Here is a 72,089-nt window from a genome sequence, read left to right on the forward strand (position 1 = left end):
TCTAACACATGCATAGGGAATCATAAAAGATATCACATAACATAACATATTATTCTAAATTCATTTCAGCAGGTCCTTTTATTTCTTTAGCCAAGTCACCATCACACATCTCTTGCCCCTTCCTCCTGCTCCTCTAGTTTATCCATCCTTTACCTTTATCTGTGGTACAAGGAAAAGTATCTGTAAGCACTCAAGGCTTAGTGAAATCCTTTCCTACTCACAAAAACTAATATATCATTTAAAATCATTATATCATACATCATGGAATAGATGACGCTCATATCATATAATTAAAACATATCATATCATGGCATGGATTCCAATAATATCGTAACATAAAGTAAACAACATATCATGGCATAAATCTTATCATGGTATAAGCAACATCATATCATAGCATAAATCATATCATAACATACGAAATCATCATATCATAGCATAATTCATATCATAACATAAGTAATCATTATATCATAGCATAAATCATATCATAAAATAAGAAATCATCATATCATAGCATAAATCATATCATAACATAAGTAATCATCATATCATGGCATAGGTCATATCATAGCATAGGAAATCATCATAGCATAAGTGAAAACATCATGACATTTCTTTTCATAACGTCAAGGCATCATATCATAGCATAACTGTAAGCATCATTTCATATCATTTCGTAAGCATGGATGCAAGATGTCCTTTAAAACATGGGTAATGTCATGTGCAATATGCCTTTCAAAACATGATTTATGTCATGGGTGAGATGTCTTAAACAATATCATATAGTACTTGAAAATAATCTCAACATGAAAGGGCCCGGCTTAGTACCACATACATACATAATGCGCGCATCCTAAATAGACCCAAGGTAGCTAGTCTTGAACCTACTAGGAAACTAGGCCCGTAGCTCGGCCTAGGGGCACGTAAGGAGCACACCCTTTACTATGCCCGTAATTCGACCTAGGAGCGCATAAGGAGCCCACCCTTTTGGTACAAGCCATTCAAAGTAAAATACATGCCATATCATATCTCTATCATTTCATAACATATTCATGTCATTCATAGCATATCTTATTCATGTTATTCATAGCATATCATGTTCATGTCATTCATAGCATATCCTATTCATGTCATTCATAGCATATTTCATTCATGTCATTCATAGCATATCATGTTCATGTCATTCATAAAGTATGCATAAATGGGCACATAGCCATGCATACTTGGGCATATAGCCATCATACTTGTCATGGGCACATAGCCATCATATTTGGGCACATAGCCATTTTAGATATCATTCTCATGCATGGTTCATAAGCATATTTAAACAAGCAATATAATAAATCATGGAAAGAAAAAGAAAACATAATCATGCATGGATCACAAGTTAACTTCTTCTAATTCATATCATGGCAAGGAAAGTACATATTGGGTCATAATTTAGTCTAAATCCACAACCCACTAAGGGTGGCCGAAACATGCATAGACTCATTTAGGTTAATGAAATCATACAAGCATATAAACCCACATTCATTTCTATAACATTTATCATAAGGAACATCATAAGCATATTTGATCTAGGTTCTATGCTTCCTAGGTTTTAAAAATCCATCTTGGCCGAAATATACAAGGTCCAAAACTTGGTTACAAATATCATGTAAACATGTGAATCCTAATCAATTTCCATGCATTTATCATAGGCATTCACATGAGCATATTAGGTTAAATTTCAAGCTTCCTAAGTTCACCAAGTGTAAGTGGCCGAATGCTACCAAAAGCATAAGTTCTAAGCATAAGAGTACCCTATAAATTTCATAGCATATCATAGAGAAAAATATAAACATGTTAGGGTTGAATTTAGGCTTGCCTAAGCCCTACATTTCATGTTGGCCGAAAGTTCATCATGGAAAAAAAAACTAACCTTAAGCAACATGAAATCTCAAGTGCATTATGTTATCTTCATATCTTTTCATAGGGTAAAACATAAACAAGCTAGATTTGAGGTTGAGCCTCCTTAAGGTATTTAATCCCTTAATGGCCGAAACCTTAAAGTAAGATCCTACTAGTTCTAAGCAACATACAAGTATAAAACATCAAGAGAACATTCACAACATATTATGGAAACTTCATACTTGATATTTCTTCTAGAATTTACAAGCATGTGAGTACCTTATGAATTTCATAGCATATCATGGGGAGGAACATAAACATGTTAGGGTTGAATTTAGGCTCGCCTAAGCCTTACATTTTATGTTGGCCGAAAGTTTATCAGGTGAAACCTAACCCTAAGCAACATGAAATCTCAAGTGTATTATGGTATTCTCATATCTTTTCATAAGATAAAACATAAGCAAGCTAGATTTGAGGTTGAGCCTCCTTAAGGTATTAAATCCCTTCATGGCCGAAACCTTAAGGTAGGGTCCTACTAGTTCTAAGCAACATACAAGTATGAACATCAAGGAGAATATTCATATAACATCATAGAAGAGATCATAGGCATGTTAGTTTTTAAATTGAGCTTCCCTAGGTTTTAAGCCTCTTCATGGCCGAACCCTAAGGTAGGGTATTACCTAACTCCAAGCCTTGTACAAGCATGAAATATCAAGGTCATATTCATAGCATATCATGAGGAAAAACTTAAACATATTGGTCTTGGTTTTAAGCTTCCATAAACTTTACAAGTATCATGACCGAAATTTCTAAAGGAAACTTTAGGTTGTAAATTCATCTAAACTCGAACGAAAATCATATAACAACTTGTACCACAAGTGAGGGGATACTCACATCCTCTTGCTTGGTCTTTTCCTAAGAGGAGGTACCCTTTGTGAAGAGAAAGAAGAGAGCTTCTCCTCCTAGTGCTCCTTTGTGCTTCTCTTGCTTGTGAGAGGTAGATCTTGAGGGTTCCTTCTTGTGGTTTGGTTTTCTTAGGTAGAAAACCTTAGTTGGATTTTTCGGGAAAGAAGAGAGGATGCCCTAGGTCGCGGCAATGGTGAGGGAAAGGAAGAAAAATGAAATCCCTTCTTGGTTTTTCCTCTTATGCTAGGTGGAAGTAAGAAGCAAAAAGAGACTTTGTTTTCCCCTCTTCTTAACTCATCTTTTATTCTCTTAATGATGAAGAAATGTCTTCATTCATCCCCTTACTTCCTCTCCTCTCCTTCCCTCTTGGATCTTCACGAAAATGGGAAAGAGTGAGGAAGGAAAAGACAACTTGTCTTGCTTCTTAATCAAGAGAAGGAGGAAGAAAGCTACTTGATGTTTTCTTGTTTCCTTCTCTTAATCATGGTTTTATCTTTATCTACAATATCCATTCTTTATTCAACAATAACTCATGATGGTCTAGTGGTAATTCCAAAATCCTTAGCTTAAGAAGGTTCAAGGTTCAATCCTTGACCAATTCTTTTTTTTTTTTATATATATTTTTGGTTCCATCTTGTCTTCTTTTATTCTAAGAGAAAATCTTCACATACTTAGCTTAAGAAATTCATGGGTATTACAATGTTGAGGTTCGACTTCTCTACTGGTATTTCTGCAAGTCGAGACTCGTGAAGTTCGAAAGTTGAAAACAAGTTTTCTAAACTACTTACCTCAAAGTCCTTAGAGATGTAGTAAGCATCTACTAAGGGCGCCCATTCTGAAGTTCTCGGGAAGGCATTGAGCGCGTATCGGATGGAATCCCGGTTGGTTACTTCTTCTCTAAAGTTCATTAGTTGCGTTATTAGCTCCTTGATTCTCGCTTGGAGTTGCACTACCTTCTCGCCGTTGTTCATCCGGAGGTTTGTTAGTTGTGTCCGGAGGATGTCGCGTCGTGCCAGCTTCACTTCAGAGGTACCTTCGTGAAGCTCCAGGAATTTCTCCCAGAGATCTTTCCTGAGTCGTAGCTTCCGATCTGACTTACCTCCTGAGGTGGCATCACGCTGAGGAGGTGGAATTCAGCTTTTCCGTTGGCGACGAAATTGGCTTGCTCCTTCTTGCTCCGCGTGTTTTCTTCTTTGTCTTTAGGAGCTGCAAAACCATATTTCATAGTAATTAAAATATCAAAGTCTGTTTTAAAGAATACCTCCATTTTTCGCTTCCATGTAGAGAAATCTCCGTCAAACTTCGGGGGATGGATGTTTGCTCCGACCATCGTCTTGATCGTAGTGCTTCAGTTGGCGGCTAGTCCTTCTGAGGCGATCAGGCTCTGATACCAATTATAGGTGCAGCGGAGGCCGGCAAGAGGGGGGTGAATTGCTGTAAACAAAAATAAAACTACCCTCCTCATTCTTTCAACTCAATTAATGCAATAGAAAATAAAATAAAGGCAGAAATAAAAATAAAAACTGAATTTAACCTGGTTACAACCAAGAGGGTTGCTAATCCAGGGCAGTAAGAAAGCGCACTAAGAAAATTCTCCTTTGCTGAAGGCGGAGAAGCCTTTTACACTCTAATGGCTCAGAACTACTGCTAGAAAATGCTTATAGAATTGAATGTAGAAGTTGTTGTAAATTCCTAGCTCCAGGGGCCTTTAAATAGCCTCTGGAAATCTGATCTCGAAGGTCCAAGGTGACTCCAATAGGGGTCCAAGGGGCCTCCAAGGGTTCAGCGGATAAAACTTTATCCGCTGCGCAAACGGTCAGTTTGACCAGGCATAAGGCGCCTTCATAAGCCTTGAAGGCGCCTTCAAGCTGAAGGCGCCTTGAGCTGTTTTATCCAGCTCAACTTCTTTTGTGTTGGCTTTCTTCAGCTTCCGACGCTCCGTTCTTTTGGGTGATTTCGGCCAACCGAAATAGGGTTCACTCAAACCCAATTTTCGGCCTTCTCCTCGAGCAGCCTTCCGTCCCGGCTTAACGTCCCTCGAACGTCGCGCACGCTCTTCACGTCCACCGGAGTACTCTTCCGTAGCTCTCTCGTCCTTCGGACGCACCGAGCCCGTCGGCTCCCTTCCCGTGTCGTCCTTCTCGCTAGCTGCGTCTTCCGCTCGACTTCCTGCGCTCAGACATAGGGATCAAACACAAAGAAGAACCTAACCAACTTAGTTGATCACATCAAAACTACCACGGGGTCTAACACCTTCTGGCTGTCCTGCACCTCTGACATCTTCCGTCTTATAGTGCGAACCAACTCTGCCTCCTACTGTGCTCTATGAGGTCCTAGTAACTAGGCCTCCCCAACCTCCTCCAGAGGATGGGGGTCTGACAAGGCCTACATACAACACTCCAAACGGTGCCATCTGGATAGCCGAATGATAGCTGTTATTGTAGGTGAACTCTACTAATGACAGGTGGTCCTCCCAGCTACTTCTAAAATCCATAACGCAAGACATCAGCAAGTCCTCTAAAGTCTGAATAGTCTAGTCTAACTGCCATTTGTCTGCAGATGGAATGTTGTACTGAAATGGAGTTGCGTGCCCAAGGCCTACTACAGAATTTACCAGAACCGAGACGTGAACTGTGGGTCTCTATCCGGTATAATGCTCAATGGAACACTATGCAATCTAATGATCTCTCGATAATATAGCTCTGCTAATCGATCTTCCAAATCGGTAAGAAGTGTGTGGATTTGGTTAATCGATCAACGATCATCCAAATCGCGTCATGGCCTCGTCATGTGCTAGGCAATCCCACAACAAAATCTATAGTGATGACAGACAAGACAAGACATCTAGCTACAACTCCACGATGTCTTTCTTTATGTCATTCCACCAATAGGTGCAAAACACTTCCCTTTTAGTTTGATGCATTCTTTTGATTCTGTTTTCAGGTTAGGTGCAAAACAGAGTCGGGCCGTGTGCTATACACGGCCAGGCAAAGGTTGCAGAGAAGGGAAGTGTTTGGGCCGTGTCATCCAGACACGGCCGTGTGGGATCTCCCGAGAGGAAAAAGGTATAGGCCGTGTCATAGACACGGCCGTGCAAAGAATTCCGAGAGGAAAGATGGAGAGGCCGTGTCTCAGACACGGCCGTGCGAGGAATCCAGAGAAGGAAGATGGGGAGGCCGTGTAGATCTACACGGCCCGTGTAGGAGAACTACTAAAGTCTACTTCCTACCTCACACGGCCAGATCTTGGCCGTGTTCCGCACACCCCCAACTCTCCAAAACATATCTTTCTCTCCCAATTTCTTAAAAACTCCTCTCTAATCTCTCAAGATCTCTTAGATCCGATTCTCCTCCTCTCTAAGACTTGGACTTTTTGTTCTCTTAACCTAAGATCTTTTGTTCTTTGAAGTTTTGTTCTTTGAAGTTCCACAACTCTAAATAATTCTTCCCCCATCTAAACTCATCAAGATGTCCAATATTTTGAAGAGATTACGCAAAGGAGGTGGTGGATCTAGTGGAGACAAAGAGAAGGAGCCATCAAGAGACAAAGGAAAACAACCAGTGAAGGGCAAAGGCAAAAGGACTTCACGCAACGAAGGTAATGACAATGAATTCAATATTGTGTTCAGAAATGATGATCAAGTAACTAGATTTGCAATTCTTGTCAATAGAAAGATAGTGTGTACTAGATATATGGACCCAACTGTTCTTGATATGCTTGGAATTAGGGAAGATGTAGATTTGATGATTGGGTTTTTGGATTGGAGTGATATTATGTACACACATTTGCCTACATATCCTCGTCTTGTTTTGGAATTTTTAAGTTCATTGGATGTCCATTTTACTAATGAAGATGATTATTTTGGAAAAATCTCTTTTAGATTAATGAATCAAGAATTTCTATGGGCATTTAGTGACTTTAATTCTTGTTTTGGAATAACCACCGGTAGCCCTCGTAGGTTTGATCCAAGGTTTAATTGGAATCATTTTTGGAATGCAATAACTGGGTTAGATCAACCTTATGAGCCTTCAAGAGCTAAGGCCTCCCATATGCAAAACCCCATCTTTAGGTACCTACATAGAGTCATGAGTAAAACTATTTTTGGTAGGGGAGAGAGTGATGGGGTGGTTAAGAAAATAGAGCTTTATGCTTTATGGGCTATGCTTTATAAGGTCGAATTTGACTCTGGTTTTCATTTTGTTCAAACCTTATTGAGATCGGCTAGGGCATCATCGGGATCAATTGTTTTTGGTGGTTTGATTACCCGAATAGCTTGTAATTTAAATCTTGATGTTGATGGGTTGGAAATGATTCATGGTAATGACATGATTGACATTGATACATGTCTTACTATGAAAATGATCGTTCGGGATGAGAATGGTTTCGCGTTTCCTAGGAGGAGTGGTTCTCCTTTACCTCTTCCTTTTCCTGAACGAACTACTATTCGTAACCGGGCTAATTGGGTAATTTCTGAGTTAGATTTTGAGGATAACCCTTCTATACCTGGAGACACTGAGCCACATCATGAGCCCTCGTCATCTGGACATACGCAGCCTTCTAGTTTCATGGAGCCTGCTAGGCATTCTTTTGCATATGGCACGGGATCTTCTAGGTTCGATTTTTCAGATTTTTGTACGTCTCTAGAATCACTTCATGAGAAGCAAGATTCCCAACGAAAAATGTTGGAGGGGCGCTTCTCTTTATCTGATGATCAGTTTAGGGAGGTACAAAATCATTTTCAGTTTACGAGGAATTTTCAAGGTCAAGTGGTCGAGTTTGTGCAGGATTATGATACTGATCAGGCTAGGATGAGAGATTTTATGCAGAGTATGACGCTTACTAGCCAACAAGTTGATGCTTTATATGAGTATCATAGATCCTTGGGTGAGATTCTAGGTTTTCCTAGTTTTCCTATTGGCCAACCACGTCGTAGACCTCCTTTCCCTCGTCCACCTCCACCTCCTCCACCATACTGATTTCATTGGGACGATGAAATGTTTAAGTCTAGGGGGGTGTTATGTACTGTTTAGTTTGGTTTTCAGTTTTTAGTTTTTGATTAGTCTTTCATGTTGGTTCTTATTTTCATTGCTTGTTGCTTTATTTTGCTTGTTTTTGAAATAATCATGGCAAAAAAATTTTGAGAACATCAAATCTTCACTTATATGCTTTCTTGGATTCAAGTGAAATGTTAGCACGATTATTGTCTCGATTCATGATGTTCGCATGATGCTACTAGTAAACTTTGTGTAGTTCTTTTTCTATCTTGGGAAGCATTAATAAGCTAAGAATCTTATGGTGATGAGTTTTAGTTTTGGTTCAACCTTAAGGATTTTATCTTCACTACACTTGTGCTTAATGCTTGAATAGTTGATGTCATTGAAATAGTCATGATTCATCTTGTTTGCTTAGTACTTGGTTTCCATGGTGATCTCTCAACTTTCATTTTGGTTACTGGATGAGGCTCAAATCATTAAAGCTCATTTGGAAAAATCAAAATATCCCAACATGTGTGCTAAAAGTACATTTGTGAATAAGTTTTGCACAATGCAAACACTTAAAAAAAAAACACAATAAGGGATATAAAAAACAGTTGTCATGAGTGGAATCTAGCAAGTCACCCCTTTGAGACCGAGTTAGGTTACTGGGGAAATGACTGTTTAGCTTCTCTTGAGATTGAGCACACCTTTGAGACCTTGGGTTAGTTGAGAAATATGAACCAAGTGAATGGTAAGTAAGTGCCTATCACTGGTTACTTGTCTTTCACTGGAAACATTAGGAATTCAAATTTGATGACGACTTGACTAGGACATGGATTGAAACTTGAAGGGTGTTGAGTTACTTTTACACTGCGCACAAGATTTTTATGCTTGAACCATACTTTACTTGTTTCCATGATCATGCTTGTTAATGAAACTTTTTGATAGAGTTAGGAAAGTGCACTGGGTTTTATGAATGTGTTATAGAACATATGAATTTAGATTGCAGCATTTTGCTTGAGGATAAGCAAAGGTTTAAGTCTGGGGGTGTGATATGCGTAGATTATATACTCTTTTATGCATGTTTTTACGCACATTTACATACTTTGAGCATGCTTGATCTATGCATTTGTATACTTCCAGCTTTCCTTTTAGCATATTTACTCTTTTGGTTCGGAGATCTGCTTTTTGTGCATTTACTGTACGCAGGAGTCGATTTGGTGAAGAATTTACATCTTTGGGCAAGCCTTGGAGGAAACAAAGGGAGAAAGCACCAGGCCGTGTACCTCACACGGCCATGCACTGGGATGGAGCTCGGGCCGTGTGGGGTTTGGCACCAACAGAAGAGGAAGATGACATGGCCGTGTGAACCTCACACGGCCGTGTCAAGATTTGAAGCCAACCAGAGCAGAAGCCTTACATGGCCGTGTGGATCTACACGGCCGTGTGAGGTTTCCAGAGACCAAGCAGGCTGTGGCTGTGTGCACCACACGGCCGTGTAGCATTTCCAGAGACCAAGCAGGCTGTGGCCGTGTGCACCACACGGCCGTGTATCATTTCCAGAGAGCAGAAGGGTTCTGGCCGTGTGGAGTCACACGGCTGTGCAGGTTAGGCAGAGAGGGAACTGGACATGGCCGTGTGAATCTCACACGGCCGTGTCACGGGGCCGTGTGGCGCCCGAATCCCTCCTCTATTTAAACCCTCCTTCATGATTTGAAAGGGGATCTCTCCCCCTTTGGGAGAAAGCAAGATTTGGTGGTTTCCTCCCATTCTTGGGAGGATTTCTGGGCGATTCTAAGGGAGATCTCGACGATTTCGACTCCGGAGCGAGGATTGGATCCGAAGACAAGGCTTCTTCGTAGATAAGTTTTCTCTTCTCCCCTCTTCTTGTTTTCTTGGATTGGGGATTCAAGGAATGCTTGTAATCTCTATTCTTTCGGGTTTTCTTCCTCGATTCATGGAGTAGATCTTGTATTCTAGGAATAAGGGAGTATTTGTATGATGGATTGATGTAATCTCTTATGGATTTGCCATTTTCTTGTTTCAATGACATTATCTTGCTTGTATCAATTAGATCTTGAATGATTGATGTTGGTTTGTGCTTAATTCTCATTCTTGATTGATTGTTTGGATTTCTTATGGACTTGGTAAGGATAAACTCTCACTCGATCATCCGAGGGATCCACGTGACAGGTGCAAGCCCGTGTAAGGACGTTTGAGAGATAATCTTGAAGAGGAAATAGGAATATTCAAGAGAGTAGGATGGATTCTATGATTAGCTTCTTGTATCTTTATAGATTAATAAGTTGTGGGCTTCTATGTTGATATCCGAGGAAGGCATAGTAATAGGTGCGCTTCTGTGTAAGGACAACGTAGGTTCATGTCTAATTAATCCTATTTAGATACATTTCTCAGTCCTTAGCCGGTTGTCTATTGCAAGAGGGAACCGGCAACTTTCTACATGTTTGGCAATTGAGGAATAAGAATTGGTGAACCATTTACATTCAAGAAATCTTACAAAGAAACCGAAACTCCTAGAATCTCCCTTTATCATAACCCAAAACACTAAACTCTTGTTTGTTGATCTCTAATATTAGATTTGTTTACCTTTACTTTGCTTTTGAAACGATTGGATAGTTGTTTAGCTAATTCGCATTGAGACATTTCTAGTGCTTATTCCAGTCCCTGTGGATACGATAATCTTTTATATTACTTGCGACATTTCCGTACACTTGCGGAGCGTAACAGCACCTCTACCTTCTCTTTTATATTCCTTGGTCTTGGCAAATAAGGAAAGTTTTAATTAAAACTTCCTTAATTTCCTTGCCAATGAAAAGGCAAATTTAATTAAAAATTCCTTTTATTTATTAATGTGGTCGGCCCCTACAACTCTTCTAAACAAGGAAAGTTTTAAACACAAAATTAAAACTTCCTAATTTGTTTCCAGAAATTTTTAAAATAAAAATTTCTCTTTAAAAATTCCCTTCATGGTTGGTTATAAAAGGAAACTTTTATAAATTAAAATCTCTCTATTAAAATATGTGGATGATTACAATAAGGAAAGTTTTCTCCAAAATTAAAATCTTCCTTTCTATCTACAAATAAGGAAAGATAGCAAACTTTTCTCTTAATCTTTTGTAGAAACTATAAAAAGAAAGATTTAATTTTAAAACTCTCTTTTAAAATCATGAGGATAGTTACAAAAAAAGGAAAGTTTTATCAAAAATTAAAATCTTCCTTTTAACTACAAATAAGGAAAGATATCAAACTTTTCTCTTAATCTTTTGTAGAAAACTATAAAAGGAAAGATTTAAATTTTAAACTTTCTTTTAAAACCATGAGGATGGTTACAAAAAAGAAAAGTTTTATCAAAAATTAAAATCTTCCTTTTAACTATAAATAAGGAAAGATATCAAATATTCTCTTAATCTTTTGTAGAAAGCTATAAAAGAAAATATTTAAATTTTAAACTTTCTTTTAAAACCATTGTTTCCAGATAAGGAAAGATTTTAAAAATTAAAAACCCCTTTTAATTTAATTATGGCCGGCCACCTAAGCTTGGGTTCAAGCTAGGGTCGGCCACCTACTTGACCTATCTAACCTTGGTTTGGTCGGCCCTAGCTTGGGCTCCAAGCTAAGCTTGGCCGGCCACCTTAAGGTGGGTAAAAAGGTGGGTATGGGTGGGTATAACACTTTATAATTAAGAGGTTATGACAGAGACCGAGAGGAGGAATTGGTTTTGGTCTCCTGATGAACTTGAGCTTCCCGTGTTCGCCCCAAACACCCAACTCGAGTTTATCAATAATAACTAGTACCACTAAAGAGTTATTATTGAACTACCTCACCTATCCCATATTACTATATGGGCTCCTTCTTATCATGAGTGTATTAATCTCCCTGTGTTTAAGATATCGAATGCCCACTAATTAAATGAGTTATTGATAACTCACTTAATTAATATCTAGCTCCAAGAGTAGTACCACTCAACTTATCGTCATGTTGGACTAAGTCCACCTGCAGGGTTTACATGACAATCCTTATTAGCTCCTCTTGGGGGCATTATCAACCTAGATTACTAGGACACAGTTTCATTCTATAATCAACAACACACCATATAAATAATATCATTTCCCAACTTATCGGGCCTATTGATTTATCGAACTAAATCGCACCCTTTGATAAATTAAAGAAATGAATATTGAGTATATGTGCTTGTTATTATATCATGATTAAGAGCACACACTTCCATAATAACAAAAGTATTATTCTTTTATGCAGTCAGTATAAAAAGAACTTACCTTAAATGATCCTGCTCAATACACTCAGAGTGTACTAGTGTAATTTTATAGTCAAGATAAACTAATACCAAATTACACAACGACTATTCCAATGGTTTGTTCCTATCCATCTTAGTCATGAGATACTATTTATAATTTATAAGGAACTGATAACATGATCTTCTGTGTGTGACACCACACACCATGTTATCTACAATATAAATTAATTGAACAACTACACTTAGCATATAAATGTAGACATTTGACCAATGTTCTTATTTCTAAATAAATGTTTATACAAAAAGCTAGGCTTTTAGTATACATTCCAGCACTTCTCTCGGCCAAGGTGACACGGCCGTGTGGAATCACACGATCATACACCTCCTCCTCTCAGCCAAAGCCACACGACCATGTCTCTTTTCCTCTTAGCCAAAGTGACATGGTCGTGTGAGTTCACACGGCCGTGCACTTTCTTTTCCTCTGCTAAGGGTCACGGGCGTGTGACCCTTACACGGTCGTGCCCTGCGCCAGTTGGGAGTACCCTACCTGTCAGGGCCACTCAGCCCAGACCCGTTAGAAGCTTTAAACTCCCTTTCGGCTTTGCTTGGTTGCAAGTCATGTCCTACCAGTCGTAACAAGTTAGAATAAATATATGGACTAAGTAGCATATAATAGGTAAGAATTTCAAAATGTATACAGAACGAGAAAAAGTTTAAGGCTAGTAAGTTTAATGTTGGGACCGAATTTGAAATTCGGATATCATGTTTCTACACTCCTATGCACAACGAAAATTTAAAGTTTTATTTGTGATTTAACAATTAAATCAAAGGAGTGTTCGTATGGTTTTAAAACAAATATAAGCATGATCTTTATCTAAGCATGCAGTAATATCTAACTGTATAAGTAAGATCCTAAAAGTATAACAAAGATAAACTATCATGTGATTGATTCATATAATGCTAATTTAATTATTTTATTTAGACATGCTAAACTATCTAAAATAAGCATATTATATCATTTAAGCAAAACCTAATAAAACTATATATGAATCAATGTACAAGCATAAACATACCTTCCAAATAACCTGTGTTTGGGAATGACTTCAATTATTCTGGTAGTAGCGAAATAACTCTTCTTTCATTGTCACGAGCTCATACTTCATCTAATATGATCCATGATCGGAGTCCTCTTTCCAACACTTGATCGCACTAGAGATCAAGTGTCATTTTTCATCGAGATGGTCGAAACTGTTGGTTAGTCCTAGGAAAATGTACCGGTTCCACTGTACAAAAATTTTTGTACAAGTGTCAAACCTTTCCTTAAATAACCTATTGTGTTCTTTAGAAGTTAAATTAGGAATCGCAGACGGAACTTAACATCATTAATTCCAAATTTAACTTATCTGTTCTTAATGGTTTAGATTTGAATCGCAAGCGGAACTTAACACTATTGATTCAAATCCACCTATGTTATTAATTTCATTAAATATTAATTTCCAAAATTGGCTTCCAGGACTGCATGGCGAGGCACATGGCCTTCTTGGGTATGGGAGCAACCACCACCGCCTAGACAAAGCCTTTTAAGGAAAGCTAATATTTAATTTCCTTAAATAACTCTAGGTTAACCAAAAAGAATAATCGAATCACAAATTCAAAAAAGAAGAAAACACAAACTCAAAAAACTAATTCGAAAAACTAGATCTAATGCCTCTTGTGTTTGGAATTCATACAAAAAAAAATAAACTAGCATGATGCGGAAAATAAATACTAGTAATACCTTTCTTTGTGAACTTTAATGACCTCTTGATCTTCTATCGTATTCCTCTTCTAACCTCGGACGTTGTGTGGGCAACGATCTTCCGAGATGAGAACCACCAAACACCTTCTTCTTCCTTCCTAGTTTCGGCCACCAAAAACTCCTCCAAGGATGAAGAGGTTCGGCCACCACCAAGCTCCAAGGGATGCTAGAGACTAGGCTTCCTTTCTCTCCTTCTTCTCCTTGCTTGATCCGGCCACCAAAGCAACTCCACCAATAAGGAAGATTCGGCCACAATAAGGAGAGGAGAGAAAAGAGGACGGGCCGACCACACCAAGGAGGAAAAGAGAGGAAGAAAAGAATAGACTCGTTCACCATTAAGGCACCTCTACCCCCTCTTTTATAATCCTTGGTCTTGGCAAATAAGGAAATTTTAATAAAAACTTCCTTAATTCTTTTTCCATGAAAAAGAAAAAATTAATTAATTAAAAATAAATTTTCTTTTTCCAATTTTCTTGGCGGGCTACTTTCTCCCCAAAACAAGGAAAGTTTTAATTAAAACAAGAATTAAAACTTCCTAATTTGTTTCCAGAAATTTATAAAAATTTCTACAATGATTTTTCCCTTCATGATGATTTGTAAAAAGGAAATTTTATAAATTAAAATATTTCTTTTAAACATGTGGATAATTTCCAAAAAGGAAAGTTATCTTTAAAAAATTAAATCTCTTTTCAATCTACAAATAAGGAAAGATATCAAATCTTTTATTAATCTTTTGTAGAAACTAATAAAAGAGAATATTTAATTTTTAAACTCTCTTTTAAATCATGAACATGGTTAAAAAAGGAAAGTTTTCTCAAAATTAAAATCTCCTTTCAATCTACAAATAAGGAAAGATTTCAAATCTTTTCTTAATCGTTTGTAGAAAGCTATAAAAGGAAAGATTTAAATTTTAAACTCTCTTTTAAAACCATGATATCCACATAAGAAATAATTTTAATAAAAATTCCTTTTAATTTTCTAGTGGTCGGCCACCTAAGCTTGGGACCCAAGCTTTGGCCAGCCACCAACTTGGCTCATCCACTTGGTCTTGGCTGACCCTAGCTTGGGTTCCAAGCTAGCTTGGTCGGCCCCATTAGGATGGGTAAGAAGGTGGGTATGTGGTGGGTATAAATCTCTATATACAAGAGGCTACGATAGGGACTGAGAGGAGGAATTGGTTTTGGTCTCCCGATAAAATTAAGCTTCTCGTGTTCACCCCGAACACACAACTTAACTTCATCAATAATAATTCATACCACTAAAGAATTATTATTGAACTACCGCACCAATCCCAAATTATATTTTGGGCTCCTTCTTATTATGAGTGTGTTAGTCTCTCTGTGTTTAAGATGTCGAATGTCCACTAATTAAGTGAGTTGCTGACAACTCATTTAATTAATATCTTAGTCCAAGAGTAATACCACTCAACCTTATCGTCATGTCGAACTAAGTCCACCTGCAGGGTTTAACATGACAATCTTTATGAGCTCCTCTTGGGGACATTATCAACCTAGATTACTAGGACACAGTTTCCTTCTATAATCAATAAGTTACACTATAAGTAACATCATTTCCCAACTTATCGGGCATTTTGATTTATCGAACTAAATCTCACCCTTTGATAAGTCAAAGAAATAAATATTAAATATATGTCTTGTTATTATATTAGGATTAAGAGCACACACTTCCATAATAACTAAGGTCTAGTTCTTTTATTAAATCAGTATAAAAAGAACTTACCATAAATGGTCCTGCTCAATACACTTAAAGTGTACTAGTGTAATTTATTAGTCAAGATAAACTAATGCCTAATTACACTACGACTATTCCAATGGTTTGTTCCTTTCCATCTTAGTCGTGAGCTACTGTTTATAATTTATAAAGAACCGATAACACAATCTTCTGTGTGTGACACCACACACTATGTTATCTACAATATAAATTAACTGAACATCTACATTTGGTATATATAAATTGTAGACACTTGACCAATGTGATTCTTATAAATGCTTATACAAAAGCTAGGCTTTTAGTATACACTCCAATAGAAACATCTTCCTCGAAGATGAGGAAGGGGCTGCCTAATTATCTCTTCACAAGGGGTTGTCTAATAACCCTCAACAAGGGGCTATGCCTTCTAAAATTTTGCAAGAAGGTGGGCGGCAGCAATACTTCTTGAAGAGGAGAAACAACAACAAAGAGATGGGACTTTTCGATGGAAGAAAGGGAGAAGATCTCTATCTTCTTTCTTTGAAAAATGTGGATGCCAAAATTCTTCAATGAGAAGATAAATAACTTGCTGTATGAATTCTTCAAAGAGAAAAATCTCTGTTGAAATTCTCTCAAAAGATTCATATAGGTGGCCATCGAAGATTTCTTGTATCCGAATTCAGCAAAATCTAAAGAGGTGGGTGCCTTATTTTTTCAACAAGGAAGAAGAAAGTCCAATTCTCCAAAAAATGAATCCATAGAGGTGAAAAACTTCACCACTCAACTCTTCAAGGAATTGAAAAAAAAATGTGGCATGAGTGCAGAAGTGGAGAGAATAGAGGAGATTGGTGAGTGGGAAAGTGGAGAATAAGGGTAAAAGAAAAACAATTTTTTTTTATTTTCCTTTTTTTTCATGTTACATTGAAATGAAATTCTCCTTTTAATTTATTTTTATTTCATGATGCAATATTTAATATATTGCATTTCCTCATCATGCAAATATTAATGTATTGCATTTCCTATTGGGCTTGAGATTTTAAGACCTATTATCTCTTCCATCTTTATCTATTGAATTTTTAGATCTTTTCTAGAAACTAATAACGCAAGTTCATTGTAATCATATCAATGATCAAATATCGTTGATGCAGCAAACATACTTGCTCGCTATTACAATAACATAAATCTAATTTATAAACTTTGTGTGGAACTCTTCCACTCTCCTTGTTTCTATTGATTGGAAATCAATCTAACATTTGATCATATCAAACTTTATTTGTCAATACACTGTTTGATCATATCAAAACTTTATTCGTCAAATTCAACTACTTGAATTTTACTTTCTTAATGGGAAATAGGGAAACCAATACTTGTGTGGCCCTTAATAGTTTAGGGATACAGCTAGTCGTGTGTTCATAACTCTTTGTGATTTTGGACTATACTTATCCTTTATTCGGGCATACCCTTAATAACCTCCTCCTATGATGAACTCCTTAATTATAGGATGTTAGAACTAATTCTGATTAACACCCAACGAATCATGGTAAGAGTGTCTAGCAGCACCGCCCCATGATTCCCTAAGTATCACTGAATTGTGCCTGTAAGAACCAGTTGATTATAGTTAACGTACAGTCTGATCCCTTCATCTTATATATCCCGATCAAATCTACAACCATTGGTACATCGAGGGTTGTATATTGATTCAACAACCATGTGATATATCTTATAGTGAGATCGCATGTGTAATTAGGAAACTCCTTTCCTAAAGTATATCTTATAGCTCCGATCAGAGACTTTATATACTATAAAACAATATATTACATAGGATATCCACACTTATGGGTGTATGGTGAATCCTCGACCACAATACACTGACTCCTATATGTTTCATTAATACACCGAATCTCACCACCTAATGACCCTAATAAAGTCAGTAAATGAGTCAAAGTGCAGCCCCATCATATAGAGTCTCAGTGTTGTCCTAGGTCATAAGGACTACTAGTGTACAACCACAACCAAAGACTTATCCACTCGATAAATGATAACCACTTAGAAAGTCTGTGTGAGGGATGTTCGATGAACTCATCATATGATCACCCATCTATATGTTTAAACATCTCTATGTCCTTACCAATGAAATATGGTACACTACATCACAGATGCTAGTCTCTAGCTCAAGTAACCTTTTATCCTTGTTTATTAGGTGGCCCAATTGACTAGGAACAAATTTAGAATATACAGTGAATATTGATGTATTTCATGATGGCCATCATATGTACCACCACATCTCACTATAATATATTCAAAGACTTTATCTATGCTTCTAGCATGGGTATAAAGATAAAGTAAATGTCAAACTGAATTGAATTATATTAAAATAAAGGTTGTTTATTTACAAGAGTAAATAAAGCCCTAGCCAACAGTTGGCTTTGTAGGGCACCTACTCTAACAAACTCTCACTTACCCTAATGCCAACTACTCACTAGTTTCAAACCTATCAGTTCATGATGTTTTTCAAAAGATGGTCCTAGCAAGGGCTTTGTAAGTGGATCAACAATATTATCTGTAGAGGGAACTTTCTCAACTGTAATGTCACATCTTCCCATAATCTCTTGGATAATGTGGAACTTTCTTAGTATATGTTTGGACCAATGATGAGATCTTGGTTTCTTTGCTTATGTAATGGCACCAGTGTTGTCACAGTGAACTGGTACTGGATCAACTCCATTTGGAATAACACCCAGCTCTTGGATGAAATTTCTAATCCAAACTACCTCCTTTGTTACTTCTAAAGTCGCAATGTATTCTACCTCTATGGTGGAATCCGTAATTGTGTCTTATTTGGAACTCTTCCAAGAGACCGTACCACCATTCAATGTGAATACATATCCAGAGGTTGATTTCGAATCATCCACATATGATTGGAAGTTAGAGTCAGTATAACCTTCCAATTTTAATTCTCTAACCTCATATGTCATGAACAAATTCTTAGTCCTTCGTAAGTACTTAAGAATATCTTTCATAACTTTCCATTACAATGGACTGGGGTTTGATGGATATCGGCTCATGACACTTAGAGTGTATGCTATATTAGGTCTTGTAGATATCATACTATACATGATACTACCAATGGAAGATGCATAGGGAATGCGTGTCATCGTCTCTATCTCTTTGTCTGTCTTAGGGCACATAGACTTGGATAAAGTTATACCATGACACATTGGTAAGTATCCTCTCTTAGATTCTTCCATTGAGAATCTTCTGAGTATGGTATCTATATATGTGGATTGGGTCAGCCCCAGCATCCTCTTTGATCTATCTCTACAAATCTGTATTCCCAATACATAAGATGCTTCATCCAAATCCTTCATGTTGAATCTACTGGCTAACCATACTTTTGTTGACTGAAGCATTCCTACATCATTCTCAATAAGTAGAATATTATCAACATATAGTATTAGGAATGTCACTGCACTCCCACTAACCTTCCTATACACACATGTTTTCTCAGGATTTTTAATAAAATTAAACTATCTAATTGTATCATCAAATCTGAGGTTCCAACTTCTCGATGCTTGTTTGAGACCATAAATTGATCTCTGAAGTTTGCATGCTTTATGGTCACTTCCCACATATGCGAAGCCTTCAGGCTGAGACATGTAAATCTCTTCCTTAATATCACTATTAAGAAATGTCATCTTCATATCCATCTGTCATATCTCATAGGCATACCATGCAGCTATGGCAAGCAATATCCGAATGGACTTAAGCTTTACGATTGGTGAAAAAGTTTCATCATAGTCAATTCCTTGTCTTTGATTATATCCTTTTACCACCAATCTAGCTTTGAAAGTTAATACCTTTCCATCAACTCCAAGTTTCCTCTTGTAAATCCATTTGCATCATATGGGAACGATTCCTTCAGGTGGATCCACTATTGACCAAACTTAGTCTGAGTACATGGAGTCCATTTTAGATTCATGGCTTCTAGCCATTGCATCGAGTTGATATCAGATATCACTTCCTTAAAGGATCTAGGATCACATCCATGATTAAGATCATTCTAATTTCCTTCAAGGAGTAGACCATACCTCACAGGTAGTCTTGAGACCCTATCTGATATCCTTAAAGTGTGTACTTATTCTACTGGCTATTGGGGTGTGAGCTCTATTATATTAGTTGTGGAATCATCTTGAACCTCTTCGAGTTCTATAATCCCATCTTTTCTATCTAATAGAAACTCCTTCTCTAAGAAGGTGCCATTTCTTGAAACAAATACTTCTATTTTCTTAGGATTATAGAAATAATAGCCAATGGAATTCTTTGGATGTCCTACAAAATAACATAAAGTGGATTTACTATCCAATTATTAGCAAATCCCATCATAGATCAAACCATGCCCATCAACGTTCGATTACGATGTTCTACTACACCATTAAGCTGTAGTGTCACAGGAGTAGTCCACTGTGAGAGAATCACATTCTCTTTTAGATAGTCCTTAAACTCTGTACTCAAGTATTCTCCACCTTGATCTGATCAAAGCTTCTTAATACTTTTTCCCAGTTATTTTTCTACTTCATTTCTGAACTCTTAGAACTTTTCAAAAGATTCAGACTTATATTTCATCAAATATATGCACCCATACCGTGAATAATCATCAGTAAAAGTAAAAAAGTAGTAATAGCTATATTTCGTGCTAACACTTAATGGACCACATACATCGGTATTGATCAAATCCAACATATCATGCACACGTTCCACTTGACCTTTAAAAGGCGTCTTAGTCATTTTTCCTTTTAAATAGGATTCACAAGTTGGTAGGGAATTTATGTATGACAAATCAGATAATTCTTCACTTACTAACTTAGTCATCCTTCTTTGAGAAATATGACCTAGTCTAGCATACCATTTGTGTGCTTGATTTGTACTATATTCTTTTCTTTTCTTTGTTATTGATTGTGCATATATATTGTTTACTGGAATATCTTTTAATTTTAAGTTATAGAGATCATTTTCTAGTTCACCAGTCCCAATCAAACATTCATCCTTGTAAATATTGTAAACACCTTTTGTAAAAAGACAAGAATAACCACATCTATCAAGCATAGAAATAGAAACAATGTTTTTGACTAAGTCTAGAACAGATAAAACATCTCTTAAATACAACTTAAAATCATTGCTCAAGATCAAAGTAATGTCTCCTACAGCTCTCACAACAACTCTTGCTCTATTCCCAAGTGTCAAGAAGGTCTCACACTCTCTGAGTCTTTTACTTCTTGTCATCATCTATAAATTATTGCAAAGATAAGAACCACAACCAGTATCCTACCCATGAATTAGAGTTAATAGAGACATTAACTTCTATATAGAGTATACCTTTGCCAGAATGCTTCTGAGCAAGATACTCCTAACGATTGCACCTCTAATGTCCAGACTTATTGCAGTGGAAACAAACATATTTTGACTGATTAGGCTTTTTGGGCCTTGGCTTCTTATTAGGCTTAATCTTCTTCATTGGGGCAGAACACTTCTTTCCCTTTTTCTTGGGTCCTTTCTTGGATCCAGAAGATGAACCCACAAGGAAAATAGATTTTTGCTTTTTCATGGTTGCTTCATAATTTGCAAGCATATTGACTAGCTCTTCAAGGGTAGCCTCTGTAGGACCGTTAGATTCGATAGAGGGGGGGTGAATATCGATTCGAAAATATCGAGTATAAGCGCAGCGGAAAAGTAAATGAACACAGTTGTTTTTTACTTCGTTCGGAGCCTGTGACGACTCCTACTCGAAGGCTCGTGGTCCTTGACCACTTTCGTTGGGCAATCACTAGCAATTCGGAATAATAATTACAAAAGAACCGTACAGGGAATGCTAATGAAACTGAAAAACAAATACCGACAAAAGGGAAAAAAACGAAGCGTAGTGTCGGAGCTTTGTTGGCGTCGCACTGAGCGTCGAGCAGCAAGACCAGCAGTAGAAGAGTTCTCAGCTTGATTGATTTCTGAAGCTCCTGCCTGGGGCTTCTTTTATATGCTATTCCGGGCGCCTGGATTCCTTCCGGGCGCCTGGAGTGTGACGTAACTGCTCAAACCAAGATGCTCCACGTGGCGACGACTTGGCTGGATAAAATTCGCCTTCCGGGCGCCCGGATCCCTTCAGGGCGCCCAGACCTCCGGGCGCCCGAACCTCCGGGCGCCCGGACTACCTTGTTCCAGAAAACTCCCTTTTCCTACAAAACAAAGTTAGTCCGAGGCAAATGTATATCCTGTAAAACAGATTGTCAGCACAGTTAAAGTTCAACAGATAAATAAAAAGAGTATGACTTAGATTCCGTCTCTCCGAGACCGGAATCTAGTCATGATCTCGACTTAGATATCCGAAATGGATCTAAGTCGGATCGACGCCTAATGTTCCCTTCCCGGGAACGCGTCCTCACAGTCACTCCCTTCCAGTGACTTACCTTGCTTACCTACCAGACGTCCGGTCAGCCCGTCGACCCGTCTGGACTTCTCGCCAAGCGTCCGGTCAGCCCGTCGACCCGCTTGGACTTCTCGCCAGCTATCCGGTCAGCCTGTCGACCTAGCTGGACTTCTCGCCAAGCGTCCGGTCAGCCCGTCGACCCGCTTGGACTTCTCGCCAGCTATCCGGTCAGCCCGTCGACCTAGCTGGACTTTTCCTGCACACTTGATCAAAGTGTCAGACAACAACACAACTAACTTAACCTATTTGTCATTCATCAAAACCTGGGTTAGACCGTTAGTGCTACCCGCACCAACAATCTCCCCCTTTTTGATGGAATGACAACCTGGTTAAGTTAGTGAAAACATATGCAAGAAAACAACATGCATTTATGTGGTTGTAAAGTTTGTTAGTTTGTATTTTCAAATTGGTTTAGCTAACTTAACTAACTTAACTAACTTAACCACCTAACCCTCCTCCCCCTTTGGCATTCATCAAAAAAAATGAACAAAGGTAAATAACCATAGTGAAGAGTTACTGTAACAGGTAATCAAATTTTGAAAGATAGCTAAGTTTGGTTCAAAATTTGAAAGATAAAAGTACAATTTTTAACACCAAGTTAAAAAAATAGTCAAGTTGACTTGGGGTAGACCAGTTGAGTTTTGAAAAGTTAAAGTTAATCAAGTTTAACTTTTCAAGCGTGTAGAAATTTTCAAGACAGGTTTTTCAAATTTACTTTTTATGTTTAAGTAACATTTAATTTTCAAAAAGGTAAATTTTTCAACTTCGATTTAAAACAAAGCAAAAATTAAACTTTTCAAGAAATAAAATTTTTGTCAAAATTAATTTTTAAGGCTAATTTTGGAAATAGTTAATTTTTCAAATCAGGTTGAAAATTAGGTGGGATTAAACTTTCACATTTTTCAAATACTTAGTTAAATTTAACTTTTTGTAACTCAATGTTCAAACATAGGTTAGGTTTTAAAAGGCATTTTTCAAACATACAAAATTTGAGTTTATTCTCCCCCTGAACTTGATACTTACTTTAACCAGCTGTCTAACCAATTAGCTACTAACTGACTATCAGAAGATAGTAGCTTTCACTTGGTTAGTCAGATTAAGTTAATTATAACCAGTCAGTGTTTGACTTGACTGATGAACTTTAATCTGATTAATATCTGAATTGTATTTAACGTCCAGACTTATGTTGATGCACTGAAATAAGCATCTTAAGTCCAGACAGTTGGCCTATGCATCTCACCACTTTCTATGTTTGTCAAACACAAGCAAGGTAAACCTAAGGTGTTGGTGAGATGCTCAAAAACTAGTCTTATGGGTACATGCTTTCTAAGGATTCAAAAACTAGTCTAAGGCCAAAAACTGTTTTTGAAAATCTAAGAATGGAAAGTTTTGAAAACAACCAAATTTGACTTATAATTTGAAAGAGTGATTTTTGAAAACAATTTTGAAATTTAAAATTTCTAGTCTATTGAGATATAACATAATCAATGTAGGTCTGAAATATCACTAGATAAATCCAAAATATTTTACAAGTAGTGTAGCTACAGAAGTAGGTCATCACTAAAGCTACTGAGATGATGAAGGGGGTGGTCCAGATCCCAAGGATCAAAGAAGTGCCATCAGCTCAGTGTGTCGGGTGTCTCCGGCAACTCGTAACTCGGCAACCTCTCGCCGTATGTCCCGATGAAAATCAGAGTTCTCCTGCTGGAGACTCGCCATAGCTCTCTCTAGTCCGGTCATACGGTCGGCTAGAGTGCGGGGAGCGTGTCGTGGTGCTCGAGCTGGGGGTGGTGGTGGAGCCGGTGCGACTGCATCTGGAACGGGCTGGTGCTGTATCCCCCTCCGCCAAGACATAGTCCCGTCATCTCTATCTATATGGATGCCGGCTAGGGAAAAGTTCCGAGTGGCTATAACATCGAACTCGGTCATATGGGCAACGTCTCCCCTAGTGACATCAATGTGCAACGAGGACATATAGGCTGTCAGAATGTGACCAAATGGCATATGGACTCTACTGTCAGTCACATATCCAGCTGAATAGATGATGGTGGAGAAGATATGTAGGCTGATGTCAATGTCTAACCTATGAATCAGGGCATAAAGTAAGAACGAATGGAATGGGCGCATCACAGCGATGTCCCGAGTAGTCAGTGGTAAAATGCAAAGGACTATAACCCTATAAAGAGCGTAGTCCTGGACTCGAAGTTCTACTGACCTAAACTGTGTCACAGTGGGATCTCTCTCTCCCCCGAAAAAATACGAATAAATCGTATCGAGAGTAATATGTGAGTAGGGATCTTCGAACGGTAGATCCCTCGGAGGATAGCACAAAAAGGAGCAAGTAGATGGACGCAACTCTAAAAACTCTCGGATAGTCGTAGGGGAAAATACGATATCAGTGCTTGCTGCCCTAGTGGTATAGGTGAAATCGTCTACTTTTACTAGGTTATTGCAAAATTCGGCACACAGACTTATGTTTATTGGACTGGTACATTCAACAAGGTTCGTTAAGTTATAGTGGCCTATAACCTCTAAAGCAGAGGGACATGACCTTAGAAAGAACGATCTATCTATGCAGGTAGTCCTAATGGCCTTATAAATGGTGGACTCAAACTTAATCCTAAGTTCGTCTGTGGGAAACCTAGGGTCTGTACTAGCATTGGAGGGTCCAGCACCAGTATTTGTTCGTTTCCTACTGTATATAAATAAAAGAATATTCTAAGAAAAAAAATTGATAAGACAAATTTTAAGAAGATTTTAGAGAGGGGAAGTATTTTATTTACCGAGGAGCCATCGAAAAATATAGATTTGACGACCTCGGTTGAATCGCAACAGCGTCTTTACCGCAAGAAAATTTTGATTTAGAGTACTTTCGCACTGAGGTTCAAAGTGAACCTTGGCAAAAGTGAGAATTGGTGGGGCAAAGGTTGGGGGCGCCTGCTGCCCCTTATTTATAGGGGATTCCGGGCGCCCGGGATTGCTAGGGCGGGGCGCCCGGAACCCCTTCCGGGCGCCCCGGAGGGGAATACCAGGGGCGCCCGCCCCTGGTTTTTCGCCTTTTTTTTTTTTTTTTTTTTTGAAATTAGGTTTGAAGTTAAGTTTTAAGTTTGAATAAAATTTTGAAATTAAGTTTAAAATTAAAATTTTGAAATTAATTTTTAAGTTTAAAATTTAAAATTTTGAAATTAATTTTTAAGTTAAAATTAAAAATTTTGAAATTAATTTTTTAAGTTAAAATTTTGAAATTAATTTTTAAGTTTAAAATTTTGAAATTAATTTTTAAGTTAAAATTAAAATTTTGAAACTAATTTTTAAATTAAAATTAAAAATTTTGAAATTAATTTTTAAGTTAAAATTGAAATTTTTAAATTAATTTTTAAGTAAAATTAAAGTTTTGAAATTAATTTTTAAGTTAAAATTGAAATTTTTAAATTAATTTTTAAGTTAAAAAATTTGAAATTAATTTTTAAGTTAAAATTTTGAAATTAATTTTTTAAGTTAAAATTTTGAAATTAATTTTTAAGTTAAAATTAAAATTTTGAAATTAATTTTTAAGTTAAAATTTTGAAATTAATTTTTAAGTTAAAATTAAAAATTTTGAAATTAATTTTAAGTTTAAAATTAAAATTTTGAAATTAATTTTAAAGTTAAAATTAAAATTTTGAAATTAATTTTAAGTTAAAATTAAAATTTTGAAATTAATTTTAAGTTTAAAATTAAAATTTTGAAATTAATTTTAAGTTAAAATTAAATTTTTGAAATTAATTTTTAAGTTTCAAATTAAAATTTTGAAATTAATTTTTAAAGTTAAAATTAAAAATTTTGAAATTAATTTTTAAGTTTAAAATTAAAATTTTGAAATTAATTTTTAAGTTTAAAATTAAAATTTTGAAATTAATTTTTAAAGTTAAAATTAAAATTTTGAAATTAATTTTTAAGTTAAAATTAAAAATTTTGAAATTAATTTTTAAGTTAAAATTAAAATTTTGAAATTAATTTTTAAAGTTAAAATTAATTTTTAAGTTAAAATTAAAATTTTAAAATTAATTTTTAAGTTAAAATTAAAATTTTGAAATTAATTTTTAAGTTAAAATTAAAATTTTGAAATTAATTTTTAAGTTTAAAATTAAAATTTTGAAATTAATTTTTAAAGTTAAAATTAAAATTTTGAAATTAATTTTTAAAGTTAAAATTAAAATTTTGAAATTAATTTTTAAATCTTATTCATCTCACCCGAACTATATTATCAATCAGGGAATCCTATGATTTTGTGAGATGAAATAGGTTTGATTACAGACTTTTGGTTTAACTTGTGTTAGATTCAGACTTAGCTTTGGTTTCCACAAATAGGCATTCTTCGGATAAACTTCTAAGCTTGGTGAGTCACAAGGACATCATTAGAAGTAACCAACCTTTCGAGGTTTTCCGAATAGTCCTATCCACGGAACTTAGTACTAAATCTTGGTCTAACTGGTTAGGATTCGTTTAAGAGTAGCTTCGGTCAGTTCCACTTGGCCAAATGCATCAGATCGAAACCATATCTTTCTAGACATGCGATGCCCAAGTTTCCCTAACGTACTATCATCCAAAAAATTTCACCAATACCATGATTCAAGTTAAACTTGGTCTCTAATTCTAATTGCCCTGCCGGGTTTGTTAGTTTTGGGTTACCCTGTCGGGTAAGTTAGTTTTGGAGGTGCCAGCTATTCTGGAGCCTCCCCTGAATTATTGGCCATTAATTTAAGTTTTAATTTTAGGCTTGTGTCGATTCTTTTTATAGTTATAGTTAACTTGGTGATAATTTTGTTGTTTCTTAAACTGTTTAGATTTTGAATTTGATTTAGGTTTGTATTTTGGATTTTGGTTTGGTTTATTTAATTTTATATAATGTATTTTTTCTTTAGGTATATAATATTGATTAAGTCCTACTTGCGTGGTCAGACACGCTTTCGGAACCCAAGCTAAATTGGTTGACTTGTATTGGGTTATTAATGATTTGAAGGTTTTATTTGAATTTGACTTATATCCTAGTCCGGTTTTATTATAACATGCTTTTTGATTATTTAGGATTAAGTCTAGATTTTTTGATCTTGTTGTAAATTTTTCTAGCATTTCTTTTAAATCTTTAACATCATTTTTTAACGATAGATTTTCCTCTTCAAGTGTTAGATCTTGAGTTGGATTCGAATTTTTTAATTGTTCCTTGAGGTTTTGATTTTCCTCAAGAAGTGATTTGTTTTCATTTTCTAATTTAGTTAATTTACTATTTAAACAGGAAATAATTCTAAAAAAATTTTTGTTTAAATTAAAGTATACCTCATTCGGGCCTTCGGAAACGAGTACGGACTCGTGGCTTGTTTCGGGTTCAGACCCGTCTTCATCTTCCGACTCGTTTTCTGTTTCGGCTTCGCGGGCCATCAGTGCGAGGTGGCTTTGATGTTTCTGCTCTTCTTCCTCCGATTCGTCCGAGGAGTCGTCCCACGTTGCTTTGAGTGCCTTCTTTTTGGTTGGCTTTGGTTTGTCGAACTTTAGTTTTGGACATTCGTTCTTGTAATGTCCCTTTTTGTTGCAGCTGTAGCAAGTCACGTTCTTTTGTTTTGAGGGAGAGCTGATCTTTTGAAGATCCTTTTTGCTGAAGCTCCTCTTTCTCCTGGTGAACATTTTTCTTACCAAGTTCACCAGGTGTTCTTCGTCTTCAGAATCTTGATCGGAGTCTTCTTCAAGTTCAGGCTTGCTTTTCTTTTCTTTGGAGGAACCTGCAAATAGAGCTATACCTTTCTCGGCTCCAACATTAGTTTGTTCGTGTAATTCTAATTCACAAAACAGCTCGTCTAATTTTAAGTTGGAAAGATTCTTAGAAATTTTGTAGGCATCCACTATTGATGCCCACAAACTATTACGTGGAAAGGCGTTTAAAGCGTACCTTATTAAGTCTCTGTTCTCCATTTGGTGGCCTATCGCATGAAGCCCGTTGAGGATGTCCTTGATCCTCGCGTGTAGTTGATTCGCTGTTTCTCCTTCCTGTATTTTTATATTAAAAATTTTATTTAGAAGCAGGTCTCGTTTTGTTACCTTAGCGTCGCTCGTTCCCTCGTGCAGTTCGATCAGCTTGTCCCATAGCTCTTTAGCGTTTTTGTGTGGACCGACTCTGTTCAGTTCTTCTCTTGTCAATCCGCACTGTAGAGTGTTGATCGCTTTATTTTCTGTTGATGCTTTTTTCTTGAGATCTGCTGTCCAGTCTTCAGGATCCACTAGATTCCCGGCGTTGTCCACTGGAATTTTGTAAGGTTTCGTAATGCTCATCCACTGGTCGAAGTCTGTTTTGAGGTAGACCTCCATGCGCTTCTTCCCCGTTGAAGAGTGGAGGTCGCACTGTGCTGAATCCTTCTTGTTGGGACATTCTGTGCACAGGTAAATAACCAAAAAAAATCCCAAGACTTGGTCTTGGATTAGTAGTGCGGGAAGAGAAAAATAGAGAGAAAAAAAAATCTAGATTCGTGTTGCACTAATTTAAATTGATTAGAGAAATATTAAGTTAACGAAACACCAGTTTTAAAATTAATTATTAAAAAAACAAAAACAATTCACCCCCTGTCTGATTGGTGGTTGCACCAAATCAGAGCGGTACCTGCTCTGATACCACTTGTAGGACCGTTAGATTCGATAGAGGGGGGGTGAATATCGATTCGAAAATATCGAGTATAAGCGCAGCGGAAAAGTAAATGAACACAGTTGTTTTTTACTTCGTTCGGAGCCTATGACGACTCCTACTCGAAGGCCCGTGGTCCTTGACCACTTTCGTTGGGCAATCACTAGCAATTCGGAATAATAATTACAAAAGAACCGTACAGGGAATGCTAATGAAACTGAAAAACAAATACCGACAAAAGGGAAAAGAACGAAGCGTAGTGTCGGAGCTTTGTTGGCATCGCACTGAGCGTCAAGCAGCAAGACCAGCAGTAGAAGAGTTCTCAGCTTGATTGATTTCTGAAGCTCCTGCCTGGGGCTTCTTTTATATGCTATTCCGGGCGCCTGGATTCCTTCCGGGCGCCTGGAGTGTGACGTAACTGCTCAAACCAAGATGCTCCACGTGGCGACGACTTGGCTGGATAAAATTCGCCTTCCGGGCGCCCGGACCTCCGGGCGCCCGGACCTCCGGGCGCCCGGACTACCTTGTTCCAGAAAACTCCCTTTTCCTGTAAAACAAAGTTAGTCCGAGGCAAATGTATATCTTGTAAAACAGTTTGTCAGCACAGTTAAAGTTCAACAGATAAATAAAAAGAGTATGACTTAGATTCCGTCTCTCCGAGACCGGAATCTAGTCACGATCTCGACTTAGATATCCGAAATGGATCTAAGTCGGATCGACGCCTAATGTTCCCTTCCCGGGAACGCGTCCTCACAGTCACTCCCTTCCAGTGACTTACCTTGCTTACCTACCAGACGTCCGATCAGCCCGTCGATCCGTCTGGACTTCTTGCCAAGCGTCCGGTCAGCCCGTCGACCCGCTTGGACTTCTCGCCAGCTATCCGGTCAGCCCGTCGACCTAGCTGGACTTCTCGCCAAGCGTCCGGTCAGCCCGTCGACCCGCTTGGACTTCTCGCTAGCTATCCGGTCAGCCCGTCGACCTAGCTGGACTTTTCCTGCACACTTGATCAAAGTGTCAGACAACAACACAACTAACTTAACCTATTTGTCATTCATCAAAACCTGGGTTAGACCGTTAGTGCTACCCGCACCAACAGCCTCTAGCTTATTCATATTGAAGTTGACCAAAAAATTATCAAATGAGGAGGGGAGAGACAACAATATGATGTCTGTCGATAGCTCATGTGGAATAACCAAGTCAAGGCTCAATAACTTTTCAATAAGCCCAATCATCTTGACCCCATGCTCATGGACTAAAGCCCCATCTCATATATGAGCCGTTATGAGCTTCTTGACAATCGTGTGCCTGACTGAATGAGTCTGTGCACCATACAACTCTTGAAGGTGTATGTGAATATCTTTAACATCCACAGTCTCCTCAAACTGCCTTTGCATTTCATTTGACATTGAAGCCAACATATAACATCTTGCTTAAAGATTATGGTCCGACTATTTTTCCAACTCATCAAGGGTGGCATTTATAGGAACCTCTTTTGGAGGTGCCTTATCTAATGTATATGTAATTTTTTTATATGTCAGAACAATCTTTAAATTTCTTAGCCAATCAGAATAGTTAGGTCTAGTTAATTTATTCTGATCAAGTATCACATATAGTGGATTCCAAGATGCCATATCAAAAATATACTGAAATGAAATAGATAATTAATATTACTAATTATTTTAAATAATTCATAAGACAAAATATGTGGACTTTTATATTTTGAATTGCCTCCCACTATTTTTGACATTTCCATCACCCTCTAATGGAAACAGAAAATTATATTTCCTTAGTGAGTACATAGAACCCAAATAGCCAATTGTGATCCCTGAATGATATCAGCCGATCATAATTTCCAAAATGTAGAACTCAATTACATCATATGCAACCTCTATGTAATTCGCCTCACGTTTGATAAGGGCCCAATAATATGACACCGATTATCTTTGTGTGTCAAGTCGACCCATCAATGTTAGATTATAATGGGTGGTTGCCATACATTCCCTCAATGATATGAGTCAAAGTCATGGGAGTTCCTTCCAATCCACATCATTTATGTCAGTGGAATACACAGCTTTCAGGCCTCCCCAATGATATGAGCCAGACACTGACCACAGGTAGCTTTCATCATGCAACCACCATTGATGGAAGGCAGTGAAAAAAATAATCTTTTATTCTTCCCCTTATGGCTTGATATAAATTTTGAATCATATTCAAAATAAGGGATTTTAATTTAAATATTTATATCAGCACTCGAAAGATATAATATGTTTTATGTATGTTTGCCATATTCAAGCAACCACGTTATAAAATAACATACATACATATTTCTAATACTATATATCAAATATATCATATTTTAAGGGTGAGCAATCAGTGAGAGCCATTGGATCATCCTTCTTGCATTGTATGCATAATATCAAATATTTTATATCAATTAATTAACAATTAATTAATTGATCAATTTATGTTTCTTCAAATTTTACCGCAAGATTATCAACTAAGTTGATAAATCAATTTATCTATAATCAATTTTGGTAAACCAATTATTATAGGTAAAATCATGTTTCACTATAATATGTTACCAAATATTTTATGTGGTCAAATCAATTAGCAAGAACATATATACTTTTGTCTTAAAGTCCAAATGACAAACAATGATAACTTGGCTCTGATACCACTGTTTCGAAATTTAGATATTGTGTTTCTACACTCCTATGTATAGCGAAAATTTAAAATTTTATTTGTGACTTAACAATTAAATCAAACGAGTGTTCGTATGGTTTTAAAACTGTAACGCCCGCACCTTCTTCTTTACTCAAACCTAAGTCACGGACGTTACACTTTTCATACCTTCTAAAGACTTCATTATATGCACACTGCTCGGTTCAAAGATCTACTCTGAACTTGTTTCGAATGTTGAGTCGTGGTTTGGAGCGATGCAGAGCTGAGATGAAGTCTAGAGCTGCTAGAGGGTCTGGGTCGTGTGCCCCTGACCAACCGTGCAGCCTCACCCGAGAAGGAGCTAGTCGTGGTCGTGTGGTGATAACCGGACGTGTGACCTTACCGACACGAGTCTGGGCACGGCCGTATGTGCCACATAGTCGTGTAAGACCTTCACTGCTGGAGTAGGGCATGGTCGTGTGAAGCCACATGGTTATGTCATCTTACCCGAGAAGAAGAGGTGCATGGTCGTGTGACTTCACACGGTCATGTTACCTCGCCCGAGACCAAAATGATGCACGGTCGTGCGAATCCACACGGTCGTGTCACTTTGGCCGACAGGAAGAGGTGCATGGCCGTGTGAAACCACACGCCCGTGTCACCTTGGCCGAGAGCAGGAGGTGCACGGCCGTGTGAATTCACACGGCCGTGTCACCTTGGCCGAAAGGGAGAGGACCGTTGTCGTGTGAATCCACACGGCTGTGTCACGGGCTGTGTGGAGGTCACACCCAACCCTACAAAAGGAGTTGTTCTCCCCTTTGTACTCCTCCTTGGACTACCCTTCTATCCCTTTACTTGAGGAAGAGTCTTTGACACACTAATTGCTAGCAAACTGTAAATTCATCAGAAGCAACTCTTAACGGTATTTCATGCATAAACAAAAAGTAGGAAATTACACTACACCCAGTTTTAACACATTCCCCCCACTAGTAAGTTCCAGGATCCTTTCCACGGTTTCATCACACACACACCCACCAAGCACTGCTCCTGTTGCCCCCTCTTACTCGTGCTTTCCTTTACCTTTATCTGCAGTATAAGGAAATGCAAATCTATAAGTCAATGCTTAGTAAGTATCATCTACTCACAAAATGATACATTAAAAGAGGGCATGCTTTTTAGAACTGCTTGGGAAAATGCAAAACGTGCACTTGACTGTAATTCACGCTAAAATCATACTTCGGGAATATGTACATGACATGTATTTTTAAACCAGTTTATCATGCAAACCATCAACTTAAAAACCTTGCTAGTAATGTAAGGAACACAGGAATCTTGGCATATTATAGAGTTCATCAAGGCTACCCAATATGACTCAAATTCTCTACTTGGGAAACTTCCACTAAGACAAACCATGACGTTTGAAAACTTTATATTACATAATTAGTGAAAATAATAATCAACTTGCTTTGAGTCCGACATTGTACCACTTTGTGCGTATCCTTAATAAGATCCGAGGTAGCTAATTTCAAATCTATCAAGGTACTACTAGGCGATCTAGGGGCCTAAGGGTGATCTAGGAGCCCACCCATGGACCTTGTGTCCAGTACATGCCTTTCTAAAGAAAAATACTTTCTTTTAAATATTATTTTCTTATACTTGCACTTACTTGTCATTTTAACAAGCACCTTATGTGCGCTTAATCTCTCACACTTATAGGGAAGCACTTTAGGGCACTTGATTATGCTTCTTAGTCCCAAAACTTAATGGGAAGAAAATAAAGATACTCTAACATTGCTCTTAATCCCAAACTTGGAGGGAATCTTATATATCATAGCATCTATCTTTTCTTAACATGCAAGAAACATCTCATAATATGCATCTTCCTTTACATACTTAAAACGTATCAATATATGTAACATCGAAGTAACTTATATTGCAGGTGAGAGATACTTACTTCCTTTCGCTATTTCTTACGACTATACCACTAGGGTTTTGGGAAAATAAGTCTCCCTTGTATGCCTTGGCCTTCGGATTCCTCTTCACCCACGTACTAATCTCCGGAAGAAAACCCTCCTCTTAGATTCTCCTCTTGAAAAGCTTCAAAGGATGGAACCCTAAGGTTCTTGGCCAAAATTTGAAGGGAGGGGGAAGAAATTTCGACTAAAGGAGAAGAGGAAATGAAAAGATTTTAGGTTTTGGTCTCTTCCATTCCCTTTTATACTAAGTGGAAGTTAAAGCATCTCTTCCCACATAACCTACATATAAGAAATTGTTTCCTATTGCCAATGTGATGCTTTACCATCACCTAATGACTACTTAAACAAATCTCAAGTAAGAGGTCTAGGGTTCAATCTTAGCCTGGGTCATTTATGAATATATTTTTATTTCTTTTCTCTTCTTCTATTTCTTTTTGCTCTTTTGGAATAGAAAATTTATGGGTGTTACAAAAACAAACATAAGCATGATCTTTATCTAAGCATGCATTACAATCTAATCGTATAAGTAAGATCCTAAAAGCATAACAAAGATAAACTATCTTATGATCGATTCATATAATGCTAATTTAATTATTTTATTTAGACATGCTAAACTATCTAAAATAAGCATATTAGATCATTTAAGCAAAATCGAAATAAAACTATATATGAATCAATGTATAAGTATAAACATACCTTCCAAATAGCCAGTGTTTGGGAATGACTTCAATTATTCTGGTAGTAGCAAAATAACTCTTCGTTGATTGTCACGAGCTCATACTTCCTTTGTCTAATCTAGTCCATGATCGGAGTCCTCTTTCCAACACTTGATCGTACTAGAGATCAAGTGTCATTTTTCGTCAAGACGGTCGAAACATCTTCCTCGAAGATGAGGAAGGGGTTGCCTAATTATCTCTTCACAAGGGGTTGTCTAATAACCCTCAACAAGGGGCTATGCCTTCTAAAATTTTGCAAGAAGGTGGGCGGCAGCAATACTTCTCGAAGAGATACAACAACAAAGAGATGAGACTTTTCGATGGAAGAAAGGGAGAAGATCTCTATCTTCTTTCTTGAAAAATGTGGCTATCAAAATTCTTCAATGAGAAGATGAATAACTTGTTGTACGAATTCTTCAAAGAGAAAAATCACTGTTCAAATTCTCTCAAAAGATTCATAAAGGTGGCCACCAAAGATTTCTTGATTTCTTGTATCCGAATTCAGCAAAAACTAAAGAGGTGGCTGCCATATTTTTCCATCAAGGAAAAAGAGAGTCCAATTCTCCAAAAAATGAATCCGTAGAGGTGAAGAACTTCACCACTCAACTCTTCAAGGAATTGAAAAAAAAACATGGCATGAGTGCAGAAGTGGAGAGAATGGAGGAGATGGGTGAGTGGGAAAGTGGAGAATAAGGGTAAAAGAAAAATAAATTTTTCTTTTCCTTTTTTTTCATGTTACGTTGAAATGAAATTCTCCTTTTAATTTATTTTTATTTCATGATGCAATATTTAATATATTACATTTCCTCATGATGCAAATATTAATGTATTACATTTCCTATTGGGCTTGAGATTTTAAGACCTATTATCTCTTCCATCTTTATCTATTGGATTTTTAGATCTTTTCTAGAAACTAATAATGCAAGTCCATTGTAATCATATCAACGATCCAATATCGTTGATGCGGCAAACATACTTGCTCGCTATTACAATAACATAAATTAATTTATAAACTTTGTGTGGAACTCTTCCACTCTCCTTGTTTCTATTTATTGGAAATCAATCTAACATTTGATCATATCAAACTTTATTTGTCAATACTGTAACACCCTAGAGTACTTAGCAAGATTTTAGATATTTTTTTATCATGAATAAAAAAAAATAGGCCTTATGTGTAAATTTGCAAAAATAATAAAAATAGAACCAAAAAGAGATGACCAAGGTTTGAACCTTGGATCTCTTACTAGATACATGTATGTGTTAACCAATAGACCAAGAGAAGTTATTGTTAAAGAGAGAAGTGACAATATAGTTAAGAGTAAGAAAAGAGCTTTTTTCATTTAGAAGGAGAAGTTAGAGTAGCCTTCTTCCTCTCAAAAGAAAAGAGAATTCTTGCTTCCTCTTTTCATTAAGGAGGAGTAAAAGAAAGGAGAAGGAAAAGTGCATTTTCCCTTCCTCCTCTCATGATGAATAAAAGGGGAAATTAAAGAAGAAAATTCATTTTCTCCTCTTCCTCCTCCCTCCTTCTCCTTACCGTGACCAAGAGTCTCTCCCCACCTCCATTGTCGAAACCCAAACAAAGCAAGAAGCTCCTCTCTAGGAAGGTTCTACAATCAAAGATTTCTTCCCTAAGGAAATCAAACACAAAGGTGTAAGTATCCCCTCACCTGTGGTACAAGTCGCTTACGATATTTCCGAAAGGTTAGAACACTTAAAAATAAAAATAAAAAGAGAAGAACCCATGCTCATGGATCTTATTATGTTATGATATGAACTTAGTTAAAGATTTATGTTGGATATTGTTTAAGCTTGATCTTCTTTTTGATATATTTCGGTCATGAATATTCTAGGGCTTTAAGAAGCTTAAAACTTAATTTAACATGCTCCTAGACTTCTTTATGTTATGATATGAACTTGGCTAAGTCTTCATGTTTGTATGTTGCTTAGAAGTTTATTTTCCTTTTCCTTGAAGTTTCGGCCATGATGGATTTAGGGTTTCATGATGCTTAAAACCTAATTTAGCATGCTCATAGGCTTCTTTATGATATGTTATGAAATTGGCTAGGTATTCATGTTGTATGTTGCTTAGAAGTTTATCTCTTGTTTTATGAAGTTTCGGCCATAAGAGGTTTTAGGGTTTCATGAAGCTCAAAACCTAATTTAGCATGCTCATAGGCTTCTTTATGATACGTTATGAAATTGGCTAGGTATTCATGTTGTATGTTGCTTAGAAGTTTATCTATTGTTTTATGAAGTTTCGGCCATAAGAGGTTTTAGGGTTTCATGAAGCTCAAAACCTAATTTAGCATGCTCATAGGCTTCTTTATGATACGTTATGAAATTGGCTAGGTATTCATGTTGTATGTTGCTTAGAAGTTTATCTATTGTTTTATGAAGTTTCGGCCATAAGAGGTTTTAGGGTTTCATGATGCTTAAAACCTAATTTAGCATGCTCATAGACTTCTTTATGATATGATATGAACTTGGCTAGGTATTCATGTTTGTATATTGCTTAGAAGTTTTATTCTTGTTTTATGAAGTTTCAGCCATGAGAGGTTTTAGGGTTTCATGAAGCTTAAAACCTAATTTAGCATGCTCATAGACTTCTTTATGATATGATATGAACTTGGCTAGGTACTCATGTTTGTATGTTGCTTAGAAGTTTTATTCTTTTTTTATGAAGTTTCAGCCATGAGAGGTTTTAGGGTTTCATGAAGCTTAAAACCTAATTTAGCATGCTCATAGACTTCTTTATGATATGTTATGAAATTGGCTAGGTATTCATGTTTGTAGGTTGCTTAGAAGTTTATTTCCCTTTCATGAACTTTCGGCCATGACTATATTCTAGGGTTCAAGGAAGTTTTTAGCAAGCTCATGGATTTCCCTTATGATATGATATGAAGTTAGCTTGGTATTCTTATGCTTGTATAAAACTTAGTTTCATGCTCTAAAAGGTTCGGCCACAACCAAGTTAAAAGGCCTAGGAAGCTTAGAACCTACTACCTATGCTCATGATTTTCTTTATAGTTTATGACATGAAATTGATTTAAGGATCACATGCTTATATGTTGTCGTAACCTAAAACTAAGCATGGTGACTTTCGGCCACCATATGAAATTAGGGTTAGAGACCCAATTATGACTTTGCTAGGTGTCTCACATATTAGGATATGAATTAGGAGATACTAGTAAATGTTTTCCATGTATGATTATGTTTCCTATGATGCTTTATATGCTTATTTAAGGATGCTCATGAACTATGCATGATGATGACTCTTATGATGGGTTTTATGCTTAAGTATGCATGCTTTATGATAAGACAAGTAACATGCCTATTTATGTATGTTTATGAACTATGCATGAAATGATTCTTATGATGACTATGTACCCAAGCTTATGAACCAGGCATGATAATGATATTTTTCTTTATGATGGCTATGTACCCAAGTATGTATGCCTTATGATATGATAAGAAAATGGCTAAGAGTTGCTTCCCTTAAGTTGGGATTAAGAGCACTCTTCATGTTAAGACAAGAGCATGACATTTATGATGATATGATATGACAGTTATGACGATATGATATGCATGACATGTATTTTACTTTGTATGGCTTGTACCAAGGGTGGGCTCCATAAGCGCCCATAGGCCGACGGACTATGAACGGGTCTAGTAAAAAGGGATGAGCTCCTTAATACGCCCCTAGGCCGACGGACTATGAACGGGTCTAGATCCCTAGTAGGTTCGGGGCTAGCTACCCTGTCCTAGGGATTGCGCGCATTTATGTATGTATGTGGTACAAGCCGGGCCCTCATGATGATGGTATTATGTTTAAGTATTAAAAGATATGTTTAAAGACATTTTGCACTTGACATGACATATGTTTTAAAAAGACATTTTGCATAATGCACCCATTCATAATATGATATGTTTTTATGATTCATATGACCTGATGATATGTTATGCTTCTATGATTCACATCACGTGATTTCTTTATTTATGATATGTTAGAGTATGATGTTTCTTAATAATATGATAATAGGAGGCTATGTTCACATGATATAATGTTAGATGATTTTGTCTCCATTGATTATATGCTTGTATGACTATGATATGAGATACGATTTTTGTGAGTAGGAAAAGGATCTTACTGAGCCTGTGTGCTCATAGCTTACTTTCCTTGTACCACAGATAAAGGCAAGGAATGGATGATCTAAGGGAACTGCAGGAGAGGCAAGGAGGTGTGTGTGGCAGTGGCTCGGCTAAGACAAATAAAGACCTGCTATGTTATTTTTTTGTTATGTCTGATATGAACCAATTGTATTTATGTACATTCTAGTATAACTTCATGACATTTCCGTTGCTTTATGTTACTAGAAAGAAATTTCAAATATGCATGTATCCTGGAATAGTTAAGTAAGTAAGTAGCCCCGTCCCTTTAGTAGCAGGGAGGGCGGGCGTTACAAATACACTGTTTGATCATATTAAAACTTTATTCGCCAAATTCAACTACTTGAATTTTACTTTCTCAATGGGAAATAGGGAAACCAATACTTGTGTGACCCGTAATAGTTCAAGGATACAACTAGTTGTGGGTTCATAACTCTTTGTGATTCAGGACTATACTTATCCTTTATTCGGGTATACCCTTAATAACCTCATCCTATGATTAACTCCTTAATTATAGGATGTTAGAACTAATTCTGATTAACACCCAATGAATTATGGTAAGAGTGTCTAGCAGCACCGCCCCATGATTCCCTATGTATCACTGAATTGTGTCTGTAAGAATCTGTAAAATACCGAAAATAGGAGAATATTAATAAGGGAATTTTCAAGAATTTTTGGAAATTTTTCGGGAATTTTTCATAGCTCTTATGGACGAGTTAACGGGGATAAAAATAGGGCCCGGGAAAAGCCTATTTGGGCTACCCATTTAAGCGAGGAAATGTTTATTTCTTAAATTTCCTTTTTCTTTTTATTTTATTTTCTCTTTTCCTTAATTCCTCCGCTTCTCTCCCTCGCGCACCCGAGCCGCTCCCTTCTTTCCCCGCACGCCGACGGCTTGCCCTAACCGCTGTCGCCTGTGGCGGTTCTTCCTCCCCCTCGCGACAAAAACCCCTCGACCACTTCCTCTTCTCGTCTTCTTCCTTGCCGAACCAATTTCCCCTCTCCTTCTCATCTGGCCGACGCGACTCCGACACCAATCCTTGGCCACAGGAGTTTCAGCGCCGGCAACCGGTGCCCTTGAAAGCGGTTGGCGTCGCCAGGAGCAGTGCCGCTCCTCCCAGTGCTGCCTCATATGTGCCTCTGTGCCCTAGCGTTGGCCCGCCGCCGAGCCTTGGTCATCTCACAGCCACTCTTCGCCGCCGCGCACGATCCATTGGCCACCATTGAGTCCTACCGAAGCCGCTACCCTCACCGGACAGGAGCAGCGCTGTCGCCTCTGCCCTAGCACTGTCGTGGGCCATCAGATTTGACACAACGTCATTGTCGATACCCTGGTTCACCCCTACACAGTGGGTTTCTTCCATCTCCGGTCAAGGGTAAGCTGCTAGCGTAAATTTGGGATCTGATTCTATACATTTTGTTAGGTTTTTGATCTCCTCAGTGGAGGGTTTCCATCAGCACCCCTTGTTCCAGAAATCAACAAGGTTGAGGAATAAGGTAAGGAGTTAAGCATTTTATACATGCTATGGATCATGGGTTGATTCAATTACGTTAGATAGTTGTTCATGTGTAGATGGATTTAGGTTTATGTGTTGATTAGGGTTTTCACTCTAATTTTGGGTTGGAGAGTTTGTTTAATTAATTATAAGAATTTAGTTAAGTAAAAGTATGTCTATTGGTATTACAGGACTTTGACGCGAGACGAGCATCTCGACGTCGTAATTTGGACCAGATTGGACTATCCTATTAGAGGCGGGTACTTTTGACTTATTGTCTTTAATATGCATAGTAATGAAATTAACAAGTTGCATTAATTATGTTCCTCATTTGTTTCGGTTAATCACTACCCGATTACCTGTTACCTGCTTGATTGATTGTTTGTTTTGCATTTCGTGTTGTTATGTACCTGATTACATATGCTCATAGGGGTAGTGATATAACCATGTTTCATCATGTTCAGGACCTAGGTTTGATACCTTATTTGATCAGTGTACTTTGATATGATTTGTTCACTATGGTGCACATCATTATATGTCCATAGATTGGTTTAGTATATTACCATGCTTAGTGGCATGCACCATTCGCATGATTGCATGCTGTGTGATAGATTGCTCCATTATTGTCGAGCACATTGCCAGTTTCATCACTGTTCGGTGCTCCGTTGTGACGCTTATGAGTAGCATGACGCAGCGTGGTAGCACGTCAGTTTGCTCTTCCGGTGCTCCGTTGATCCGCTCATGGGTAGTGTGACGCAGCGTGTAGCACGTTAGAGATCCCTCCCCGTCATAGTGTACCGGGAGATGAGAGCACTGAGCTCCCCCATTTATGATTTGGGGTAGGAGTATGTATGTACTCCGACAGCATCCCGTTCTCTCGGTCACTCATCAGGAGTAGTGATGCGGAGTGCACAGTTATCACAGCCCTACCCACTCGGTCCCACTTTTGTTGTGAGTTGGCTGACTGGCGTAAGGGGTGATCATGACATTGGCACCATATGCATGATGCATTTATTGTTTGTGTTTGTGTTTGCTGCATTTATATGCTGCACATTGTTTGGATACCTATGTTTGACATGCATACAGGATTTCTGTACCTCTCAGACTGCTTGTCTTTATACCCAGGTCCTGGTTAGTACATTATTCTCCTGTTTACTTCAGTTTGTATTCACCTTTATTACATCAGAAGACTGTACGCATGATTAGTGCTAGGTGTTATTTCCTTACTTTGCATATCAGTTGTACCTGTCGAGTGTTGGACTCACCCCGCCTCCATTGTTGTTATATTTTCAGATTGAGGCTGTCCGGAGCAGTTCCAGTCGCTAGTCCCCATCTGCACGTAGTGCTAGTCCTCTGCTGGTTTTGAGTTGTTATTTTATCTTAGTTTCTCTATCAGACTTTGTTTTTAGTCTTGTATTATTTTACTTATGGATATTGTATGGATTCTTATCATTTGATGGATTTTTGGTATGATTTGGATTTATTCTACTATATGCCTGCCTGGACGGCAGAAGAGGTGAGTTCATCGGATTTGAGCTTTACGAGTGTAGTTGAGTAGGGTTGATTTTGAGTCATGGTATTACTGCTTTGGTTTGCTTATATTTATATAAACTGCGTGGTTGTGTCAGCCAGAGGCTGAAATTGATATTAACTGCGTGGTGATTGTTTTATTTTTGTTATTATTCCAACCGCATGTGGCTGAGGTATATAGTGATTGTAGAAAGTTTCAAATTGTCCGCCGTACAGGGGAGGTGCTGCCGAAATTTCTTCGGACAGGGACTCCTCTGGGGCATGACAATTTATTTGGTATCAGAGCTTAAGTTTTACGATCGTTGTTTTCGTATTTTGGATATTTGGGATAACGTGATACCAATTTATATGGTATCAGAACGCCAAAGTTTGGCGATACTTGTTTGATTTCCGTGTGTTAGATTTTCGAGATTTTTCTGATACCAATTTATTGGTATCAGAGCAGGGTGTGATACCTACTTTTAGTATTTTGGATATATTGTGCTAGCCCTAGTTTGCGAGTCAAACTGGGTAGTTATTTTGGTTGCACGGATTTTCCATTACGTATATGTTTGGACTTCCATTTCGGATTTTATTATGGATTTCCGGTGATTTTCTTGTACAGAATTTGGAGGTCAATTTGGGGACTGGACAGCGACGGAACATCTCCAGATAGCAATTAGGTATAAAATTATTTTAATAATTGTTGATACTTGTAGTAATATCTATGATATAATTTAACAGATATGAGGCGATCTACACGTATTGCTGCGAGACGTGGTGCTGGACGAGCACGTACGAGGACCGTGGGATCTCTGGATACGCCAGAGATGCCTTCTGTGGATGAGCCTGTCAGCCAGGGACAGACTCAGCATGCTGCGGGCGCGTCGGGCTCTCAGACCCCGATGGCTCCCTTAGAGGTACCTACCTCAGCTGCACCGACAGTATCCACTCCTACTGTATTTCCGGTACCACCAGGGGTACCATTGGCATTCCCGACACCAGCTCCAGCCCAGACTATGGCGTATTTGGCACCACCACCACCTGGGCCTACAGTGTACCGACACCAGCGGCACCTGTGCTCCCAGTACATACAGTGTACCCAGCAGCACCTGTATTAGGGATACCGGCTGCTCCACATCCGGTACCATTGCCTACCGTACATCCAGTCGCGACCACTTTAGTTCACCCGACAGTGCCACCGACGACATATGCTCCAGTTTATCACTACAAGAATTTTTGCATTCAACAACACCCAATAGACAACGCTTTTTAATAAAAACGTTGTCGTTCTTTGTTTTACAACGCTTTTAGTGAAAAGCGTTGTCTATGGTATTTCCTTTTTACTAAAGACAACGGTTTTTAATGAAGTGTTGTCTTTAGTGTTGTTGTTTATGGTCAAAGACAACATTTTTTTAAAAAACGTTTTTTAAAGTGTTGTGTATGTTTCCCCTAAACTCACTTAAAATAAATTCGCAGCCCTCGCTTTGCTAAACTCTAAACCCTCAACGCGCGCGCGCCTTCTCCTCACCACTCCTCTCCACGAGTTCTCCTCTCCACTCCTCTCCACGAGTGCCTTCTCCTCTCCTTCTCCTCTCCACGAGTGCCTTCTCCTCTCCTTCTCCTCTCCACGAGCGCCTTCTCCTCTCCACTCCTCTCCACGAGTGCCTTCTCCTCTCCACGAGCGCCTTCTCCTCTCCTTGCCGCGTGATCTCCTCTGAACCCTAATCTCGACCCAAACTCCTCACGCAAAACTCCTCACGCCGGCCCAACTCCTCCAAGTCGAGATCCCTAATCTCGCATTTCCCCATCTCCTCAATCAAAGTCAGCTTACCCTTCCTAATCTTCTCACGGCTCCTCAACTCCTCTGAACCCTTCGATCTTAGTTCCTTCCTCGCAGAGCAGATTCGAGAGTAGGAGGAACGGAAGAAAGAAAGGTAAAATTTCTTCCATCCCTCTAGAATAAGATTTTGTTTATTTTTGATTATTTTCCGAACTAGCCATTTTGCCGGATTCATACTGCATCAATTTTCCCCCTCCCCTGATTGTATTTTCTCATGATTTAATCTGGAATTTTTAAACGTTTAGCTATAGACTTTGGCAGTAGGTATTAATCCTTAAAAATAGCATGAAGCATATAACATGCTATCCTTTTTTCTCAAATTCAGTGTGAAGCTGTTGGCCAAGTTGCAGATATTATTCACATTCCAGCCTTTCTTTGTCGTCAGGTATAATGTGCAGCTTGAAATTAATCAATCTCTAGTGTTATTCTACTATTATTTTTATTGTGTACCCTTAATGCGCAGAGAATATCTCTCATTTTTATTGTATCTAAAACTTGTGTTCTGCATTATCTCATCTTAATTCTGGGCAGTGACTTGTGCCTACTCAGTTTGTTGAATTTATATCAACTACTATTGTTATATTTATGTCACTTGCCTTCTAAGAGCTTAATGGCTTAAGTATGATTTAATACATCATGCACTATTGCATTGAGTTGCTTATGTTGATGTCCCTTTGAGGAAGTTGCAGATTCTCAAGTGCTAAAGAAACAAAGTTGCTTATTATAAGTTATAATTCAAGCATTTTCCTGGAATGGTTTCATTTTTCAACTAAAGGTTAACATGTTTCAATAGAGAATATGTTTTGGTGAATGCTCCAATATTATATGACTCTACAATTTATACCAAGGCAAAAGTACCTAACTACCTATACGTAGACTCTAACAAACATGTACATATGGATAATATAGATAACTAGGTTATCTCCCCAAGTGAGAAATTTGCTATTGGGATTGCATTTTGATGAGAAACCTGTATGGTCAAAAATTTTCAGGTAGAAATACAATTTTGATTAATTGTTTAAATATTTTGTTATAGTTTCACACTATTGTTTGTGTTAATATTTTTAGGTATTAGCTCATTGTTGATTGATTAGTTATAAAGAATGGACAAAGATTGGATGTCAAAGGATAGACTATCACGTGAATATGAGAATACAAGTTATAGTGATATTCATTATTATTATAGCATTATAAACTAAATATAATCAACATGTTTTTTTTTAATATTTTAGGGTCAATCAGTTGCATTGACATTGGAATCTTGCTCAAATATTGCTGCATATGGTACAATTGTTTGTTTCAATGGCATGGAAAAAATGCTTCATGGTATTCCATTTCCCAAGAATTGCATTCGAGTCTCCATTGATCAAGCAGTGGACAAATCCGCTCCTTTGCCATATCCAATTCCAAGTGAATGTGAAGTAATTGGTGATGCCATAGGAACTGTTGTGGCTTGGCCTGAACAGCAGATTGTGAAGCAAGATGAGGTATATGAGATATTATATTTCTAATTATATTGTCACTTTATTATTATATTTCTAATTATATTGCCACTTTATTATTATTCAACCTAGCTATCTAACTTGTTTATATTTGAAATTATTAGAAGCCTAGAAGGAAGAAGTTTGAACGAAAAAAATCAAAACCTACTTTGTCAACAAGTGTCCCAAGAGCATTACATATGTTATATTGTTACAGTAAGCATGCTCTAGATGGAGGAAAATGTATATCAATGTGCTTAGATAATGAAGTGTTTGATGAAGATTGTGAACTTTTTCTTGACCTTGAGGACATCAATTCTTTGTATCATTTGGAGTCAATTTCAGGAAATTTGATCGTTGCCTACATATGGTAAGTAAGTTTATTTAAGCAATTTCAGCAACTTTTTCATCACATGTTTGCTTCCCAATTTTAGCAACTTATTATGGTTTATTGTTACAATTTCACCAACTTATTATGAGTGATCATTATTTTTTAATCCACATGATTGTTTTGTATCTAAATTTTATTATTTAGTATCTAAATATTATTTTCTCAGTTGCAACTGCATTGCTTTACTTATGCTGGGAAATTACTGCATTGCTTTATGTTTGCTGGGAAATTCTAATATCTAGCAAGACAGAAAATCCCTGATTTGAACTACAAGAAGTTTACTAATATTGTTGTGTGAACAAGTTTACTCTTGAAAAATTCAACTTCTAGTAATTTTCTCATACCATGTTATTCTCATTAAGTTAATAGTTCATCATTTCTATTGAGAGGTTTACTAATATCAATTGATGTGGTACACTTTACATAAATATAGCTCATTCATTTTCAACCGGCCCTTAATGTTTGCCTTCTGCCATTTGTTCTTCTAGATAGGAAGTACTTTGCTCATATCTTTTTTCTTGTATATTTTTAAGTATCTTAAATGTGCTTGTCCTCAAGAAATAAAAGAATTTGCATGTATACATTTCTGGTATGTTTAATATGCAAGACTGTTCATAGTAAGTTCTCATGTATGGATGTTACTATCATCAGCCATAACTTAGTGTTATGAGTGATCATTATTTTTTCCAACTTATTATGAGTGTTTTGTATCTAAATTTTATTATTTAGTATCTAAATATTTTTTGTCTTGGCAATGATAGGTGTCTGTATAAAAAGATGGTGAAAGATACCAAGACAAAGAAATTCAGATTTATGAATCCTCACAAACTCCCATATCTGGCAAAAACGGCACAAGACAAATCAGTTAAGCTTGAAACCCTGAATCAAAGGGCAACTCTTTTAGCAGATAAGCTGACAAGTGCATCAACAGATCAACTAGTGTTAGTGCCATGTAATGTCGGGTAAGCAAGAAGTAAAACATCACTTTCAATTGCTTCCTTTCGATAATTTATTCAATTTTATGATCTAATCCTATGTATTTGCCTAGTTTCCATTGGAATCTTAGTGTTATTGAACCTTACAAGGATGCTATTTACTTGTTGGATTCCCTAAGTTGCCGCATTCGCGATGATGATTCAAAATACGTAATGGAAATGTGAGTTCAGATTTCTTTTAGTAAATATTTATTATAATAAAAATCTTATTTAACAAATATTCTTAACGTATGAAGGGCCTTAAAATTGTTTAATTCAACCAAGGGAAGGAAAGGTAGGAAAAATGTTAAGTGGGAAGTAGTTAAGGTATGTGTACTTTTGTTTAACATATATTGTAATGTGTATAATTTTCATTAACAATTTGACTCTAATTACTATATATAGGCTCCTCAACAACTGGATGCGAAACAATGTGGTTTTTTTGTGATGCGATTTATGAGAGAAATTATTGAAGAAGTTGAGACTATTGAGAGAGATTCACTGCAATCAATAGTAACATTATTTAGCTTATCTCAAATTATTTGACATAAACTATTTAAAATTGCAAAGTGATCAGTGTTGATTATTTTTTCCATTAACATAAATTGTGTATGCTCACAGTTCACAAAAATAGGGTACTCTCGTGAACAAATTGATGAGGTTCGGTCCGAGTTGGCGGAGTGCATACAAGATCATATTTATGAATAGGTATGGAATGATAGTTGCCATAATTCTATTTAGATTTAAGTTCATGGAATGGTGGTTTTTTTTGGTGGAATCATAGTTAATGCCAATTTTTTTGATGCAGTGCATAGTTACCAGATCGACCTTGAGCAGTTGACCCCAAAGAAAAGTTGTCACTGAAGTTTAAAAACTTGTGAAAATTTTTAGTGAATGATGATGTTTTGTGAATGATGATGTTTTGGAAAAATTGTCACTTAGGTGAAAGGATGTTTTCTGGATTAATATGCAAGTACAAAGCACTGTATTATATGTTATTCTGTAAAGTTCTGTCAGTGTAAATTATCTAGTTTCTTTATCTAGCTTTTGTTCCACTATTGGGTTTGTTTTTCTAATAATTACTCGTGCAGCAAAATACTGAGCAAGAAGCTGTAGATCTTATAATCAGGTAAAGTAGAAAAAGTTAACTACTTCATTATGCTTTCATCTTAGTATTTGTATATTTGATTTGTCTTCTTTGAACCAACTTCAAGTCAAAAAGCCAGATCCTCTAGATAGCTGTTAAAAATAAGGTATTATTTGGTTTGTCAGTGATCTTAATATTTGGTAATATTTGGTCTTTGATGCTCACGACAGAGTTCCAACGCTGCATGATTACCTTGTTCAAGTAGATTGCTCGCTGCCTCAGTAGCTCGCATTTTCAGGTTTGTTTCATCATTGATATTCCTTCTTTTTAGTGTTCTATATTAAAAGGAAATACTAACTGTCGATGAGATTGTTATCCTCTTGCTTGAACATGAACCAAAGTATATAAATTTGACCTTTTAATCTGAAAGTATAAAAAAGTTAATTGGATACTAGTTTTTATTTTTTTTTGTAGGTGCATTTTTTGTATTTTTATATGTTTCTCTGTTGACTTCTAAGCAGTTCTTTTTGCATTAAGTTATTAAGGCTTATGATAAGTTTCAGTTTGATGTAAATTGTTTTCTTTTGTAATCCATCTGTTTCTTCTTTGGTTTAGGAAAGTTGAAGTGAATCCCTTGATAGCTGTTTCATAGGTTTGTTCCATTATTTTCCAGTACGTACTGGAATCACTATCAATAGCCCTCAAGGACTGTTTACAACCTTGCAATCAAATTAATTGGACTTATAATCTAATGTATGGTCATCTGGAGCATGAATATTGGAGGATTCATGAATGACTCTTCGGATGATGAATGTATGTCATTTAATATTGGTTCATGTATTTATTTAGATACATCTTGAGTATTCCCTATAAATACCCTATGTATTTAACAATTCAAAGATGAAGAAAATCAGAAGTAGTTGAACACTAACACTTGGACGCCAACATTTTTGAGTTGGCGCCTAGATTTGACCATCTAACAGACACGGCTAAAGGATCAACTTCTATGAACACCCTTAATAACTTATACAGATATTTGTGAACAATTAGGTTGGTGGCTATCATTTATCCTCCCTTTTTGTTGTTTTTTCCATGTACCCAATGCAGCTTTCATTTCAAAGGTTCCAAGCTGATGAACAAGGATGGGTGGACACAATCAAGTCAGTGCGATTTGGAGGAGTTGTCAGGATTAGTACCATGGATTGGCTTGGGCAATCTCAATATTTGCGTCAAACTGTCTTCTGGCCTTCCCTATCATCTGCAGTATCTGAGGTATACTATGCACATTTACCGTGAATTTTCCTTATTGAGCTTGGGCTAGTGACGGTTACGAATGTATTTTATTTCAAGAACCGTATAAGCAAGTGTTCGTGCATCTAGTTTTATAACAATGCACTTCGTATCTTTGATCTAAAAAGCTTCTGAAACAAGTCATCTTCTCCAAGCATGCCCTGGTCAACATGCTAGTCACCTACTGGAGTCATTTCCTCGATGGCACGGATGAATACCTGAAATCCATCCTCTACTCCACCATTCTTTGCCACTCCTCAAGCCGAAACAACTGCAAAGGTAGAGTCAACATCAAGTATTACATTGTGCCTGGCTACAAGAAGACCGGGGCCGCAAAATCCAATAAAGACAGGTCAAACATCAAGTAGCATTTTGTAACTTATTCCTCTTAGGTTATATGCTTGGTTAATATATATGCTTAGAACTTGTAAAGACAGGTCAAACATTAATATGCTTGGTTAATATATCCATCTACAACACTCCCGCTTTTTCCTCTAAATATGATTTTCATTTAGCATAGAACTAATGCCAATTTTTTTATTTTGATGCAGTGTTTAAAGAGCTTGAGTAGAAGTTGGCCCTAACGAAAACTTGTCAGTTACGATATAAACACACTTACGGTATGAATTACATGTATATATAACATTGACATATTATTTAGTACGAGATTTACATGTATGAAAGTTTTCATACAAAATTTCTTGATTGCCTACAACCCCAGGTGTGCTGATGACAAGTTGAAGAAGATGGCTCTAAGAGTGATAGCTGAAAGCCTTTCAGAAGAAGAGATTGCTGGACTTAAAGAAGCAATTCCATGCGATGGACACCAACAACAGCGGTTAGTCAATGATGAGGTTTTGTAAAACTTGTGTGTTTGAAAAATTATTGTCATGAAGTTAAGGATAACTTGTATGATACAAATTTAATTTGTGGATCAATATGTATACATTTTGTTTGTATAATATAAAGTTTTATTTATTTGTTAAATAGTCTTATTATAAAAATGATTGTGGTTGTGGATATTCAATTATATGTAAATTTTGAGTATTTTTATAATTTTTGCTATTTAATTAAGAAAAACACTATTTTTTATAAATTTAAAAAGACAACGTTTTTAAGTAATAAAAGACAACGCTTAAAAAACAATGTCTTTGAGACCAACCACAACGCTTTTAAAGCGTTGTCTTTGATATGTGCATTTTTACAACAGCATCTTTAACAACGCTTTTTAAGAACGAATAGACAACGCTTAAAAAGCGTTGTCTTTGTGACCAACCACAACGCTTTTAAAGCGTTGTCTTTGATATGTGCATTTTTACAACAGCATCTATAACAACGCTTTTTAAGAACGAAAAGACAACGCTTAAAAAGCGTTGTCTTTGTGACCAACCACAACGCTTTTAAAGCGTTGTCTTTGATATGACTTTCTACAACACCATCTACAACATCACTTTTTAAGTACATACGACAACGCCAAAAAAGCGTTGTTGTTTAGCTTTTTTCTTGTAGTGTATCCAGCAGCACCGGGAGTACCTCCTCCGGTTTATGCACCGGTACCACCTGTAGCACCAGCTCCAGTGTTTCCGCCAGTCCCGACAGCCGTTCCGACACATCTCACTGACATTTTTGCGGCACGAGCCAGGATTCCAGTGTTGGCAGAGTCGATGAAGAGTCGATTTACACTCTTCCGAGGAGATCGTGATCCGAGTGTGGCCCTGTCTTGGATTGAGACTATGGAGCGGACTTTCTTCTATATGGCTTGCTCCGAGTGGGAGAAAGCAGAGCTGGCTGCTTTTCATTTATGAGACGTGGTCGACACCTAGTGGATTACTCAGCGTTCCATCATCGATGAGCAGAACATCACTTGGGCCAGATTCAGAGAGGCTTTTGAGAGCCGTTTCTTTCCACGAGCTTATCAGATGGCTCGCCGGCAGGATTTTCTGAGTTTGCGACAGAACAATCGATCGGTGACAGAGTATAGTGCAGAGTTTGACAGATTGGCCAGAGGACAGTTCACGTATGCAGCAGTTCATTCAGGGGCTGGATGGACATTTGCAACTAAGATTGGTCGGTCTTGGTATCACATCTTATGCGGAGATGTTGGACAGAGCCCTCATTATTGAGTCAGCTCAGCAGAGAGTTTTTCTGGATAGGAAAAGGAAGCAGCCAAGTCAGACATTGGGACAGATCTAGCAGTCACAGGCTACACCACAGCAGAGCAGGCCCAGTCGGTCAGATCAGGGTATTTCTGGGGTATCTCGTAGGCCTCAGAAATCAGGGCAGTCTTCTTCAGGACGTTTCCGGTCTCCATAGCAAAACCGGAAACAACCTGCCAGCAACATTCGGTGTTTCAGATGTGGGTCTAGAGATCACATCACCACAGCCTGTACTATGGAGCAGCCAGTTTGCTTTTATTGCAAACTGCCTGGGCACCAGAGTCGAGATTGCCAGCTGAAGGCTCAGCATACTGCTCCCGGAGTTACTGCTCAGGGAGGACAGCACAGTCAGTCAGGGTCTCGACGAGGAGGGCGGAGATTCCAGCCCTCACAACATCAGCAGGGGACAGCTTCACCTGCAGCAGCATTTGGCATGCATGGACAGGAGTACTCCAGTGCTTCCATAGCACCCCAGAGTTCTGTTCCGAGACCTTATTATCTGACGCAGGGGCAGTATCAGATGCAGCCTCAGCCTCTAGGCCAGTACCAGACTTAGTCCCAGCCATCGGCACAGTATCAGTCGCCGCCTTCTCAGTCTTCTCTGGCACATTATCCAGCAGCGCCTCAGTGGCAGGCTTCTGTCCAGCCGCAGCAGCCGCTGGCAGCGTTACCACCTCCTCCTCCACCGGAGACTGGTCGTATACATGCGATTACCAGAGAGGATGCCCAGCGAGCCGACGGATCCGTTTTCCGCGGTATGATTTCCATTTATGCATTTACCGCTGATATATTGATTGATACTGGTAGCTCGCCTTCTTTTATATCCCGTACCTTTATGCGGGAGATTGGTAGATTACCTACTGTTAGATTGCAGCGATTGACTGTCTCCCTACCGTCTGGTGATACTTTAGACGTCACCCAGGAGGTCAGAGGTTGCCCGTTAGACTTTGGCAACATGATACTTACGGTAGATCTTCTAGTATTGGAGATGGTCGAGTTTGATATCATTCTTGGCATGGATTGGCTGTCAGTATATCATGCTACCGTTGATTGCCAAACGAGGGTGGTCACCTTTCGGCCTCTGAACCAGCCCTCGTGGGATTTCACTGGCATCAGAGATGACGGCATATCGATGATTTCGGCGATTTAGGCTCAGAAGCTGTTGTCACATGGTTGTCAGGGTTTCCTATTATCTTTGATTAGTACAGACGACAGCAGTAGTTCGCAGCTCTCCAACGTTTTAGTAGTCCGAGAGTATCCGGATGTATTTTCAGAGGAGCTACCTGGTTTGCCACCTAGAAGGCCAGTGGAGTTCGCTATTGAGCTGATTCCGGGAACCGCGCCGACATCGAAAGCTCCGTATCGTATGGCACCAAAAGAGTTGAACGAGCTGAAGGTTCAACTCCAAGAGCTTTTAGATAGGGGATTCATTCGCCCTAGTGTTTCCCCATGGGATTCTCCGGTATTATTTGTCAAGAAAAAGGACGGCACCATGAGGTTATGTATTGACTACAGACAGCTGAATGTAGTGACCGTCAGAAATAAATATCCTTTACCACGGATCGAGGATTTGTTTGATCAGCTCAGAGGTACATCAGTGTATTCTAAGATTGATCTGCGATCCGGATATTATTAGCTGAGAGTCAGAGACTCAGATATTCAGAAGACAGCTTTCCATACCAGATACGGTCATTATGAGTTTTTGGTAATGCTATTTGGGCTTACCAATGCTCCAGTGGTGTTTATGGACTTGATGAACCGCATTTTTCTTGAGTATCTGGATCAGTTTGTTATCATTTCATTGATGACATATTGGTCTACTCGCATTCCGAGGAGGAGCATGCACAGCATCTTCGTATAGTCTTGGAGATTCTTAGACGACATCAGCTGTACGCGAAGTTCAGCAAGTGTGCATTCTGGTTATCCTCAGTCGATTTTCTGGGACACGTGGTTTCTAGCAGAGGTATTTCAGTTGATCCTCAGAAGATCGAGGCTGTCACCAGTTGGGAGCAGCCGAAGTCAGTTCAGGAGATCCGCAGTTTTCTGGGATTGGCTGGATATTACCGACGTTTTGTGGAGGGTTTCTCGCGTATTGCTATGCCGCTGACACGCCTTACCAGGAAAGGCGTGAAGTTCATGTGGTCCGAGGATTGCGAGACCAGCTTTCAGGAGCTGAATCGGAGATTAGTGTCGGCTCCAGTTTTGGTTTTACCTTCTGGAGAGGATGGATTTATACTCTATACCGACACTTCTCTACAGGGTTTGGGCGTTGTTCTGATGCAGCACGGCAGAGTAGTCTCTTATGCTTCTCGTCAGGTGAAGGAGCATGAGAAGAACTACCCAGTTCATGACTTGGAGTTAGCTGCCATCATCTTTGCACTGAAGCTTTGGCGGCATCATTTATACGGTATTACATTTGAGATTCTCACTGATCATAAGAGTCTCAAATATATTTTCACTCAGAAGGAGCTTAATCTCTGACAGAGGAGATGGATGGAGTTCCTGAAGGATTACGATTGTACCATTAGCTACCACCCGGGAAAAGTTAATGTGGTTGCAGATGCACTCAGTAGGAAGTCCAGAGGGACTTTGGCTTGCCACCGGACTTCAGTCACGGACTTGATTCAGAGTTTTTCTGAGTTAGACCTTGAGGAGCAGGGATCTACAGAGCAAGGTATTCTTGTTACTATGGTTGCTCAGTCGTCGATCAGGACGAAGATCCGAGAGGCACAGGCTGGTGATCAGCATTTGCAGTTCATTAGCAGTCAGATAGCTTTCGGGTAGCAGACCGAGTTTACACGAGATGAGGAGGGTATTATATACTTCCGAGGCAGATTATGCGTACCTTAGTCTCATCCGGTCTTACAAGAGCTACTCCAGGAGGCACACCGCTCTCGATTTACGATCCATCCAGGCGGGACCCGTATGTATCGAGACTTGAGGCGTTCCTATTGGTGGAACGGTATGAAGAAAGACATCGCGGATTTTGTAGCTAGATGTCTTGTCTGTCAGTAGGTGAAGGCTGAGCATCAGAGACCTGCCGGGTTACTTCAGCGGATTTCTATTCCTGAGTGGAAGTGGGATCACATTACCATGGATTTTGTGGTGGGATTGCCGAGGACACGACGAGGCCATGACGCGATTTGGGTAATCGTTGATCGATTAACCAAATCCGCACATTTCTTAGCGATCCGGAGAACAGATTCCCTGGATCGATTGGCAGATCTATATTGCCGGGAGATCATCAGACTACATGGTGTTCCATTGAGTATCATTTCGGATAGAGATCCACGGTTTACGTCACGTTTCTGGCAGAGTCTGCAGCAGGCCTTGGGCACACAGCTCCGATTTAGTACAGCTTTCCATCCACAGACAGATGGACAGTCAGAGCGGACCATTCAAACTTTAGAGGACCTGCTGAGGTCATGTGTTATGGATTTCGGAGGCAGTTGGGAGGACCACTTGCCGTTCGTAGAGTTTGCTTACAACAATAGCTTCCATTCGGCTATCCAGATGGCACCGTTTGAGGAGTTGTATGGTAGACCTTGTCGGACACCCGTCCTCTGGGATGAGGTTGGAGAGGCCCAGTTGTTGGGACCTCATAGGGTTCAGCAGGATGCAGAGTTGGTCCATACTATCAGACGGAGGATGTCAAAGGCGCAGGACCGCCAGAAGAGTTATGCTGATCGGAGACGCAGACCACTAGAGTTCTCTGTTGGCGACCATGTATTTCTGCGAGTTTCACCCACGAAAGGGGTGAAGAGATTTGGCCTCAGAGGTAAGCTAGCTCCGCGGTATATTGGCCCTTTCGAGATCTTGGAGAGGATCAGAGCGGTAGCTTACCGACTAGCACTACCATCATCCCTGTCAGGCGTTCACGATGTATTTCACGTGTCGATGCTGAGGAGATACGTGCCCGACTCGACGCATGTTCTGGCAGATATTCCAGTTCCAGTTCAGCCTGACATTACATATGAGGAGGTTCCGGTACGGATTTTGGACCGGAAAGAGCGTCAGTTACGGAACAAGACTATCCGGCTGGTTAAAGTTGGATGGCAGCATCATTCGGACGAGGAAGCTACTTGGGAGCTCAAGGATACGATCCGAGCTCGATACCCCCATCTTTTCACTTGAGGTATGTGATTTAATTTACTGTTCAGCATTTATACTTTATATCTGTGTTAGTATTTGCTGATAGTAGATAATGAAATTTGGGGACCAAATTTTTATTAGTGGGGGAGAATATAAAATACCAAAAATAGGCGAATATTAATAAGGAAAATTTCAGGAATTTTTGGAAATTTTTCGGGAATTTTTCGGAGCTCGTATGGATGAGTTAACGGGGATAAAAATAGGGCCCGGGAAAAGCCTATTTGGGCTACCCATTTAAGCGAGGAAATGTTTATTTCTTAAATTTCCTTTTTATTTTTATTTTATTTTCTCTTTTCCTTAATTCCTCCGCTTCTCTCCATCGCGCACCCGAGCCGCTCCCTTCTTTCCCCGCGCATCGACGGCTTGCCCTAACCGCTGTCGCCTGCGGCGGTTCTTCCTCCCCCTCGCGACAACAACCCCCCGACCACTTCCTCTTCTCGTCTTCTTCCTTGCCAAACCGATTTCCCCTCTCCTTCTCATCTGGCCGACGCGACTCCGACACCAATCCTTGGCCACAGGAGTTTCAGTGCTGGCAGCCGGTGCCCTTGCAAGCGGTTGGCGTCGCCCGGAGCAGTGCCGCTCCTCCCTGTGCTGCCTCATATGTGCCTCTGTGCCCTAGCGTTGGCCGGCCGCCGAGCCTTGGTCGCCTCACAGCCACTCTTCGCCGCCGCGCACAATCCGTTGGCCGCCATTGAGTCCTGCCGAAGCCGCTACCCTCACCGGACAGGAGCAGCGCTGTTGCCTATGCCCTAGCACTATCGTGGGCCATTAGATTCGACCCAACGTCGTTGTCGATACCCTGGTTCACCCCTACACAGTGGGTTTCTTCCATCTCCGGTCAAGGGTAAGCTGCTAGCGTGAATTTGGGATGTGATTCTATACATTTTGTTAGGTTTTTGATCACCTCAGTGGAGGGTTTCCAGCAGCACCCCTTGTTCCAGAAATCAACAAGGCTGAGGAATAAGGTAAGGAGTTAAGCATTTTATACATGCTATGGATCATGGGTTGATTCAATTACGTTAGATAGTTGTTCATGCGTAGATGGATTTAGGTTTATGTGTTGATTAGGGTTTTCACTCTAATTTAGGGTTGGAGAGTTTGTTTAATTAATTATAAGAATTTAGTTAAGTAAAAGTATGTCTATTGGTATTACAGGACTTTGACGCGAGACGAGCATCTCGACGTCGTAATTTGGACCAGATTGAACTATCCTATTGGAGGCGGGTACTTTTGACTTATTGTCTTTGATATGCATAGTAATGAAATTAACAAGTTGCATTAATTATGTTCCTCATTTGCTTCGGTTAATCACTACCCGATTACCTGTTACCTGCTTGATTGATTGTTTATTTTGCATTTCATGTTGTTATGTACCTGATTACACATGCTCATAGGGGTAGTGATATAACCATGTTTCATCATGTTCAGGACCTAGGTTTGATACCTTATTTGATCAGTGTACTTTGATATGATTTGTTCACTATGGTGCATATCATTATATGTCCATAGATTGGTTTAATATATTACCATGCTTAGTGTCATGCACCATTCGCATGATTGCATGCTGTGTGATAGATTGCTCCATTATTGTCGAGCACATCGCCAGTTTCATCATTGTTCGGTGCTCCGTTGTTGACGCTCATGGGTAGCGTGACGCAGCGTGGTAGCATGTCAGTTTGCTCTTCCGGTGCTCCGTTGATCCGCTCAGGGGTAGTGTGACGCAGCGTGTAGCACGTTAGAGATCCCTTCCCGTCATAGTGTACCGGGAGATGAGAGCACTGAGCTCCCCCATTTATGATTTGGGGTAGGAGTATGTATGTACTCCGACAGCATCCCGTTCTCTCGGTCACTCATCAGGAGTAGTGATGCGGAGTGCACGGTAGTCACAGCCCTACCCACTCGGTCCCACTTTTGTTGTGAGTTGGCTGACTGGCGTCAGGGGTGACCATGACATTGGCACCATATGCATGATGCATTTATTGTTTGTGTTTGTGTTTGCTGCATTTATATGCTGCACATTGTTTGGATACCTATGTTTGACATGCATACAGGATTTCTGTACCTCTCGGACTGCTTGTCTTTATACCCAGGTCTTGGTTAGTACATTATTCTCCTGTTTACTTCAATTTGTATTCACCTTTATTACATCAGGAGACTGTACGCATGATTAGTGCTAGGTGTTATTTCCTTACTTTGCATATCAGTTGTACCTACTGAGTGTTGGACTCACCCTACCTCCATTGTTGTTATATTTTCATGTTGAGGCTGTCCGGAGCAGTTCTAGTCGCTAGTCCCCATCTGCACGTAGTGCTAGTCCTCTGCTGGTTTTGAGTTGTTATTTTATCTTAGTTTCTCTATCAGACTTTGTTTTTAGTCTTGTATTGTTTTACTTATGGATATTGTATGGATTCTTATCGTTTGATGGATTTTTGGTATGATTTGAATTTATTCTACTACATGCCTGCCTGGACGGCAGAAGAGGTGAGTTCATCTGATTTGAGCTTTACGAGTATAGTTGAGTAGGGTTGATTTTGAGTCATGGTATTACTGCTTTGGTTTGCTTATATTTATATAAACTGCGTGGTTGTGTCAGCCAGAGGCTGAAATTGATATTAACTGCGTGATGATTGTTTTATTTTTGTTATTATTCCAGCCGCATGTGGCTGAGGTATATAGTGATTGTAGAAAGTTTCAGATTGTCCGCCGTACAGGGGAGGTGCTGCCGAAATTTCTTCGGACAGGGACTCCTCCGGGGCGTGACAGAATCAGTCGATTATGGTTAACATACAATCCGGTCCCTTCATCTCATATATTCCAATCGAATCTATAACCATTGGTACATCGAGGTTGTATATTGATTCAACAACCATGTGATATATCTTATAGTGATATCGCATGTGTAATTAGTAAACTGCTTTCCTAAAGTACATCTTCTAGCTCTGATCAAAGACTTTATATACTATAAAATAATATATTACATAGGATATCCACACCTATGGGTGTATGGTGAATCCTCGAACATAATACAATGACTCCTATATGTTTCATTACTACACCCAATCTCACTACCTGATGACCCTAATAGAGTTGGTAAATGAGTCAAAGTGTAGCCCTAGCATATAGAGTCTCAGTGTTATCCCAAGTCATAAGGACTACTAGTGTACAACTACAACCAAAGACTTATCCACTCGATAAATGATAACCACTTGGAAAGTCTGTGTGAGGGTTTTAGAGTGTACACTAAAATCCTAGCTTTTTGTATAAACATTTATTTAGAAATAAGAATCACATTGATCAAATGTCTACATTTATATGCTAAGTGCAGTTGTTCAATTAATTTATATTGTAGATAACATGGTGTGTAGTGTCACACACAGAAGATCATGTTATCAATTCCTTATAAATTATAAACAGTAGCTCACGACTAAGATGGAAAGGAACAAACCATTGGAATAGTCGTAGTGTAATTTGGTATTAGTTTATCTTAACTATAAAATTACATTAGTACACTTTGAGTGTATTGAGCAGGACCATTTAAGGTAAGTTCTTTTTATACAGACTACATAAAAGAACAAGACCTTTGTTATTATGGAAGTGTGTGCTCTTAATCCTGATATAATAACAAGCACATATATCTAGTATTTATTTCTTTAACTTATCAATGGGTGAGATTTAGTTCGATGAATCAAGAGGCCCGATAAGTTGGGAAATGATATTATTTATAGTGTGTGTTGTTGATTATAGAAGGAAACTGTGTCCTAGTGATCTAGGTTGATAATGTCTCCAAGAAGAGCTCATAAGGATTGTCATGTTAAACCCTGCAGGTTGACTTAGTCCAACATGACGATAAGGTTGACTGGTACTACTCTTGGAGCTAGATATTAATTAAGTGAGTTGTCGGTAACTCATTTAATTAGTGGTCATTCTATATCTTAAACACAGGGAGACTAACACACTCATGATAAGAAGGAGCCCAAAATGTAATTTGGGGTTGGTGTGGTAGTTCAATAATAATTCTTTAGTGGTATGAATTATTATTGATGAAATTTAGTTGGGTGTTCGGGGCGAACATGGGAAGCTTAATTTCATCGGGAGACCAAAACCAATTCCTCCTCTCGGTCCCTATCGTAGCCTCTTATTTATAAAGTATTATACTTACCCATACCCACCTTCTTACCCATCCTTATGTGGCCGGCCAAGCCAAGCTTGGAGCTCAAGCAAGGGTCGGCCAAGACATGGCTTGGATGGGTTGAAGTGTGGTCGGCCCTAGCTTGAGTCAAAGCTTAGGTGGCCGGCCACAATAAAATTAAAAGGATTTTATTTTTTAAAATTTTTCTTATGTGGATTCCATGGTTTTAAAAGAGAGTTTAAAATTTAAATCTTTCCTTTTATACCTTTCTACAAAAGATTAAGTGAAAGGTTTGATATCTTTCCTTATTTGTAGTTGAAAGGAAGATTTTAATTTTTTTGATAAAACTTTCCTTTTTAAACCATCCTCATGATTTAAAAGAGAGTTTTAAAATTAAATATTTCCTTTTATAGTTTCTACGAAAGATTAAGAAAAGATTTGATATCTTTCCTTATTTGTAGATTGAGAGGAAAATTTTAATTTTAAAGATAACTTTCCTTTTTGGAAAACATCCACATGTTTTAATAGAGAGATTTTAATTTATAAAATTTCCTTTTATAACCAACCATGAAGGGAAATCAATAGAGAAATTTTTTATTAAAAATTTTTTGAAATAAATTAGGAAGTTTTAATTTTGTGTTTAAATCTTTCCTTGCTTGGATGATTAAGAGGTGGCCGGCCACATTGAGTTTGAAAGGGAAATTTTTTATTAAACTTTCCTTTCATTGGCTAAGAGAATAAGGAAGTTTTTTATAAAATTTTCCTTATTTGCCAAGACCAAGGAATATAAAAGAGAGGGTAGAGGTGCCTCACCTCATAACTTATGTTCTAGTTTTCCTCTCTTCTTTTTCTTTTGTTGGTGGTCGGCCCTTCTCATCCTCTTCCTCTCCTCCTTTTCTTCTTCATTGGTGGTCGGCGGCATCAACTCTCAAGGATCTTGTTGGTGGCCGGATTTTGTTTGGAGAAGGAGAGAAAGGAGGTTTTGTTTCTAGCATCCCTTAGAGCTTGGTGGTGTGGCCGAACCTCATCTATTCTTGGAATACTTGTAGTGGCCAAAACTCACAAGAAGAAGAAGGAAGCTTGGGTGGTTCTTGTCTCGATAGATCGTCGCTCACACGATGTCCGAGATAAGTAGAGGAATACTATAGAAGATCAAGAGGTTGTTGTTTACAAAGAAAGGTATAACTAGTAATTTCTATTCCGCATCATACTAGTTTTCTTTGTATAGTTTTTAAAATACCAAACACAAGAGGCATATGATTCTAGGTTTTGAATTTGTGATTCGAGTTTGTGTGTTTTTTTTGTTTTTTTGAATTTGTGATTCGATTGTTCCTTTTGGTTAAACTTAGGGTTATATAAGGAAATTAAATATTAGATTTCATTAAAAGGCTTTATCTAGGAAGTGGTGGATGCTCCCATATCCAAGAAAGCCTAGTGCCTCGCCATATTTAACCTGGAAGCCGATTTCTGAAATTAATATTTAATTAAATTTGTAACATGGGTGGATTTGGATCAATAATGTTAAGCATCGTTTGCGATCTAAGTCTAAACCACTAAGAATAGATAAGTTAAATTTGGAATCAATAATGTTAAGTTCTGTTTGCTATTCCGAATTTAATTTTTAAAGAACACAATAGGTTATTAGTAAAGGTTCAGGACTTGTACAAAATTTTTGTACAGGGGAACCGGTATGATATTCCGCATAGCAACCAACAGAGGGATGCTAGATAAACTCATTATATGATCACCCATCTATATGTTTGAACATCTCTATGCCCTTACCAATGAAATATGGTACACTACATCACAGATGCTAGTCTCTAACTCAAGCAACCTTTTATCCTTGTTTATTAGGCGGTCCAATTGACTAGGAACAAATTTAGAATATACAGTGAATATTAATGTATTTCATGATGACCATCATATGCACCACCACATCTCACTATAGTATATTCAAGGACTTTATCTATGCATCTAGCATGGGTATAAAGATAAAGTAAATGTCAAACTGAATTGAATTATATTAAAATAAAAGTTATTTGTTAATAAGAGTCAATAAAGCCCTAGCCAATAGTTGGCTTTGCAGGGCACCTACTCTAACACTTAGCCTAAGATTTCAGATGGTTAAGTCAGTGCATCACTATAAATTTAGACTTTAAACAACATACATTGATCAATTTTGGGTAATCTGACTAGTAACAAACTAGTTAGAATCATATACTCAAATTGATCAACACGAATCAAAAACTGCTATCTTGTGGTAGTCAGCTAAGTATAAAGGTTGGACATTTTATTATAAGGATATTTTTCTAGTTTGTAACCATGCTTGGAATTTTAGGTATTTATCAAGTTTAGGGGGAGTATTAAATAATAATTTTTCAAATTATTTTTTTAAAGTATTTTTCAATTTTCTTATAAATTCTTCAAACTTTATCTTTAAAAATCTCTTCAAAATTATTTTCAAATATTTTTAAATTTTTAAACTCACATTTAACTTTTAGAGTGATTTTCAAATTTAACTTTACAAATTTTTAACATTTTGTAACTTAGCAACTTTTAAAAATATTTTTCCTTAACAAATTTTTTAACTCTAAGAAATTTTTAAATCTAAACTTATCAAATTTTTTTATAACACCTTTTCAAAATTATTTTGTCTTAAAATTATTTTTCAAACATTTATATTTTTCAATTTTTGACTTTTAAAATTTTTCAAACCATGTTTCTAAATCTTGCTAAGCTTTTAAAGGTCTATTTTTCTTGGATACTTAGATTTTTTTATCAAATCTTTTTTCAAAGCTATATTATGTTTCTCTTATTTTTGATGTGTGTCAAAGGGAGAGAGATAGTGATTAAGGGGGAGTTGTTAAACTCAGGGGGAGTAAAATGAAAAATAAATGCTTGTTTACTTATATGTTTGCATATATTAACTTAACTGTGAACCTTGGTTGCCAAACATCAAAAAGGGAGAGATTGTTGGTGCATAGTGCACCAGCATCAAACCTAAGTTTTGATGTTGTCAAAGGTTCAAGTTAAATCTTGTGGTGATCTAACAAGTTAACTGAGTGTGCAGGCTATTTACTCAACCGTAAAAGCCCTAGTCGCGACTAGGCAAGAAAGACTTAGCAAATCATGGAAGTCAGGCAGAAAGACCAAGTGGGTTGAGAGGATTCGACACTTAGCAAGGAAGCTCGATAGGTTTAGAGGACCAAAGATCGAGGAAAAGTCCTGGGTGGCCGATCAAATGCTAAGCGACAAAGTCCAAACAAGTTTGGAGGACCAAGGTTTGGCAGGTAGGTTGAAGTAAGCAACTGGAGGAGTGATAGTGAGGTTGTGTTCCGGGAAGGAACAAACCCTAGGTTGTTGATCCAACTGAAGAAACTGGGAAGGTTTCCAAGTTGAGATTAAGAAAGTGTTACTGCCAGTTACTACTCATGCATCTTACTATTAATGTGCTAACTTTGTTTTGCAAGAACTTTCATTTTAACTCTGTGTTACAGGAACTGAAGTTTATCGGTCGACCGAACCCCAGGATCGGTCGACCAAACCAAGTTAATTTATATCAGAAATTAGACCAGAGCATAACAAGGCAAAGTCTAGTCAAACATTGATCGATCGATTGAACCAGTAGATCGGTCGACGAAACAATGATGACGTGGCAGACAAACTTAACCCAAAGCAAAGAAGGAAGTCAGGTTGATCGGTCGACCGAACGTGGAGATCTATCGACCGAACAATCGCTACATTAATGAGGTATTAAGTGAAAATATCGACGAATAGGGAAATTCACTGTTTGGTCAATCGAAAAAGGTGATCGGTCGATCGAACCATTAAATTTCATCAATGCCTGAAGATTGAATCTCAGCGAAGAAGGAAGGGAGTGGGTTCGGTCGACCAAACCCAAGGATCGGTCGACCAAACGTTGACGATTCTTACACAAAGGAGCTCGAGGTCTGAGGCTCAGCAACAAATCAATTTCACCATTTCATCACTGTGCAAAGATGCTCATGCTACTAGTCTACTACTCATCTTCAAGCAAGCTGCTGCGTCATTCAAGTGTCGACCGAGCTTCGTCTTCCACTTTTGTCGGTATATTTATTTAAGCTTACTTTGTAATTAAATTGAAAAGAAGATAGTAGGTTGTTACTATCTTCTACTTTCATTTGTACGCATTGCTTCTTTCCGAAGATTTTGGAAAGAAGAATCATAGTAGTTTGCCCAACGGTGTGGTCAAGGATCACGAGTCTTGGAGTAGCAGTCGACATAGTCCCCGAACCAAGTAACCACCTCAGTCATCAGGGGTGCCTCCAGTGCACTCCAAGGCGCTTATTCACAACATCTCATTGAGGGCGCCTCTGACGAGTCTAAGGTGCTCCCAAGCTTGCTCTAAGGCACCTCTAGTCAACTCTTAGGCGCCTCAAATACTATTCATCTTAGGCTAATTTTTGTCATTCAACCTGAAATAAAGAGTTAATCCAACAAAATAAAATAAACCCTACAAAATAGAGTTAGTACAATAATAAAATAAATTTATTAATTAGATCATATCTTTCTAAAACCAAGATCTAGTCATGGTCTTAGTTTAGGCTTTCAAAATAAACCTAAACTAGACCATCGCCCCCTAATTGGGACTTGTCCTACTAGAACACTCTCCTTTAATGACTTACCTTACTTAACATGTAGAATTGCTTAACTTACCTTTAACCCACTAGGTCTTTCCACCAATTGTAAGGTCTGCAGACCCAACTAGACTTTGGCTAGCTATAGGTTCAATGGACCCAGCTAGACTTCCTGTCATATATCGGGTTACTACTTGACCTATCAGAACTTCTACATTAGTTATCAAGTCCAACAGACCTAGCTTGTAATGACCCACCTTCCTTACTACTCTCTAAGGTGACAATTACTTAACTATTAACTCTACTCACTAGTGTTACTTATGCTAATATTAGCAACACTTAAATTTGTCACGCCCCCAGAGAAGTTCCTACCGAAAAATTTCCGGCAGCATCTCCCCTGTACCGGTGACAATATAAGCATATATACACAAGCAAAATAACACCATCCACACAGTTTAATAAATCAGATCATGTAAGTAATGAATAGCAGAAACATAATGACATACAACTTCTTACTCTAAAAATTTATTATCAACCTAAATAAAAAATTAATCTAAACAAATTCTTAAACTAAGTCCCAAGGCTTCTATAGTCCAGGCATCACACATCCATCCACACCTCCTTGTCGCCTTCCTTGAATATAGCTTTTCCTTTCCTTTATCTGCAGTAAGAGGAAATACAATCTATAAGAAAAATTACTTAGTAAGCGCTATCTAACTCACAAAATCTCGATATGCATGTACATATATCTATAACATAAACTAACTGAATGTTTACTGAAAACTACTCATGCTCATCTAATAGTAAAGGAATCATAACAAACTAAAATGCTAAACATGTAAAGCTGCTCATACTCACCTACTAGCAAATAATAGTAAGCTAATCCAAAAAACATACTAGCATAAAAGAAAACTAAACTTGCTGATTTTAAAACAAAGTGAAACTTATTTCATTTGTTCTAAACTTATTCTTTTATTTCACTTGTTTAAAACTTATTCTTTTATTTCGCTTGTTTAAAACTTATACTTTAATACTTCAAAATAATAATCAACTTCTCTTAGGCTCAGTCGTAGTACCATCTTATGCGCGTTCCCTAATAGGTTAGGGTAACGAGCCACCAATCCAAAAAGAGCATACCTTGGTCTACCAGGGCCAAGGCCTTGGAATTGGACACCTGGATTTGTTTAACGACAACCTTGGAAGTCGGGTACTAGCCTCTTCATAGTAAAATATCTTATTATCTTAATTATTTCTTCTTTAAATGCCTTGGCATTTTAACAAGCACCTTGTGTGTCAAAATCCCTAAAATCTTGACTTTGGGATCTACTTAAGGCCTTGGTCTTTTTCTTTCTTTTCTTTATCTCTCTTATACTTGTTAATACCTCTAATAAAAGAATGTCTCATACAAAGCTGCACTGAAATGCTTAACAGAATTGCATGGAAATACTTAATAAAACTGTACTGAAATGCTCAATAAAACTGCATACTATGCAAATCAAAATTCTGCATACTATGCTAAATAAAATTCTACATATTAAACAAATCAAACATTGCAATGCTAAACTATCAAAGACTATAATGCTAGACAATTTTAAAATCTGCACTATAAACTTTAAAGAAATTTGCTCTAAAGGAATTTGCATTTTAAGCTCTAAGAAATCTGCACTATAAGCTTAATCAAAATTCTGCACTATAAGCTTAATCAACATTCTGCCTACAAAGTTAATCAAAATTCTGCACTATAAGCTTAATCAAAATCTGCTCTAAGATTGGAATTCTACATATAAGACTTATCAAAATCTGCAAGCAATACTTATAAAAATCTGTATACAAGCTTAAACTAAATCTAAAACTTGTTGGAATTAAAACCTACACTGCATGCTTCGTATTAAAAGGACTAAACTAGCTGACTCTAAACATATGCCTCGGCAATTAAAAATGGAAACTAAAACACCAACACCGAAGACTAAACTATCCATTTCATATATATAGGAAACTAAAACTAAACCATCTCATGCATGTTGTGGCGGCAAGAAAAACTTAAATCTGTGTGCTTGGAATAATCAACAAGACCTAGACTGAAATTCTAAAGCCATAAGCACAAACTAAATCTAGGGTTCGGATTATAGCAGTTGAAGCAATCAAGCACTCATGCATTAAAACTAAAATAAAAGAAACTACTAGAACTTCAAAAACAATAACCCACAGCATGCTACTGGAAACCAAAACTATACATTAAATCTGTACACTTTCTCATGTTAATTGTCTAATAGCCAAATTTGACCAGATTGCATAGGAAAAAATTCCGAACAGAAGCTACTTGTGCCCCTTTCATGGCACAACTTGACTTGCACATTAAGATCATAAACAGAACAGAATCCAACTCACTTTCTGAAAAATGTAAACTAAACTCACTTTCTGTAAACAAAAACCAATTACAAAGTCTGAAAGAAAATCCGAGCATACCACAGCAGCAATGCAAAGAGGAAACAAACCTTGGTCTCTCTTTATTATAGCTACTCATAAACACCTAATGAATGTAATAAAACACATATTCTTATAGAAACAAATCCTAGGGTTTTCATATGGCAACGAAATCCTTCAAGCATGCTTCAACCGAAAATACAATTTACCTTCCTTTGTTCTCTTTTGAGATTCACGGCAGGAAATTCAAAAGCCACAAACTCTACCGAAAACACAGAATGAAATCAAAATTCGAAAACCACTCTTACTGCAGGTGAGAAAAGCTTACATCGTGTTCTTGAACTCACAGCCGAAGAGAATGGCTCAAACGCTTCTAGGGTTTCGGAGGAGTGAAGATCTCGGCTCCTCTTCGTATCCACGAAATCTCCTCGACGAGGGGATTGTGATAGTGAAGAAAACCCCTTGGAGAACACCTTGGACGACCGCCGGAGACGATCCCTAACCTCCTGCTGTGGTTTCGCCCGAGAAGAAAAATGCCGACGCACAAGAAGGGAAAAAGAAATTAGGTCACGGAAGATTAACCCGATTCCTCTCTTAATACCTCGATATTCTTGTTATCTACTACCATATAAATATTTTTCGCTCTTTCCTTAATTAGCAACGCCCGCTTGGCCACTTGGTCAGTCGGATTTGCTTAAGGCTTCGTTCAGGTCGGAGGTCGCGGGTTCGAACCTCGGCCGAAACTATTTATTTTTTGAAACTTCTTCCTTTTGGTAAAACTACCAAACGACCTCCAAAATTACATAAAAATACTCTAAAAATTCCTAAAAATATCTAGAATATTTCTAAAACATTTCTAATTATTTTTAAGCACTATTAGGACTCATAATGAGGAAATTTGGGTTGTTATAATTCCTCATATCTTATAAAAAGTTCGTCCTCGAACTTAGAATAATTCTGGATATTTCTGTCTCATGCTGTCCTCACGCTCCCAAGTGACTTCCTCGTACTTCTAGTTCTACCAGATAACCTTCACTAGTGGTACTTCTTTGTTCCTTAGTCTCTTAACTTCTCTGTCCACTATCTGTGTAGGTATGCTCTCATAGCTAAGATCCTCCTGGATCTGCACTAACTGAGGCTCAATCACTTGGCTAGAGTCGTGAAGGCACTTCTTCAGCACGGAGACATGAAATACGTTTTGTATTGCTGACATGTCTTGTGATAAGTTCAGCTTGTAAGCTACTTTCCCAATCCTCTCTATGATCAGGTAAGGTCCTACGTAGCGAGGACTTAACTTGCCCTTCTTGCCAAATCTCATCACTCCCTTCATCGGAGCAACTTTGAGAAAGACTGAATCCCCTACTTGGAATTCAAGTGGCCTACGGCGTGTGTCAACATAACTTTTCTGCCTACTCTGGGCAGTCTCAATTCTCTGTCTGATCTTCTGGATAGCCTGACTGGCTTCTTCTATCATCTCAGTCTGCCTGCCCAATTCTGATTCCATCTCTTTTCTTTCTCCAGCTTCTTGCCAACAAATGGGTGATCTGCACTTCCTGCCATACAACGCCTCATAAGGTGTCATCTTGATGGTGGCCTGATAGCTATTGTTGTAAGCAAACTCAGCTAAGCACAGATACTTGCACCAACTTCCCTTGAAATCTAGCGCACAAGATCTGAGCATATCTTCTAAAATCTGATTTACTCGCTCTGTCTGTCCATCAGTCTGAGGATGGAAGGCTGTGCTAAACTTGAGTTTGGTGCCTAGTGCATTCTGAACACACTCCCAAAAATGAGAGGTGAAGCGCCCATCTCTATCAGACACAATAGATTTTGGAACTCCATGAAGTCTGATCACTTCCTTAACATACAGTTGTGCCAACTGCTCTATAGAATGGGACACCTTGATGGCTAGAAAATGGGCAGACTTGGTCAATCTGTCTACTATTACCCATATCGCATATTATCCGTTCGTGGTTCTTGGAAGACCTATTATAAAGTCCATGGATATGTCTTCCCACTTCCATTCTGGTATTGGGAGAGGTTGTAACATTCCTCCTGGTCTCTGGTGCTCTGCTTTGACTCTCTGGCATGTCAGGCAGGTACTTACATACTTTGCAACATCTCTTTTGAGTCCAGACCACCAGAATCTCTGTTTCACATCCTGATACATCTTGGTGGAACCAAGATGCATGGAGTAAGGTGTACTATGAGCTTCTTCTAAAATTTTCTTTCTTAGTTCTTCATCATTGGGGACACAAAGGCGGCTCCTCTGATAAAGAATTCCACTGTCTGATACTTGAAACTCCGGATTTTCCCCTTTTTGTACCCCTTGCTTGATCTTTTGGATATCTGTATCTTCACTTTACTTTCTCTTTATATCCTCAAGCAGGGTTGACTCTAAGGTCAATGCAGAGAGTTGCCCATAAATAATTTTCATTCCAAAATCTGACAACTCCCTCTGTAGTGGCAAGGCTAATAATGACAAAGACATCAAGGATGCACTGAATTTTTTGCTTAGTGCATCTGCCACTTTGTTAGCTTTGCCTAGGTGGTAGAGGATTTCACAATCATAATCTTTAACCAACTCTAGCCACCTGCTCTAACCAGAACTCGCACTTTGAGAATTTAGCATAAAGCTGCTTTTGCTGAAGGGTCTGCAGTACTATCCTCAAGTGCGTGTCATACTCCTCTAGGGTTCTTGAATAGATCAAAATGTCGTCGATGAAAACGATGACAAACTTGTCAAGGTATTCTCTGAACACTCTGTTCATTAAGTCCATGTAGACTGCGGTGCATTGGTTACTCTAAAAGGCATCCCTACAAATTCGTAGTGTCGTATCTGGTCCCGAAAGCTGTTCAGGGTATATCACTTTCTTTAACCTTCATTTGGTGATATCAGGCGCAAATCTATCTTTGAGAACATCGTGGCCTCTTAGCTGATCAAAGAGATCATCTATTATGGGAAGAGGGTACTTGTTCTTAACTGTCACTTTGTTCAGCGCTCTATAATCTATGCACATTCGCATAGATCCGTCCTTCTTCTTGATAAACAACATAGGGGCTCCCCAGGGTGAATGACTAGGGCGGATGAATCCCTTGTCAAGTAGCTCTGAAGTTGTTCTTGTAACTCTTTTAACTCTGTTGGGGACATTGATACGGAGCTTTTGAAATTGGACCAGTACCAGGAACCAACTCAATTTCAAACTCCACTTCTCTGTTGGGAGGTAGTCCAGGTAGCTCTTCTGGGAATACCTCTGGATACTCACAGACTACCCAAACATCTTCCTGCTTGGGTCTTTCTTGTTCTTCCTTATATTACCTTTGCCCTTCCAATTCTGATCACTTGACTGGGGTCTCTGATTCCCCACTGTCTTGTCTTCTATCTTGATTGGCTTGTGTTGTGTTTGTTGTGCCTTGATGCTGTTCCGATAATGCCCAGCGACTAACGCCCTGCTGACCAGCTCTTCACCAGTCTGTGGTCGGTGAGTCCCACTACTCACGTTAAGTGCTATTTCTGGCCTCAGCATTCAGAGCATCAGTCTGACTCGTTCTTTCTCTGTACTTACTAGCTCGGGATGGAGGCGAGCTAGTCTGTTGAATCTCTTTACTGCTTCTTCTACTGGCAGGTCACCTTGTCTGAACTCGATAAATTCTTCATAGTGCTTATTTGTGACTCGAAGATGGAAGAATTCTTCGTAGAACTCTGCCTCGAAGTCAGTCCAGCTCATCTGGTTGACTGCTCTCTTGCTCTTAACCCTCTCCCACCACATACGAGCATCTCCAGCCAGGCAGAAGGAGGCACACTTGACCTTCTCAACTTCTGGCCAGCCATGGTGCTCTCTAGTGTCTTAAACCAAGCCTGGGCATCCCAGGGCTCAGTCGTGCCCGAGAAACTTTCTGGCTTCAGCTTCAGCCACTGTATCAGGTATGCTTCTTGTCTCTTAGGTGCTGTGGCGACTCCCAGGGCAACTGGTGGAACCTCAGTCACCACTGGGGTCTCCACATTGATAGTTGGGGGAGTGGGAGGAACTGGCTGTTGATTGGCCATCAAGTTGGCAATCACTTGTTGCTGCTCTGCTACTTGTCTCTGAAGTTGAGCAACAACTTCAGAGAGATCAGGCTCAGTTGTTCTGAGCTCTTCGTTCTCCTGAGTTCGGTCCTCAGTACGTACGGTACGGGGACGTCCTCTTCTTGACATCTTATTATGTAAAGGAAAGACTTGAAATCATCACTATGCTTTCTAGATATATCTTACTTAAACATGATTCTTGACTTTAAACACATATGAGCTGGTACTTCTAAACATTTCTCTATACTGCAAGCACTAAAGGAAAAGCATAAAAGAAAGTATAAATACGTTCTTAGTTGAAGACGGCAAGGCTGGTGCTGATGTGTGATGCTGGAGAATAGGAACTGCTCTGATACCAACTGTAACGACCCACCTTCCTTACTACTCTCTAAGGTGACCGTTACTTAACTATTAACTCTACTCACTAGTGTTACTTATGCTAATATTAGCAACACTTAAATTTATCACGCCCCCAGAGAAGTTCCTACCGAAAAATTTCCGGCAGCATCTCCCCTGTACCGGTGACAATATAAGCATATATACACAAGCAAAATAACACCATCCACGCAGTTTAATAAATTAGATCATGCAAGTAATGAATAGCGGAAACATAATGACATACAACTTCTTACTCCAAAATTTTCTTATCAACCTAAATAAAAATTAATCTAAACAAATTCTTAAACTAAGTCCCAATGCTTCTATAGTCCAGGCATCACACATTCATCCGCACCTCCTTGTCGCCTTCCTTGACTATATCTTTTCCTTTCCTTTATCTGCAATAAGAGGAAATACAATCTATAAGCAAAATTACTTAGTAAGCGCTATCTAACTCACAAAATCTCGATATGCATGTACATATATCTATAACATAAACTAACTGAATGCTTACTGAAAACTACTCATGCTCATCTAATAGTAAAGGAATCATAACAAACTGAAATGCTAAATATGTAAAGTCGCTCATGCTCACCTACTAGCAAATAATAGTAAGCTAACCTAAATAACATGCTAGCATAAAAGAAAACTAAACTTGCTGATTTTAAAACAAAGTGAAACTTATTTCACTTGTTTAAAACTTATTCTTTTATTTCACTTGTTTAAAACTTATTCTTTTATTTCACTTGTTTCAAACTTATACTTTAATACTTCAAAATAATAATCAACTTCTCTTGGGCCCAGGCGTAGTACCATCTTATGCGCGTTCCCTAATAGGTTGAGGTAGCGAGCCACCAATCCTAAAAAAGCAGACCTTGGTCTACCAGGGCCAGGACCTTGGAATTGGACACCTGGATTTGTTTAACGACAACCTTGGAAGTCGGGTACTAGCCTCTTCATAGTAAAATATCTTATTATCTTAATTATTTCTTCTTTAAATGCCTTGACATTTTAACAAGCACCATGTGTGCCAAAATTCCTAAAGTCTTGACTTTGGGATCTACTTAAGGCCTTGACCTTTTCTTTCTTTTCTTTATCTCTCTTATACTTGTTAATACCTCTAATAAAAGAATGTCTCATACAAAACTGCACTAAAATGCTTATTAACATTACATTAAAATGCTTAATAGAATTGCATGAAAATACTTAATAAAACTGTACTGAAATGCTCAATAAAACTGCATACTATGCTAATCAAAATTCTGCATACTGTGCTAAATAAAATTCTGCATATTAAACAAATCAAACATTGCAATGCTAAACTATTAAAGACTGTAATGCTAGACAATTTTAAAATCTGCACTATAAACTTTAAAAAAATCTGCTCTAAAGGAATCTGCATTTTAAGCTCTAAGAAATCTGCACTATAAGCTTAATCAAAATTCTGCACTATCTGCCTACAAACTTAATCAAAATTCTGCACTATAAGCTTAATCAAAATTCTGTACTATAAGCTTAGTCAACATTCTGCCTACAAACTTAATCAAAATTCTACACTATAAGCTTAATCAAAATCTGCTCTAGGATTGGAGTTCTGCATATAATACTAATCAAAATCTGCAAGCAATACTTATAAAAATCTACATACAAGCTTAAACTAAATCTAAAACTTGTTGGAATTAAAACCTACACTGCATGCTTCATATTAAAAGGACTAAACTAGTTGACTCTAAACATATACCTCGGCAATTAAAAATGGAAACTAAAACACCAACACCAAAGACTAAACTATCCATCTCATATATATAAGAAACTAAAACTAAACCATCTCATGCATGTTGTGGCGGCAAGAAAAACTTAAATCTGTGTGCTTGGAATAATCAACAAGACC

This window comes from Zingiber officinale, chromosome 5B (assembly GCF_018446385.1).
Source record: "Zingiber officinale cultivar Zhangliang chromosome 5B, Zo_v1.1, whole genome shotgun sequence".
In the NCBI taxonomy this organism is placed as follows: Eukaryota; Viridiplantae; Streptophyta; class Magnoliopsida; order Zingiberales; family Zingiberaceae; genus Zingiber; species Zingiber officinale.